Source organism: Grampus griseus, assembly GCF_964374135.1.
Source record: "Grampus griseus genome assembly, chromosome: 12".
Lineage (NCBI taxonomy): Eukaryota > Metazoa > Chordata > Mammalia > Artiodactyla > Delphinidae > Grampus > Grampus griseus.
In genome coordinates this window covers 80416496-80488584 of record NC_139006.1, presented here as the reverse complement: position 1 = coordinate 80488584, position 72089 = coordinate 80416496, and the positions used below count along the sequence as shown (strand labels likewise).

At 38.6% G+C, this 72089-nt stretch overlaps 1 protein-coding gene across 1 annotated transcript; it reads left to right on the top strand.

The window, feature by feature from the left end:
* Positions 1-26743: 26743 nt before the first annotated feature.
* On the top strand, positions 26744-71176 carry TMX3 (thioredoxin related transmembrane protein 3; the record flags this gene model as incomplete). The annotated part of the gene is given in 17 exon segments (XM_082668128.1): positions 26744-26782; positions 26784-26976; positions 27977-28031; positions 34641-34680; positions 35893-36016; positions 43814-43859; positions 45413-45493; positions 47606-47705; positions 48398-48475; positions 50777-50843; positions 54454-54552; positions 57347-57404; positions 57602-57655; positions 60770-60826; positions 64715-64844; positions 66167-66235; positions 67715-71176. Coding segments are annotated over 17 exon segments (1551 nt in total). The 3' UTR covers positions 67976-71176.
* Between the last annotated feature and the right edge of the window lie 913 nt (positions 71177-72089).

Below are 72089 nucleotides of genomic sequence, written 5' to 3'. Positions count from 1 at the left end.
GACCTTCCACCAAAGACCACAGCTCCTTTCACGAACTCCTCTCCATTCAGCTATTATTTTGGGTTCTGTGTACCCCTTCTTCCCCCCCCCAGCCTGCCCCCCACATCTGAAGTACGAATGGTAAAGTCACTCCACTGTGTCTAGTTCCAGGATCATGTGTTAGCTCTTGTTAGGTTCATTATGCCTTACCAAAACCTTTGCAAATATTCCCTTTAAACTCTTGTCAAATTACCTGCTGGCTCTTGACAGGTAACAATAATGTCACAATGCAGAACTGACTGTGATTGGGGGGAAATCTAGCCTTCCTTATGAAAGATAATACAATTCAAGAAGAACTTTTTAGAATGTAGTACACAAAATTTAAGTAAAATGTTCAAAATGACATGGATGAACCTGAAGGACATTATGCTAAGTAAAATAAGCCAGTTATAGAAAGACAGATACTCCATATTTCTACCTATATGAGGTATCTAAAATAGTCAAACTCACAGAAGCAAGAATCGAATAGTGGTTCTAGGTGATGGAACGGGGTGTAGGAGAAATGGGAGTTGTTGTTCAATGGATATAAATCTTCAGTTATGCTCAGTGAGTAAGTTCTAGAGATCGGCTGGACAACATAGTACCTATCATTGACAATACAGTATTGTGCACTTCAAAATTTGTTAAGAGAGTAGAACTCATGTTAAATGTTCTTACCACCAAAAAACAAAAGGGAGGTGGAGACATAAGAAACTCAGAAAGTTGTGGGAAATGCCTGTTACGTTGATGGTGGTAATGGTATGTGTGTCTTCATATGTCCAAATTAATCAAATTGTACACATAAGTATGTTCAGTTCTTTGTATATCAATTATTCCTTAGGAAAGCTGTTAAAATTATATAAATTATTTAAGGTTTACCTTTAAGGCAGAACCAAATATAATAGTAATTGCTTTCTTAAATAAAAGATGAAAACCTTGTAATGGTATAGATTCTGTGGGGCTAAAGAGAAAAAAAACTAGCAGGTAATTTAAGGGCTAGAGCATAAAACCAAACACTCTGAAGGAGAATTTCAGAAGTAAATTTTTGCCTATAGATGTAAAAGTTTCATGACTGCATTTATCTTAAGACCAAAGAAGACGTTGGGCTACTGCTAGTTCTGAAGCCAGACCATCACTGCTCCTCAGAAATGCTGTGATCAGGGACCTTGTTATTCTTTTGCGCAATCTCAGTATGGTTTGGATTAGAAAAGAAGCATATCACATTGAGTAAGAAACTGTTTAAGATTCCTTTCTGAGAAAAAGTTAATAAATCTTCCAACAGCCCTTTGAAATTTCTTTTTGATAGAACAGGATTCCCAGCCAAAAACACTTAAAGTGTCTTTTTAGTAATCTCCAAATGTTTTATCACCTCTTCAGGTGATGAATTGTATTCAGAAATAGTGAAAGTAAGGGTAAGTCTAAGGGCCCAGAAATTACGCAAAGTTTGTTTCTTTTGAAAGAAACTCTTAATCTGGTAGTAATATATTGAGAGACTGGTGTTCAAGCATACATCTGGAGTCCATTTCTAAGGATTAAGACAAGACGTTGTACACGGTATATATTTTTTTAATTTGCTATAAGTTAGTACAAACATTAAAGGTCTACTCTGTCCTGTGTCAGGTAATTCACATGACAGTGCAAATAATATGACTGAGTGTAAGAGATAAATACAGAGAAATTGTCTCGGCATCTTAAGAAAGCCCAATAAATAGCACCCTTCATCCCCATCTGAGTTCTGAACATAATAAAAATTAGGCTACGAATAAGGCCTTTGGAAACATCATCTTTATTCTTCATGAGAGTAAGTTGCAGGAGGTAGCATGTAGCAGGGGGTGAAATAAGCTATCTGACCTGCAGGCTTAGTCCTAGTCACAGAAGAAGCTGGAAGGTCACATGCTTTCCTCACAAGAGCTGGGCCCCTGAACACAGGACATAGTCAAAGCAGCAGAGAATGTGGGTTGCCTCTGGTCAGGCTGGCTTCCAAAGAGGATAGCAGATCTGAGCTTAACCAAGCCTAGCACATTCCTTCTTCTCAAATTTCCACCAGGTACCTCACTCCCTCCCACCTGAGGGAATGACTGAGAAGGTAGAGGGACCAGGAGTGTTGAAGGAAAGGCTCTTTCCCTGACTCCAAAAGTAGGGAAGGACAGGTCAGCCCCAACATGGCTCAGTTCTTCTTTCTCTTAGCTCACTGAGCCAACACCACATTCCATCAGGTCGTGGCTATTCTTCTAGGGGAAGGAAACCAAATGTCAATCAGCCTTAATGGGACTGAATCCACAATACCAACTACTGCTCCCTTGGATAGACTTCTGAGCCCCTCCCCTGGTTACATTTGCTGAAAACATAGTGGTATACAGTAACAATATTTTAATGCTCACATAATGACACAGTGTGGATGTCTTGTCTCTGCTTCACCTGCTCTGGGGCCTTAACCAGGGTGACTCAAGAGCTGGGGGTAACTGGATAGGTGGGAATCACCTGGAGGCATCTTCACATACATGTGTGGGTTGAAGCTGTTGGATGAACCTCAGCTGGAGCTGTCGGCAGGAGCGCTGCTCATGGCCACTCCATGTGTCTGAGCTTCTTCTCAGCCTGGACACCTCAACGCGGTAGACTTCTTACATAGCAACTCAAGGCTTCCAGACAAGTGTCCCAGGAGAACTAGATGGAAACTGCATGGCTTTCCCTGACCCGGTCCCAGAGTTTAGGCACTTCACTTCTGCTGCACTTGATTGGTTACAAGCTAGTCACTAAAAGGTCCAGATTCCAAAGGAGAGAACATCATCCACGCTCAACTCTCATGAGAGGAACAGCAAAAGATTTCCAGACATGTTGTAAAACCTCCACAGTCCAAGAGCTGTTAGTGTTGATTTTGTCTCATAAGATCTGAAATTATTCAGAAGAATATATTATCTCCAAGACAAGTTTGCCACCAAGACTGAAAAGTACCTCTCTGTTCTATTTCCTATCTAACTTGTGTCCAGTTAAGTAATTAAACAAAGCATATCAGAAGACCTTGAATGAGATTAAATGACACCAATAAGGTAATCCAATCATAAGTTGCAAAAAGATATTCCAATAATAAAATGTAAACAGTATAGAAATGTTCCATATGTTGAATATAGTTTCTCATTAATGAAATTCCCAGGAAGAAATTAAATGTAAATACTAAAAGTTTTCAATTTCAAAGACTTCAAAATCTGAAAGAATTAAAATCCAATAAAAAATTTCTTGCGCTTTTAAGTTAAAGTTCAAAGAAATTAATTCCTCCCCAATTTCTTTCTCTGCTCAGTCTCAGCTAAAAAAGATTCTTAATAACTGGATAAATTGGAGGTTCTTTCCATAGCAGCAGGCTAGGGAATCACTCCCTGAAATGACTAAAGTTCCTTCAGGCTTCAAAAGTTGTGTTAATTCAATCCCAAGTTTTCCATCAGCCTCAACAAAGATTTGAGAAGTTCAGATATCTGGAAGGACACGAGTCCATAGAACTTACTCTTACTTGGCTCTTATATAAAGTCAAAGTATAAAGTATATGATCCATTAAGAGACAGAGAATGGAGGGCAGGCAGCGCTGAGGCTTTGAGAGACATCCAGGTGCTGACTCCCCAGGGTTCTTACTCGCAAACTGAAGTGCTCTCTGGATTGAGCCACCAAGATGTGTGCAGTGAATCTAGGCTTCCAGAGAGCTCAAGGCAGAAGTTCCAAGAGAGATTTTTAATGTACCTCTGATCACATAGTCAGGTCAGACGGTCTAACCCATTATGCCAGTTGAAAATCATCAGTAAACAAAGCGGCCCTCCGGGTCAGAATTAAATGGCACATTGTAAATTCTATTACCCTTATCTTGGCCTAGAGTCAAAGCCAGACATCTAGGCATCCCCAGAAATAAAGATAGATCCATTTACAGACCAACCGTACATTTCCCTATCCCACAGTCTCTCTTTTAAAGATTATCACTACACTGTCCCTATACCCAGCAAATCTAGAAAGCAAAGCAACCTGCAGCCTCGAAAAGCAGTTAGGTGAGCAGATTTGATTCATGCTACCCAATACTTAGTAGGACATAGTAGAAGAACAAAGAACATAGGAGAAACTCACTGGCATTGAGGGGAGGAGGGTAGATGAAAAACATGACTGCTTCCATCTCTATCAGAACACCCACACCCACCAATCTGCGGTATGGTCCACGAGCAATTAAATTAAACCTCCAGAACGGATAAATTAGCCATCAAGAAGTGAATTCTGCCATGGTGTTTATCTTGTATCCAGGCATAAATCACTTCTATCAGAGTGACATATGGAATTTAATGGTCTTTTGTGACTTGAATTGTGTCTCCAGAAAGGTACACTGAAGTCTTAACCCCTGGTATCCGTGAATGTGAACTTCAGAAACAGAGTCTTTGCGGAAGGCCTTAAGGTGCTAGTTAAGATGAAGTTATCCTGGAGGAGGGTGGGCCTTTAATCCAACATGACTGGCATCCTTTCAAGAAGAGGAGAAGAGACAGACAGGGAGAACGCCCCGGGAAGAGAAAGGCAGAGGTCTGAGTGATGCACCTATAAGCCAATGATGCCGAGGAGTGCCTGCCATCACCAGAAACTAGGCAAGAGGCATGAAACAAATTCTTCCCCCAGAGCATCCAGAGGGAACCAACCTCGCAGACATCTTGATATTGGATTTCCAGCCGAGGCAATACTGTGGTATCATTTTAAGCCTTCACTTTGTGGTCAATTGTTAAGCATACCTAGAAAACTAATACACAGCCTGACTCCATATTTTGACTTGATTGCTGGCAGGTATTAAGCCTCATCTCTCCCTCTTTTCCTCCTGCCCCACATCTGGGAGAGCAGATATGGATGCTCAGCGCCCCACCCCGCCTTATCACCTGCTGTAATCCTCACCCTAGTCCCACCCACTAATCACAACAAAAGCCCCAGCCTCCTTTCCCTGCCCCCTCAAGCCATTCTGCACCTCTCACCAGAAAGCCTGTTATGTGAGTAATAAACATTTATACTTTCTTTGCATGTTTATGGTGTCAACACTCTTGACATCTGGACCAAATTTTGGATAGTGGTCCTTTCTCTGTCTTCAGGGAGGCCACATATGGAACATACCTGCCTGTTGCAAAGTTGAGACATCTGCCACATTGGCGATCCTATCCCTGAGTCTTACCTGTAGCACAATCATTCCTACCCCATTCACCATATTCAAAACCTCTTCATTCCTGCTTCCTTTTGGATCCCGTTTCTCTGCTACCCCAGGATTGCACTGGAAGTGGTTCTGTTTACTGACACAGGCATCAGGTTCTCTTGTGAGGAAGAATTCAATCCCTGGCTCAATCCTGTCTAGTCAGGAAAGGTGCATCTCTTTGGTTCAGCTCATGAATGTTTGCTGGAACTGGTTCGACCCCTTGGGTATAAGTCACAGCGTTGGAACCAGCTCTGCAGCAGGGGCTACCCTTGGTCCCATCAGCCCTCCTCTTACAGTTTTCCCAGAAAATGTAGCCAACTGGAATCCTAGAGAATCAGAGCCTGCGTTGAAAGAATGTAACGTGAGAACAAGTGTACATGAACAGTGCAGTGAATACTTAGTTGAATACCCAGGTCCCCTTCATGGCAGGTACAACCACCCACCACCTGGCAAAACTCACAGACAACACTTTCCCCAGAGAAATGCCCTCAGCCAAACAGAAGCCACTGCCCCTTCCGGGCCACTCCACCCAACTCTCTGAGGGTAACTTATAGCCAATAACCGACTGAAATAGAGGAGGTTACAAAGGTTGACTCCCTTTTCTCAAGATAGGGCCAATCTTGTGCAGTTCATGCTTAGAGCTGTGCTGTTGAATACGGTAGCCACCAGACTATCAAGCACCATGGCTATCAAGCACCTGAAATGAGATATGCTGTTTACACATGGGATTTCAAAGATTTAGTATGAAAAAAGGGAAGATATTTCGTTAATAGGCTTAATATTGATATATGCTGAAATGACAATATCTGGTTTAAGACATAGATATGATATAAATCATCAAGATAAAAATGTATGAAGAAAACATAGTGCAAATATAATAACTAGCACTATGGTATAAAGAAGAAGTTCCAAGTGTGATGTGCTTAACTGACAGCATTAGGACACAATGCCAAATGATGTGCCTGGAGCAACAACGTGAATAATGGTTTTGATCAGAGTATTAGAAAAACACTACTTAAGTCAGACAGGTCTTATGTTGACTCACACTCAGTTAACATGAATTTACTCTCAAGTTGGGGAGAGATCTTCGTGTTTTACAGATGTCATTCCGGGGCTGAATATTTAAGATTATCATCTTTGTTTTGATGAACAAAAAAAATTCATACTTCTTTAAAAAGGGGGGAACCCACAGAATAAGATGGGACTAGGATTCAAATTTTAAATAATTTTAAATTTGAGACTTTCTCAAAAATGACATCCCCCCCAGCACTTTTTTTTTTTTTTTTTTTTTTTTTTTGCGGTACGCGGGCCTCTCACTGCCGTGGCCTCTCCCGTTGTGGAGCACAGGCTCTGGACGTGCAGGCTCAGCGGCCATGGATCTCGAGCCCAGCCGCTCCGCGGCATGTGGGATTATCCCGGACCGCGGCACGAACCCGCGTCCCATACATCGGCAGGCGGACTCTCAACCACTGAGCCACCAGGGAAGCCCTGCACTTTTGATTGGTGTTTGTCGTAGGACAGCCTTTTGTTACTCCAAATACTTATTTCAAAAAAAAAATTTTCTAAAAAATTCTGAAAATTCTTGCCCAGTTTAACTCTATTATGCAGTGATAAAATATTGTTTATGTACAAAAAGGTATGGTATTTGGCAAAAAAGAGCTGTTAGAAAAAGTGTATCCAGTCACTAGATTAAACAAGTGATGTTACCAACAAGGCTGCCTGCATAATCTCATCCCGCCACATGATGTCGCTCTAACGTAAGGTTCAAAGGATGGAATAAAATCTCTAGAAGAAAATGCAAAAGACATACTTTGCAAATAAAAATGTTTAGTTAGAACTACTGTGAGCAACACAGATGTTGCAACATTAGGCGTCCTAATGGGTGAGTTTATACTGTATCTCACATGTGACTTATCAAAAAAAGGACTTCTTGTTAGAGAGTCCTGGACATATGGAAACCTGCAGCTTGGTGAGAGCCCCAGTAATAAGTGTCCAGGAAAGTCATGGGTGTGTGTGCACTTGAGTTTCCTTACCAGATCTGCCTTCATGCCAAACAGGTTATATAAAAAACAAAAACAAACATCAAAAACACTACACCAGGAAATGCTACAGTAGAATTTAAGTACATCAAAGACATAAATTTATAAAGCTTACAGTGTGTTAGAGCAGATTACCTGCAAAGGAACAAGGATCAGAAAGACATTAGGAATCACACACACAGAAAAAACGGACACAAGAAAACAAGAAGTAGAACGATTTTTTAATATTTAATGAAAAGAATTTTGGATATAAAATGATATACCCAGGACTTCCCTGGTGGAGCAGTGGTTAAGAATCCGTCTGCCAATGCAGGGGACACGGGTTCCAGCCCTGGTCTGGGAAGATCCCACATGCTGCGGAGCAACTAAGCCCGTGCACCACAACTACTGAGCCTGCGCTCTAGAGCCCGCGAGCCACAACTACTGAAGCCCGTTCACCTAGAGTCCGTGCTCTGCAACAAGAAAAGCCACCACAATGAGAAGCCTGCGCACTGCAACAAAGAGCCCCGCTCGCTGCAACTAGAGAAAGCCCGCGTGCAGCAACGAAGTCCAAATGCAGCCAGAATTAAATAAAATTAAAAAAAGAAAATCAAATAGAGACATGGAAAATATTTTTTAAAACAGAAATTATATACCCAAGCAAATGTCCTTTTAAATATGTTGTTATAATAAAAAAATATATATCAAAAATATAAGGCTTCAGATAATTGTCTAAATTAAGAAGTCCTTTATAAACACTCATGAAGGAAATAGTAAAATGAGTTGTTTCAAGAGATATGAGAATGATGATCACATGACATCATAAAGTATTGTGTAGTGTAAAAAAACCAAATGCCAAAGAAATTCAAAAGAAAGAATATCCATAAAAGCTCTGTTCTAAATTCTAGACAATATCAGCAGGTAGAGGAGGAAGAAGACAATGTAACTACTCATACCTTCCACTCCCTTTTTGTCCTGCCAGGTTGTGGGAAATAAGATAGAACATGACTAGAGAATGGTACATAAAATGATCAAGTGTTTCTTTCAAGAAATGCACTTAGGACTTCCCTGGTGGTGCGGTGGTTGAGAGTCCGCCTGCCGATGCAGGGGACACGGGTTCGTGCCCTGGTCTGGGAAGATCCCACGTGCCGCAGAGCGGCTGGGCCCGTGAGCCATGGCCGCTGAGCCTGCGCGTCCGGAGCCTGTGCTCCGCAACGGGAGAGGCCACAGCGATGAGAGGCCCGTTTACCACAAAAAAAAAAAAAAAAAAAAAAATGCACTTAATATGGTTGTGATCTTTGGCCTGAAGAAATATCTGAAAAGGTTAACATTAATGAAAGTCTGCATGGAAATAAATGGGAGAAACTCATTTTGAGAAGAGTTTAGGAAGCATTGCTTTAAATCTGAAATAGACTGAAAATTGTGACATTTGAGTCACTACACATAAAAAATCCTTGGCATTTGTGGATTCCTATTTGTGGTTTAAATATACATGATACATAAAATTTCTCCCTAAGCAAGGTGATGACGGTAATCGCTTGCTATTGTCATCTTGCGGCATTCAAAACATACTGCACCAGGCTGACATTAAATTGCAGGTTGGATTTAAAATAACACATATATTGGTCCCCTGCTGTTTTGGCTAATCTCGACTTCTGATGCTGCAGCCTTGTGTAATAAACACACTTACAGAGGACACTTCTCTAGCTGTTTGTGTTTTCCAAGCTAGGTATCTCTTGTCACCCTGGGCCTCTTAATGAGCCCTGAAACCAACTTCCTCAGGGGCAGCAAACTATTCTTTTCAGTTCTTCCCAGAGGACAGGTTTATTTTTGCAACTATAGCAACCACTGCTAAATGCTTTTTCTCTGGCTTTTTAAGCTTATTATTGTGTGTCTCTTTGCAAAGATACTGTAGAAGGTTTCAGCTTTTTAAAACTCTTGCCTTAAAAAGCCAGGCTTTGTCCATAATAAACCTTTATTATAAAGCATGGACTTGGTTGTTCTCCATTTATTTGTATGTGTATCTGTAACCTCTCCTGGGAAATGCAGGCACAACTTGGGCAAATAACAGAAGTCAGTTGCTCTTCGATGTTGAAACCCATGGTTCCAGCAGATGTCGCCATTCTCATTATTAAACAAAATTTGAACCTAAGGGTCCTTCCAGGTGGATAGAAACCACCTTAGCTCTTATGAAGGAAATATCACAAAAGAGAAGTAAACACAGGTGATCAAGTATAAATTTTCTTTTTTAATAATTGAAATTATAGAGATGGTTGGTTGGAAGACCTTTTAGGTAAGTTCTCATTTTAGGAAAGTTATTGGTAGTTTATTTCCAAAGTCTTAGTTTACTTGTCTATAAAGAAGAGTTACCAATTCATAACACCTGAAGTTGCTACGAGTGTTACATAGTAACACATGCCATGAGCCCCGGCATGCATGGCATGCGGTACGCCTTTGACAAATAATTTTGCAGTGCTTCAAAAATAGGATTTGCGTGGCAAAGCCAAAGTATCAGGAACTCAATCCCTAAGTAGTCAGCAGTGTGAGCGATACAGTCTCAACAAAATGATAGTTCCTTAATATTTTACTAGAAAAACTTTTACGATCCCATTGAAATCTACATTTTCAGTGCCGCTCTCAAAGAACTTTTTGAAATTTCCAAACTTATGACTCGAAGTTCAGCCGTCTTCTCCCTTGGTTACTATCACAGTATCTTTTCTTCCCTGTCTGTTCCTTCCCTGTCTGTTCCTGGTAACCACAAGGTAATTCTCAAACGGACTTAAACAACCAGTTTTGTAATTTTGATACATTAAGAAAGTAATATGTGATGTGTATTCCTCTCCTTTCCTTCATTTATTTCTTCATGTGTTTCTCAGTGAACAATACTTATTTTTAAGTCTGAATATGTGGTCTTATTTTCCACAACAAAGATTAAGTATGCCAGAGGTATGAGTGACTGGTATCTTACTTTCAGGCCCATCTCGTATCTCCCCTTCACTGCCTGAGGCTGACCTGGTTGGCCTTTGGCTTCATTTCTGAGCTGCTTTAGTGCAGAAAGACTTGTGAATTCACATAAGGACCACAAACTGAGCTTGTTTAGCCTCTGCATAACCTTTTCCCCAGCTCTTACATCTCTACATAGTTCTCCTTATAAATTGGACGTCTCCCTCTTGTCCCTAGCCTAGATCACTCTAGCGGACATTCCCAGTCCAAAGATCAGGTCAGATCAGGCCCTGACTGGGTTCCATCGATGTTAAACCTTTATAGAGCTAGGTCTGTAAATGTGCAACTGGCATGGCAGGGATGACTCAAAATTATGGTTTTCTATCCATGATTCTGAGAGCCACAATATTCTGAAACATATAAGAGAGAACTGGAAAACTTCAACCCTGAATAGATGAAATCATATTATCTGTGGGCAGGTGAGAGTTACAAAAGAAAGATAACCAGGAGACCTACCTACAAAAGCCCTCAAGAAATGCCAAACACCCATTTAGAGGAATAAGACCTCAAGGTATGATTACTGTTTTCTGAGCCCTTTGTGGGGTCCATCTTAGAAACACCAGAAACACTTAAAATACACAGGGTACTCACGTAAAAGCCCTGAACTCCAGAAAACTCTGCCTGGCCCACATAGAGGAGAGTCAGCATCACTTCCCCAAAGCACTATACTTTATTGAAATTAACTCTTCCACTCTCTGAATTTTAACACTTGAGTAACTGAACATGTATCAAAATGGAGACAGTTCCTCTGAGTGATTTTAGAATACTAAAGTCAGAGGATTGAGAAATTATTTTTATTTGAAAGAAAAACATCAGGAAATATATATTTCCTCCAAAAAGAGCTTGAACTACACCAATTCAAATAATTTTCTGAATTTTAATTGAAGTGGAAATGGTGTCCAGACGTTCAAAGTGGAACACTTGTCTGTTTGAAGAGCTTTCCTCTAAATGAATTTGACAATTGATATATACCTGAATTAACATTATTATGTAGCATATTATATAACAGATATAGATTTACATATATATAATTATTAATAAAATTAATGGTTTCTCCCTCTGTCCAGTGAAATGGCCTAAGGGTAATGGCATCTCAGAAGGGACCAGCCTAATTTAAAGCCCAGATTATAATTTCTAAAATTAATTTTCCATGAAAAGGAAGCAGGATTTTTGGAAAGATAATTGATTCCACGTCTGGGGAATGAAGGTATAAAAGAATGTAGAACTTCTTTATCAGAAGCCAAGGTTTCATTCAAGGGTTAGTGAAATCAGATCAAAAGAGAACAGGAACCAAATTATAGAGGTTTGCTTGTGACAAGATAAGCATCAAAAACAGAATAATGACTGCCGTTAACTGAAATACATTAAATCTATTAAAGTCCTGAGTCCATGATACACAAAAAGATAAATATTAATTAAATACACCTTCTTGAAGAAGGTCAAGAGATCAGAATATATTCCTACTGGATCTTATTAGTTATTGTTGACACATTGATCACATTGTTGAACGATACACAATCTAGTAAGCATTAAATATATCACCTAAAAGACATTTTTTGACTCAAGGAAATGGCCTTATAAGTGAGACATGCAGTCAGATTGAAGACATGACAACTATGATCAATCTATCATTTTTAAAATCAGTCAGATTTGTATGCTTTTAAGAATATGAATGAGTCGAACATTGCATTAAAGTTTAAAAGTCCTTAGAATTCAGAGGAAAAGATATTTACAGATCTAAATGTTCTAATCAGCTACTTATCCTGGGTAGAGCTGCAGACTTCTATGAGCAGAGAGAATTACGTGAGTCAATCCTCTGTTGAAATTATGAAGGAATTATAATAACTAAAAAGGTTTAAAGTGTTTCTTCAGATCGACAAGAATCTAAGTTTATTCCTCTGGGCAAATTCTCTAGAAGTGAATAACCTAATTAACTAGACTATTAACTGACTTCCATAATTGGGTTAGCCCCTTTCAGCCTTAGGGAGATTTAGTAAATATAGGCATTTTTGTGAAAGTTAAAATAGAGCATTGATATTTTTGCATTTCTAAGAGAATCTGACCTATTATGATAGCTTGGAATCTAATCTGAGGTATGCAGTCAAGGAGTTTATTTAGATGAAACCTTACATTTTATATTCAGGATTAAAACATCTAAGAGAACCTTAGGTCAACTGTCTTCATAAATAAATTTTACTCACAGGGTGTGAGAATTCCCAATGTTCCACAACCACCTACAAAATGAAAGCCAAATGGTATGCCAGTGAAGTTAATGCCTTTTTATGAAGTAGAGCATTTTGCAAATTGTTTGATATTTGTGTTTCCTTTTTGTAAAATGCCTGGTTGTGTGTTTTGCTCATTATGTGCTTTGTATTTTTTCTTATTGATTTTTTTAACTAAACCGTTTTTAGTTATCTATGTTGCATGTAACATTTCCAACTCTGTTGCTTGTCTTTTCACTTTTTCTATAGTGTCTTTCAACAACTGTATCAACACTTTCCTTTTGACTAGCAATTTTAAGAAATCCTTTGAGTCAAATATGTTCTTATATATTCTTCTAAAGGTTTTAATACATTTCTTGTCCCTTTGCCTTCTTTCAGGCTGGAATGAATTTTTGTTAATGGTATAAGATGTGGATCCAAATGAATTGTTTTGTCTTTATGCATATGAAATCTTCTCAGCATAATATGTTCTATCATAGTTTTCTTCAATGTTCTCTCTGTCACATGCCCTTTGCATTTATGCAGAGTCTGTTTCTGGGCTGTCTATTCTATTCCATTGATCAATTGTCCCTGTGCTGATACCATATCATCCTCATATGGCTTTAAGTCTTTATATCCAGCAGAATAAATTCTCTCACCTTATTCTTTTCCTGTATGAACATCTTGGATATACTTGAAGGTTTGCTCTTCTATACAAATTTTTAAATCAGCATGTCAAGATCCTTATAAAACACTTAGGATTTTCAGTGACATGTCATTGAATGATAGGTAATCTGGGGATAACAGATACCTGTGTGATGTTGCATTTTCTATCCACCAAAGTGTTTTATCTTTCCATTTATTGGTGTCTTGTTTAGATTATTTAAATAATGTTTATAATTTTATCCATATGGCTATCATACCTCAGTCTTATTTAACAAAAAAGGCACCATTTTTTGTTATTATTATAAGTGACATGTTTTTAAAATGTATGTTTTCTCTTTATTGCTATTTTTAAAAAATACAATTAATTTTTGCATAACGATCTTAACCTAGACATTTTGCTGAACCTTGACTAGTGCTAATAATTTGCATGAAATCTTTTTAAAATTTTCAATATACATAGTTTTATCTAGGATTAATAACGGTTTCCTTTTCTTCCCATCCTTTTGCTATCTCCTTTTCTTCTTTATTTTAATAGGACTTTCTTTAGCCAGGACTTTCAGTGCAATGTCCAATAGGTGTGATAATAATAAACTTTTAATCTGGTTCCTGATATTAAAGGAAATTCTTCTTTTTTTTTTTTTACCCTTATAATGTTGAGTGTAAGTTATTGACCCTTGTTATGTATCTGGTACTTCCCAACCTTTTGAGCATGATTAGCACCCACAGAAAATACAGTTTTCAGCATGCAATGATGGAAATGGATGAGGCTTCTCAAGGCAGGAGACAACAGACCAGGTTGTTCTGCCGACTCAGGCCACACCAGCTGCACCTAAGGCTGAGGAGATAACATGGTAGCACAGCTGCAACATATTCTTGGTTTGTAGGCTAAAGCTTTATCTTGATCTGAGGAATGTATTGGGTTGGCCGAAAGGTTCGTTCGTTTATTTCTGTAAGATGGCTCTAGTAGCACTTAGTTGTCTTTAACTTCATTCGAAACAATTTTGTTAGATTGTATGCGACAGCTGTCATATCAGTGTGCATTTAAAAGAAGACATCAAAATTGGTGAGTTTTTGTGTAGCCATTTTAATACTGAAGATGGAAGGAAAAAAGCAACATTTTCGTGCCTATTGTGCTTTATTATTTCAAGAGAGGTAAAAACACAACTGAAATGCAAAAAAAGATTTGTGCAGTGTATGGAGAAGGTGCTGTGACTGATCGAACACGTCATAAGTGGTTTGTGAAGTTTTATGCTGGAGACTTCTCCCTGGATTATGCTCCATGGTTGGGTAGACCCGTTGAAGTTGATAGAGATCAAATCTAGACATTAACTGAGAACAATCAGTGTTATCCCATGTGGGAGAGAGCCGACATACTCAAAATAGTCTAATCAAGTGTTGGAAATCACTGCACCAGCTTGGTTACGTGAATCGCTTTGATATTTGGGTTCTACATAAGTTAAGTGAAGACGACATTCTTGTCCGTATTTCCTCATGCGATTCCCTACTGAAATGTAATGAAAAGGTTCCGTTTTTAAAACAAATTGTGGCGGGCAATGAAAGGTGGATACTGTTCAATAATATGAAATGGAAGAGATCGTGGGGCAAGCGAAATGAAACACCACCAACCACTCCAAAGGCCAGTCTTCATCCAAAGAAGGTGATGTTGTGTATTTGGTAGGATTGGAAGGGAGTCCTCTATTATGAGCTCCTTCCGGAAAACCGAACGATTAATTCCAACAAGTACCACTCCCAATTAGACCAACTGAAAGCAGCACTTGACAAAAAGCATCCAGAATTAGTCAACAGAAAATGCATAATCTTCCATCAGGATAACGCAAGACCGCATGTTTCTTTAATGACCAGGTAAAAACTGTCAAATCTTGGCTGGGAAGTTCTGATTCATCTGCCATATTCACCAGACATTGCACCTTTGGATTTCCACTTACTTAGGTCTTTACAAAATTCTCTTAATGGAAAAAATTTCTATTCCCTGGAAAACTGTAAAAGGCACCTTGAACAGTTCTTTGCTCAAAAAGATAAAAAGTTTTGGGAAGATGGAATTATGAAGTTGCCTGAAAAATGGCAGAAGGTAGTGGAAGCAAAGGGTGAATATGTTGTTCAATACTTCTTGGTGAAAATGAAAAACGTGTCTTTTATTTTTACTTAAAAACTCAAGGCACTTTTTGGCTAACCCAATAACTAGGAGGACCAAACTGGCCCAGTATTTTTACTTCTTTTGTTCAGTCCTTGGGTACCATTAGCAGCAGTGGTTTCAGTTGCTGGGTATACAAAGGCAAATCAAGAATAAATATCACACCTGCATATTCCATTCAAGTCCTCTTGGAAGAATAGGAAAAGAGTCAGTGTAACCTGCTATGTGCTGAACCTTCTCCCCTAGGAATATTTCTCAGAAATAGCTGCAAATGTTGCTTTTCCTATTGGAAAGCAGCATAATTTTATGAACTATTTGAACTTCAGCAGAGCCCGGTAGTATATATTGCCATTCAGCCCATCACTGCATGGCTTGAGTTCCACTATGTCTACTCCTTTCCTGGGACCACTTTGCCACTTCGAGTGATAGAACTAGAGCATCAACTTTATTTCAGTCACCTTCAGAAACTAGAAGGAATTCTTTGGTGAGCAAGAGCTCTACTTTGATTTGCACTCAGGATTGCCATAGTGATTTCTGAAGAATGGTACGTGACACAGGGGTCCCTTTATCATTCAGTTATCTATGTCCACTTACCAGACCAAACTGCAAGTCCATAAGCAACCACTCAAGATTCAATAAGCACGTAATTGTGGGGATTTTACTTGCATCCAGTTCTCTTACTGCCAGGAATAGGGACTGTAGCTCAGCCCACCGGGCTGCTGACTTGCTTTTGCCTTCTTCTGTGAAGGGTTTGTGATTTGCTGGACACAGGACAGCTACTTTCCTCATGGAGCCACGGCTCTCCATTCTGGAACTGCCACCTGTGAATCAGGCCAAGTCCCTCATATCCTTGGGAAATTGTTGGAATGATGAGCCCCATCAGTAAGAGCAGCAGACACGTCTTCAGATGGCCTTTTCGGAGGTCCTAGTGGAAAACAGGCTACTTGCTCATGAATAAGTTATGAATAGGTTGAGTCCCACTGTGTATCATGGCTGTAATATCGCTTCCATTTTATGATGGAATTCAACATTTCCCTTCTTGTTGGGATGCTTTTTTGATACTACTCATGACATGGGGGTAATTCAGCAGTCGATATAATTTTATGCTCTTCAGTTAATGGGGCTGTCAGAGTAAACACGCAATAACTAGCTAGTAACTATCTTTAAAAGAAATACACCACAGTATATCTGAGCAGTATAAGATAATTTTCTAGTTGACCATGATTATGGGCTTTTGCCAAGAAGACTTGAGTCTGCATGAAGGCAGGTGGTTGACACTTTGAATAGCATTTCTGCATTGGTGTCTGTATTAGTCAGCACAGGCTGCTTTTAACAAAATATCATAGACTGGGTGGGTTAAACAACAGACATTTATTTCACAGGTCTCGAGGCTGCGAAGTCTGAGATGAGGGTGCCAGCATGGTCAGTTTCTGATGAAAGCTCTCTTCCTGGCAGGCAAGTGGCTTCCTCATATGGGGGAAAGAGAGCTCTCCTGTCTCTTCCTCTTCCTATAAGAACACTAATCCCAACATGGGGGCCCCACCCACCCCATGACCTCATCTAAACCTAATTATCTCCCAAAGACCCTATGTCCAAATACCATCACATTAGGAGTTAGGGCTTCAACATATGAATTTACAGAGGGGCACAAACATTCAGTTTATAACATTATGCCTCTGGATCCCCCAAATTCATGTCCTTCTTGCATGCAAAATACATTCACCCATCCCAACAGCCCCCCAAATCCTAACTCTTTCCAGCATCAACTCTAAATAAGTCCAAAGTCTCATCTAAATTAGACGTGGTGAGATGTGAGGTATGATTCATCTTGAGGTAAATTCCTCTCCAGATGAGAACCTGTGAAACCAGCTACTTCAGTCAGTTCAGGCTGCTGTAACAAAATACCACCAACTGGGTGGCTTAAGCAACAAAGATTTACAATTCTGGAGGCTGGAAACCCAACATTGGAGAGCAGCATGGTTGAGCTTTGGTATGGCCCTCCTCCTGGCTTGCAGGTGGCTGTCTTCTCTCTGAATCCTCCCGTGGTGGAGAGACAGAGCACGAGTTCTGGTCTCTTCCTGATCTTATAAGGACACTAACCCCATCATGTGCCTGCTGTGATCTCATTTAAACCTAACTGCCTCACAAACACCCACCTCAAAATACCATCAGATTGGGCATTAGCACTCCAACATATGAATTTAAAGCTCCAACACAATTCAGTCCATTACGGTCCACACAGGATAGTCTGAGCTACAGACTCTGCAGTTTCAAGAAGGCTTGTGTTGTTCAAGCTTCTAACCAAAAATGACCTTTTCCCAGGTGATGTAAATTAATTAGGCCCAATAGTGTCTTTAAGTGGGGGATATGATTTTTCCAAAAGCAAGTAGGCCTATTAGGCATTAGGCCTCTTGTCTAGTCTAATAATGGAGGTTGGAGAACAAGAACATTGTATCCCTAGTGGTCTGCAGTGTATCACAGGGCACTCCAGCCCATATAATCCTCCCGAAGTTTACAGTCTATGTAAGGTTCTGGATTTTTTTCGGGGTTCATAAACCATCTTCCATCAGTCATATGATCATAGTAAAGTTGCTTTCAGGTTGATTCTCTGTTTCAGAAATAATCATAATGTCATCTCTATTGAGCACTAGAACACAGTAATCTAGTTTTATTACACTAGATCTGCCTCACTATCCTTGTGACAGTACTTAAGGGAGTTCAAATATCCTTGAGTCAAATGTACATTGGAAAAAGTTCCACATGAATGCACACTGTTGATGACACTCCCTAGCAACCGATATTGAAAAAAGGCATTAGCCAAGTCAGCTATGGAAAACTGGTCATCTTTAGTTTGTTGAGTAATGTGTAGCAGTTGAACAGTCTGGACCATACTGGGGACTGCAGAAGCTATTAGGGCTGCTGTTTACTGGAGTCTCCTGTAGCCCTGGGTCAGCCTCCACGATCCATCATCTTCCTCACGGGCAACATCAGGTTACTGTGGAGTGAGGGTGTGGGATCAACACACCTGTCCTTAATTAGGACGGTAATTTTTTGTGGCTGTAGACACATGACAGTGGTTCAAATTAACCACTTCAAAACTCTAAAGGCTCCCATTATTCAAATCCAGTTACTACTGGATTTAGGGCAGATCTACAAGTTGTTTATCTTCCTTGTTCTACTCAGTACAGGGAAGGATTTTTAGTCAATGACTACATAGATGGCAATGATACATTCAGGTGAGGAAGTTACCCCCACAGCAGAATTTTGAAAATCACTTATTCCAACTTTTAATGACTTTACTTTTTATTCTTCTTATAGTAGCATCTCTCTATTCCCCTAAATGAATTCTATCACCTCCCCAAGGGGCTCACGAGCAGGCCAAGGCACTGCTCCTGTATCCAGCTGACCTAAAAGAGTTTCTTCTCCATCGGCAGGCCATCTCACCCACACATTTGTAAAAGGCCTTGGTTCTCGCACAGGAATTGGTCAGGAGAGCCCATCCTTCATGTCATGCTCTTCCTCTATTCCTGCCTGTGGTTGGCAGTATTCTAAAGATGTCCTATCAAGATTCACATACCCTGTTGATTCAGTTGAAAACTAATCTAGGCACTTCCCTGAAGGGACTTTAAAGATGGAATTAAGGTTACTAATCAGGTGAATTTACAATGGCGAGAGCATCCTGGATTATCCAGGTGGACCCAGTGTAGCCACATGAGCCCTTGAAAACTGAAGAGGAAGGGCAGAATCCAGAGAGTTGGAGCAGAAGGGAAAGTTAGAGAGATCTGAAGCATGAGAACTAGATTGACTGCTGCTGGCTTTGAAGGGGACCACAATCAGGGAATGTAGGTGGTCTTCAGAAGCTGAGAAGAACTCCCAGCCACCAGCCAGCAAGGAAGCAGGCTGCAGTTCCACACCCACATGGAAGTGGATTCTACCAGCAACTGGAATGAGCATGTAAGTTCTTTTCCAGAGCCTTCTGACACCTTGATTTGGCTTTGTGGGACCTGGAGCAAGGAAACTAGCTGAGCTTACTAGGCTTCTAATCTATAGAACCATGAGATAGTAGAGTCTATTGTTTCAAGAAGTAGTAATAGAAAACCCATACCTTGCCTTAGTAGTAAATGTGTGCATTTTGGGAACTCGATGCTGTAGGCTCATGAGAACCTTTCTCTATCTGAATTTCCCCTAATTTTGGACAAGACAAGCATTTCTGCTTTGATATTTTTATATCTTGGGAAGTTCAAGGAGAGACAGTTGTGTTTCCTTGGCTTCATATAAAATTCTATCCAATTTCCTCCTTTTTCTTTTTTTTTTTGCGGTACACGGGCCTCTCACTGTTGTGGCCTCTCCCGTTGCGGAGGACAGGCTCTGGACGCGCAGGCCCAGAGGCTATGGCTCACGGGCCCAGCCACTCCGCGGCATGTGGGATCCTCCCAGACCAGGGCATGAACCTGTGTCCCCTGCATCGGCTGGCGGACTCTCAACCACTGCGCCACCAGGGAAGCCCCAATTTCCTCTTTTAATGCCATTTTAAATCAACCATCTAAAGACTTCTACACCATTAGGTCATGAATTCTTGCCTTTTACTTGTTTTGATTACTTTTTTTTGGTAAAACCCAAACATTTGTATTATCTTGAAGTCTTATGGGAGGAAGCTGGGATTAAAGATCCCACGCTGCCTCTTTTACATCCTCTGAGGTCTCAAGAACAAAATCACATATGGTGTCGATGGTGGTGGGACGTCTTGTATCATAACCTGGGTGAGGGGCATCAAATAGTGAGTTTGTTTCACTGTCACAGAGCCAGTCCAGCACTGTCTGCATCAGCAGCATTTCTGCAGCTTCAGTAGATACTGACATTTCAATGACAAGGGAAGGACAGAGCAGTTACTCTTCTCTTCTATTCATTCTAGGAATGAATAGCTCCTGTCCTAATCCACTCTCGTCAGCAATGATTTTTCCTAGAACTATCTCCACAAAGATAGCAGCCAAAAGGATCAGGGATGAATGCAAACATCCCCCTCTACTCAACAATGTTCCAAGCCAGAGACACTGCAACTTGATCTAAAATTCTCAGGAGCCATTTTAACAAGGGTCATCAGGACAGTGCTTGTAACAATTTACAAAATGCCTCCACTTTGTTACTAATTAATCCCTTACTCCACTGGCTTCCTGCCCTCCATGATCTACTGGCCCTGCCTGGATTACCTTCTTGGCTGTAGCGGGTCTCCCAGGCTAAACTGACCCATCAGAAGTTATATTGCCCAGGTTCCTGTGGTTGGAGCTCCACTTGCTAGCCAAAGAGGATGAAACTCAACCCAAGGATATACTGAACCTTTACTTTTGCTAACGTTAAAAGCTTCAACTGGAACGGATTTAGCCAACCTGCCATCAGTTTGCTCTTGTCTTCTAATTTTGCTCGCTCTTGGCATTTAGATTCTATCATTTCTAGATTGCAATGGAAAGTCTTATAATCAGTAACTGAGTTCAAAGCCTGTGCAACTTCAAACCAAGTGTGGAAACCACCTCTGCACCAATAGTTCATTTTCATCCCCTTTCTCAGAATCATCCTTTTTCTTTCTAAATAATGCCTAAGCCACACTTTCAGCAAAAAGTAAGTCAGAAGTCTACTAAGCAATCCCACGTCTAATGCCAACTGTACCAAAAGAGTGTTTGATTGCTAAAGAAGACGGCTTAGGACCCAAAATAACAATGCTTATAAATTTATACTCTACTATAGGAAAAGGATACAATATAACTATAGTTATATATCTCATAGCGAGGGGTCTGGGAAGGCTTGGTACAAGTTTCTATCTTCTATAAGGGTCAAGGTTGTAAGCACTTTCTTTCTTGGATCAGAAAGATCTACACGTGCATAGAATGCCTTGGAACTAGGTAGCCCAAAATGGAATATCACTGGGTTATAAAATATTTTGCTGGTCATATACACATATTCTTGTTACAAAATCAGCCTTAACGGTAGAAGTTTCCGGGGGGGGGATGCAAATCATCAATCTCATTCTTGCCAATAAACAATGCTGACAGGCTCGTAAAAACCACCCTAAAACTCCTCCAAACCATGGTTACAAAAGCGACATTACTAATCAGCATGTTTCACGTGTTGGAACCAGAGGTTAGTGTCATGCAGGAACTTTAGCAATACAGTTCAGACAGATTCCAGGTCTGCTAGAAATTAACCTGCACAGCACATCATGTTGAAGAATGGTCCTATTCCTAATTTTCTATTATGACTGGGGAGTTGATAGATATCAAATTCTTTCACTGCATTTAATCATTTAAATGACTACGTATTTTTCATCTTTTATCTGTTACTATGCAAAATTTACACTAATTTTTCCCCCTAATGTTAACCCACGTTTGTTTTTCTGGTGCTTTGCTAGACCTGGTTTGATAATATTTTACTTGGAATTTTTTTCCATTTTTGTTCATGAATGAATTGACCTGTATAATTCCTTTCTCATTCCACGCCTCCTCTGGTTTTGTTACTAAGTTTATACAAGCTTTATTGAACCAACTGGGGAGTGTTACCTATTTTTCTATTCTCTGGAAGAGTTTGTAACAGATTTTTTTTTCCATAAAAGTTGTATAGCGTATTTTCTTTTTAATTTCAAACTTCTGATTCGATTTCTTTAATGGCTATCCAATTACCGTCGTTTTAGTTTTAGAATCTATCTTGGTATGTTGAATTTTTATAACTTTCCGATTTTATTTTTTCATAGATATTGTGATAAAGTTGATCATTTTAATCTCGGCTATCTATATTTATGCCCCTCTTTTGGTCCTACTATTATTAATTAGTAATTAGTTTATTGAATAATCAATAATGGCAACATTTTCTCCTTCCCCTCCAAGAGACTGTTGTAGGCTGGAAACTTGCAGTGGGATAGAGGGTCTTGATTTACCTTCTCTCTTTTTGCCTTTCCAAGCTAGCTAACTGGGCCTTGACTCGTCAAGACTTGGTATGTAGGGAATAAGAATGGGATGAATGAAGGAGCTGTCTTACTTTAACTGGTCCAAGATTAAAATGACTTCCACCTCCCCGGGCCTGAAGTATGATTCAGCCTGTATCCTGGTGATTTCTGAATTCTTTCGATGTATTTTCATTTCTTCATCCTCTTTCATGTCTTCTCTATTTCTGGGTTCACTATAACAAGAAATGTACCCGTTTTATCGATTGCTTCAAAAAACACACTTTAGGACTTCTTTGAGTCTCTCTACTGTATCTTTTTTCCTATCTCTCTAAATGAGTTAAGGTTTAAAGCATTTAGAACACAGCCTGACTATATATGTACCATAAGTGATAACTCTTATAACCCACTAGGAAATAAACTTCACTAGGGTCCACTTTGTTCAATGCTATGTTCTCAGCCCATAGGACAGTTCCTAGCACAGTAAAATAAAATGAATGTCTTTTATCTTTTGAGCCTTCTTTTTCTGTTGTTTCTCCCACTTCTTAAAGAGAATATTTATTTCACTAATTTTCATTCTAAAATAAAAGAACATTTACGTCTATAAATTTCTCTAAATGTACAAATTTTCCTGCATCCTACAATTTTAATAAGCATATTTTCCTTTCTTGTTTAGTTCTAAGTATATTTTAGTTCCTATCATTTTCAAACATGTTATTTGTGTTTTTAAATTTCTAGATTTGGGTAATATTTTCTTTTGTTATAGATTTATAAACTAATTGTGTTGGGGTCAAAGAATATATTCGTAATAACAATTTTTTTTCAGTCTGTTGAAACTTACTTTATGATACACTAGGTATATGATTTTCTCTTACTTTTTCCATGTGTATACATTCCCTGCTTGTTGAATGTAGAGTTCTATAAATGTCTACTTTGTTTTCAAACTTTTGGTCTCAGGACCTCTATATATTCTTAAAAATATACCGAGGACCCCAAAGACCTTTTTTTAAAAAATGCGGGTTGTATCTAACAGTATTTCCCATATTAGAAGTTAAAACTGAGACATTTAAAAATAAAACTTTTTAAAATTGTCATTTAAAATTAACAATAAAACCATTAAACAACATCAAGAAACAACTATAAAATGTAATTTTTTCTAGTTTTTTTCCTCATATATGTTACACAAATCAATCTAAAAATTAATAGTATTTTCTGAATTTATTTCCCCTCAACACCACTAAATGAGATCTGCAGACCAGAAGCAACAGCATCACCCAGGAACTTGTGAGAAATACAAATTCGGAACTACTGACTCAGATTCTGTAAGGAGTGGTTGGAAACTGTGTTTGATCAGGCTCTCCAGGTAACTGATGCTTAGTACATATGAGAAGCATTGCTTTAATGCTGTACAATGATCTTTCCATTTTAAAAAATATAGCTTTATTCTTATTTTTAAACTTCTATTGTTAGAGTCTATATACAGAAAAGTACATGAACCATAAGGGCAGAGCTCAATGCATTTTCACAAAGTAAACACATCTGTGTAACAGCACTCAGATCAAGAAACAAAACATTAGCTGTACCCCTGACTTTTAACACTCTTGATTAATTTGCTGGTTTTTGAGCTTTAAGCTCAAATCATATCATGTAGTGAGTACCTTTCTTTGGTTTCTCACTTTTGCTCAACATTTTGTTCATGAGATGCATCAATGGAGTTCCCTTCACAAAAGTTAATTCATTCTCTATTGCTACATAGCACATTGCTATAGTATCCATTCTGCTATTAGACATTTGAGTTGTTCAGTTTTTTACAATTACAAATAGACCTGCTATAGACATCCTTGTACATGCCTTTTGGTTAGGATGTGTATGTATAACACACAAGGCATATATATGCATAATATGTAGTTCATTTGAAAGGGTTCCTAAAAACATGTCGTATTTAATACAGAACCTTCTAAATGTCAAAGAAATTCATCACCACTGGAGACAGATAATCAGGAAAAACACACATTTTTAATTAAAAATGTATTCCATATTGTACTATGAACTTACTAAACACAAGTTTTAGCATTTGTAAATTTAGCCTGTTTTCTATACAAAAACCTTTAAAAAGTTTGTTTTGTTTTGACCATTTTCAGATCAATGCTCTATTCTGATTATTTTCAAGTTGTCTAGGTCAGCAGTGTGCGATGGAAATACAATGCAAGCCACATATGTAGTTTTAAATTTTCTAGTAGTCTCATTGAAAAATAAAAAGAAACAGGTTAAATTAATACATTTTATGATCTCATACCTAAAATATTATAATTTCGACATAATCAAGATAATGAGAAACATTACATTCTTTTTTTACTGTCTTCAAAGTCCAGTGTATTTTTAGGTTTTTCCAGCCATACTTAAACATTTTCCAGTAACTGAATCAAGTATCAATTTAAAATTTAAGTTTATCAAAATTAAATAAAACTAGTATTCAGTAACTGCATCACACTAGCCATATTTCAAGAGCTCAATAGCCACATGTGGCTAGTGGTTATGCTATTGGGAAGCACAGGCCTGGGTCAAGAGTGGTTTTGTTGTGCTCCACCTGCCAATTTAAGCTGTGATGAAAATTCTAAAAAAATATATTTCCTTTTACACACTGTGGAAGACAGAATTTTGAAACAGATGAGAATGAGAATTTTTTAGTCTACTTCTTTTAGGGGGATACCTTTGTACTTTCCTCTCAATTACGCTGTGAATCTAAAACTGCTTTTAAAAAAGTAAAGCCTTTTTTAAAGAGAGTGCAACATAGGAGATTTTTGCTAAAATAGCAAACACGCTGATGGTAATAAGATTCAATCTAACTAACGAAGATTATTTTATACAAGGTGCAAGGGATGAAAACAGCAAGGCTGGTTCAGTAGTGAACTGTTGCGAGCGCTGCATAGTTAGTGGAGGACGGGACTAATGGGGGAGAAATTAGAGGAAACAACAGATAATGAAAGTACTAACACATAGTATACAGCTATGATTTTATTCTGTATCCCAGCGAGCAGTGTTAAAGTTTAAAGTAATCTGATTTTATATTAAAGTTCTGAATTGTATTTCTGAAACATCCATTTAGGAAGTGACACACAGAGTGCCTTAAGAGGGGAAACTAGAGGCTAGGAGCCCAAGTAGGAGGCTATTTCAATTATCCAAGCAAGAGAAGATGAGACCCTGACCTGGGGATAACGGAGATGAAGAAAATGGGGACAGATTGAAGAGAGATTTAGTCAATAAAAGCAACACACAAGATGTGGTGAGCAGTTGAATATGGAAAATATTAAGTAGGGAAATACCTAGCATAACTTCCAGGGAAATTGGTCAAACATTTGTACCATTAGCCAAAATAGGATGACTGAAAAAGGAGACAAGCGAGAGAGAGGGAGAAAATTCCAGGGCAGAAAGAAATCCTGAGAGGTAATGTCCTGTTACAGAAAAAATTCCAGCTCTGGAGTCTGGGACTTTGTTTCAAACTGCAACTCCATCATTTTAAATTATTAACCAAATTGGCTTCTGAGCCCCTTGGTCCTCATTTACACTATTTCTCTGAGAACTTTCGTGAGGAGTAAATATTTACATATGTTAAACTTTTAGAATAAACTAGATGCTCAATTAAAAAATATACGTATTTGAATATGCTGAATGCCTGCACTGGCTACTATGCTGTATGCATAAAAGGGATGAAACCTAGGGTTTGCTCTCAATCAGATTATAACTTAATCTTCTAGTCATTATGAGCTCTCTGCCTGATGGAATTTTGAACCTACGGTGAATGGGCTGACATCATAATCCATTTCTGTTCTCATAACACACGTTCAATAACTGACTTAATCTAAATCCTCTGGTATTTCTCCTCCTATAAAAGTTTCATGTTGTCAGATGTAGTTCCCGCAGCAGTCACTACCGTATAAAACTAGACCGCTTTTATAAATTACTTTTGTTACGCAGAAAAACAGATAGCAATATAAATATTTTATGGTAAGTATTTTACTTATTTCAAAAATCAGGAAACTGAAACAAATCATCAAAAAAAAAAAAAAATCCCATGATCAGCTTCATGTTTTCAGGCTTCAAGAGAAACACTTTTTTAAAGGGGACTCTTTGCAAAAACGCATTCATGGAGCAAAATGAGACAGACCTCGCATTTTGCAAACAGGGCCAAAGAAAATTCCAAATTCATTCTGTAGACATGTGTAAGGTCACGCAGCACCCAGAGCCTTCCATCTTTCTACCCACTGCTAACACCCACCTCTTTTCACGAATTTGACTGCTAACTGCTCAAGAGCAGCAGGTGAAAGAGACTGCAGGATTCAGCCTCAAGCATTGCCACTCTCCCTCAGCTTCCGCTCAAACTCTAGCAGGCGTTTAACTTCCCGGAAACGCCCCCGACCCCCACGCACACCCACGCAACACTCCGCCCCACAGGAAAGCGCCCCTACACTAGGTTCCCACGATCCCCGAGGCGGTCCCCGAAGCAGAGGCTTTGAGGATGCGACCGCGCAGGCGTCCCAGTTCCGCGCAGGCGCCGTAGTTCCGCGCATGCTCAGAGGCGGAGGTCGGAGGGGTCCTGGGAGGGTAGCGGAGGCCGGCCTGCCCCGCCCCCGCCAGGCTTCCCTTCCGCGCCCAGGCCGGCCGGCTTCCCTTTCCGGGAGCGCAGGCGGCGGCCGCCGGTGTCTCTTTCTCTCCGCTCCGCAGAGTTGGCTCTTGCAGCTCCCCTGCGGCGAGCATGGCAGCTCGGAGACGCGGGGCCGCCCTGCGGCTCTGTGCCACAGGTAAAGGCCGCACGGGGCGATGCGGGCGGGCGCGGGGACCCTCCCCCGATGGGATCGGCTGCGGGGGCCTGGTAGGGTCTTGGCCCGGTGTGGGGAGAGGCCTGCGGGGCCACCGAGATGCCCTCCGGGTCCTGGGTCCCGAGACTGAGCGGACGCCTTAGGGTCCTTCCCCGGCGCAGCTTCGCTGGGCATCCGCGCCTTCCGTTTGCTTCCGTTCTCGGTGCGGCAGGAAGTTTCAGGAGCGCTGATTCCGTCGATGGGTGTCAAGGATGCTGCCTTACCAGCTGGTGGCCAAACCTGCTTTGCCTTTAGGTTCTGAGTCTTGTCACATCTGAAGAATCTTTACCCACGCGGGGGCCAAGAGAGGGAGGTTCAAGGACGGGTCCTGGTCGGGCCTCTGGGGGCTCTGCGATGTGAGAAGTGACCTGCGGGCGTGTTGGCCTTTCTCATTCTCCGGCCAGCATCGGGTACCCTGGTTCTCACCTCAGTGTGTCCACTTACACAGCAGCCGTTTAGTTCCCTCTACGTGCCAGGCACTGTTCTATAATTAGTATTAGGAGCGTAGCTCAATTTTGTTTCTATCAATTTGGGGGCGGGGGGAACGGTATTTTGAATGGCGTTTGAACTTTATACTGAGAAGATAATTGTTACTAGAGAAAAAGAAATATAGAAGAACAATTTTCATCTCTACTCCAAAAAGATGGAATGGTAAAAAGGAAAAATAGGATGCAAATAAACATATTTAAAGAGAAATTCGGTGTCTCAGATTTACTAGCCTACATAGAACTTGCTGTCACCATACGGTCGTAAATGTTTATTAAACAGGTGAACTACAGTACTTATGCTTTTGCATCATTTGTGCCCTGGGATGGATGAATGATGAGTTTTTTGGTAGGCTGTAAAAAACCAAAAACAAACATTTTATAGGTGAATAAGCATATAAGCCAAAAGATAAATCAGCATTTATTATACTGTATACATTTTGTCTTTTTTTTTTCAGTTTTTTTACTTGATATGGCATTCTCTAAAGGATATGTAGAAGATTTAGATGAATCGTGAGTATATATTTTTTAAAATAGTATCTTCACTTCTTCCAACTGTTATGTTATCTGAATATTTGTATGAATCTAATATTTTTTTAAATAACACTTGTTTTATTGAGCACTTAATCTACACTACATAATCCGCTAATTCTGTATGGAGGTAGATTTTTTTTTTTAAGTATAGTTGATTTACAATATTATATTAGTTTCGAATGTACTGTGAAGTGTGAATGTAATCTTTTAATAACAGAGACAGTAATGACCAATGCTGATGTAGCACCAGTTTTGTTCCAGGAGTTGCCCTAAGTGCTATATATGTATGAAATGGGATTGTGCTCAAGAGTTTTATGAACAGTTATAAGAATAAAAAATTGGCAGACTCTTTTATCTTACCATTTTACCTGTACATTTGTTAAGTCTTTTGGCCTTAGTCCCTACTGAGTGGGGGCTGGAATTTGGTAACCACACAGTAACACAGCATTAATCACAAGGCCTTGCTTATGGTAGGTGAGGAGTGCTGCTTCAGACCAAAATCCTGTGCGTGATTGATCTTTCAGACCTGACCATAGGCGATTACAAGGCTTTTCCTGGCAGGCCTCCAGCGGGAAGCTGCCCTCCCCACACCAGACTTGGGGCACAGCCAATGCACTGCAGTCTCTGGAGGGAGTTGTAGTCATAGACTCAGGCCCCCAGGGCAGCCGTGCTCATGTGCGTGTCTTCAATCTTAGCCCAGTTGCCTCTTGTGAAGGCCTCCTTGTTGGGGGCCTCACCTAAGGCATTTCTTAGGAAAACCTCCTCTGGGAAACTCCTTATTGAGGGGTGTGGCTGAGGCACTTTTCTCCACTTGGACTCAGTACCCGTCCACTCCTGTCCTTTCCCTTCTCCCTCCCTCTGCCCATGGGTCCTGAGAGAGGCAGGAGCCTTTGGTTCAGGGCTGCTCAGCAGTGAGGTGAATGTCTCCGACTGTGCTGCATTCGCCTGCCACCTTGCCTCTTCCAGTTCCACTCAGAAAAATGGAACACTGAGGAGCTGGCACCTGTGTTCTCTGCCTCTTGGCTTGCACTGCCGTAGTAAGTGAATAAAGTCTTGATTGTGACTTTCAGTTTGGCTTGTTGTCCTAATTAACCACTGTACACGACAGAATTGGTACAGCAGCAGGGTGGTCAGTTGAGCACAGTCCTGCTCTGGAAGAGCAGAAAGCCCAGAGATCCCACGGGGCACTCAGCAGCCTTGCTAATGGGTATTGGGGCGCCCTAGTGGATTGCTTATGGGCACTTTGATTCTCAGGGAAACCGTTGTTAACACAGAGGTGATTTTGTTAAACTTCATGGTGCCTGGAAGGGTGTGTCGCTCTAGACCTGATCCTTAAGAACGCCCCAGCAGCGTGACTTTGCTTAAGGAGGAGGAAGAAGCAGGGATAGGCAGGTGCGGATGCCCAAGACCCTAACCTTCCTCGGCCGGGTGCTACGTGCACTAATGGTTTTGGCCCATCTGTAGCGAATTTCCAGTAACTGAAGAACACATGTGGCCCACCTTCACAGAGGCTCAAGTGGCCCTGCAGGCCTCCTGGTGGTCTCCTGGGCCTGTGGGGAGGGATTAGGAACAGTGAGTAATGAGACTGTTAACCAGACTCAGAGTTCTAGGTTTGTCCTTTCTGTTCCTGTTTGTTACTGGACCCAGTTAAGCCTCCTCATGAAGTCAGGTCAGTCAGGCTGTGACACAATCCAAGCCTTAACTGACAAATTTCTGGACATGGAAAAAGCCACCATGAAGAGCACAAAGGTTGACCAGCACAGAGTAACAGTAAGTGGGAACTGGGTGCCCTCTCTGGGATGACCCATGCAAGAGCCTTTCCAGAAGCTCTGAGTGAGGTTGCTCAGTGATGGGGTCTCAAAGGAGGAGACTGATAGGCTCCTTACCAAGGACCTCATGGCCAGGTACCAACCTGTGAGGGGTCTGATGGGCTTTTTCAAAGGTCAGCATGATGACAGCCCTGTGGCTATTAGAATTACACCCACCATCCTGCCTAGTAAGTCTGGAGACAAGTCAGAGAGTCCCAAAACCTTTACCCAGACCTTGACAGGGTGTTCGGTTGAGGCCTCTCTCTCCCCGGGGGCAGGGGCTGCCAAGGTCAGAGTTCATTGGGGAGGTAGAGGAGAACTGCACGTCTTGGGCCTTTTGGATATCAGTATACAGGTGAGTGTGATGCCTACAACCCCTGCTACCAGGAGGAGGAGGGTACGCATAATGCCCTCAGCTTTTGGGTCTGTGATGACCAGTGCCAGCACGCTTGCCCAGGCCCGGTCCTGGCTGAGTGCTTTTGGGCCCCTACTCGTCAGCCTGCTACCTGGCACAGATGTGTTAGCTGTGTGCACTCCTGCTGGCCTTGGTCCCCAAGCCCCAGTGGGGATTGCTGCACTTTAGGCCATCTTCCTGCAGCATTGGAAGACTGAACCTACCCGACCTTCAGCTCTCAGTGCCATTGTCTCCCCAGAACGGTGTTGGCTGCCTGGTGAGTAAAAGAAATAACTGAGCTGAAGGAAGCCAGAGTGCTCTGTGAGCCTTTTTCTATTCAGGAGCCCCCCATCCCCACCCCCGACCCCCTTCTGGCCTGTGCACAAGGCCTTGGGTACCTGGAGACTCAACATTGATGACAGGTGGCTCAGTACCATGGTGGTACCTGACATCAGGAAGATGCTACTAGAGGGAGCTTGGTCTGTGGCATTAATGATGTCACGTGCCAGCATGTGTCTTCACTGGGCTGATAAGGATCAATTTCCTTCATTTGGAATGGATTCAACACACCTTTAATATCCTATGCTTATCTAAATTCCCTGCCTGTCTGCTCTCAGTAGGTAGGCCATGACCTGGAAAAACTTCTAGAGGGAGCACAGACCTTCCACTATATTGATACCAGCTCCTAGATTGCCCAGACATGGTCACTGTCCAACAAGGACCCGACACCATGATGACTCACAGGTGGCAACATGGCTGGGCTGTTAATACCAACAAAGTGTAACAACTGAGATTCCTGGGGGGTGATCTGGGAAGCAGTACAACATCTCATTCTAGGAGATCATTACCAAACTCTTGGCCCTTTCTGACCCCCAAAATAAAAAAGGCTCAGGGATTGATGGGCTTATTGGGCTACTGATGTTGTCACATAACTCGTGCAGGGATCTGGCACCCATCTATCAGGTACTAGAAAGGCCACTGCCTTTTAGCTGGGCACCAACCAACAGGATACTCTAGAGGCCCTTAGGCTGGCCACCAGGCTTCCCTTCTCCTGGGTCTCACTGGTCCGCATCTGCCATTTGAGTTACACATCTCAGCAACCTCTCAGTTCACTGATGGGAGCCTGTGGCAGAAGGACGACATCACAAACCAGCACAGACCTGGTAAGCCCCCCAAGTTGGCTGAAAGATACATAGCTTTTGAGAGGCAGTTACTGGCCTGTTGGCCCTTGGTGGACGAGTGTGGTAGTAGACACACGAGCAGATATTCTAATCATGTTGCTGAAGAACGATAGCTTTGGAATCTCATGAACTAGGAACGGCACCTCCAGGAGCTCAGCTGGAGTCTCACAATTCAGTGAAAAGGTCTCCCGAGTGTCCCTCCACCTCCCAGGAGTAATACCCAAGGAGCCACTGCCTCCTCTGGCCCAGGGGGGACCCAGACATAGAGACCTCCCATGCCACCTGTGGGCCTGGTTCACTGATGGCTCCTCCTGGGACGGAACTGGGTGCAGCCCACTTCCAACCTGAAAGAGACCTGTCCTTCCCAAGCGTGGTAAAGGACCTTTGCACAATGGGCAGCTTCATGCAGTGTGGAAGACAGATCTGTCCTGCTGTTCCCCCCCCTGCTCCTTGCTCCAGCCCTCGCACATAGGCCCTGCTGTGTGTTCACCCACTCGCTGGGCTCTGGCAAATGGCTCGGCCATTGGTTGTGTGGCATATAAAGCAGACCCCCTGTGAGGATGGGACATTGGGATGACGATTGGTTCTGCCCCTACTAAGTGTTTTGTTCCCTCCGTGGTTGCTCACCAGGAAGGGCCCTGTGCTGACAAAGGGAAATGACCAATGAGCATCCCGTGCTTGTCAGCTGAACACAGGAACTGAATTGCTCTCCACCCCAGAGCAAGCAGATGTGCAGCTAATTGCCTCCTCCTGGACCCACAAGAGGATGGCCCTTGGAAATTCAGACACTGTTGTAGGTTGAGCTGGCATGCACAGACTGCCACTGCTGTGGGAAGACTGAACCAGCATGAAAAAGCCGTCCCGCTTGTCAGACCCTGGTCAAGGCTAAACATAACTACCCAGGAACACATTACTTCACGTTGGGCCAGGGCGTTCTCAGCAGATAGAACACGTTAGGCACCTCATCCCACCCGTAGTAGCCCCCGGATCCTGACTGCAGCTGACACTTCGTCTAGCCATCCCCACGCATTCCACTGACTCGGGCCACACTCTCAGGCCCTATAGGATGACATTTGTTTCCTATTCAGGTTCCCTGAGAGCACTGTATCTGGTAACAGCCCTGGATTTGCAGTCCAAGCTACACATCAGTGAGCTCAGTCATGGGGCGTACAGTGGACTCTCCGTATCACCCCTAATCCATAGGGGTGTTGAGCATTTTAATGAACAGTTAAAGAACAGGTTTAATCAGCGGATGGGAGGGGACAAGATTACCACGGCCTGGATTACACAGCTCAGGCAAGCGGCCTGGGGGCTAAAGGCAGCAGTTCCCCAGTCCGGTACTTCTCATTAACCCTGCATGTGCGAACACGCTGTCTGCCCCTTCCTTTAATCGTATGCCCTTCTACAATTACGACACTTTCCACTCCATGTGGGGCCCTGTAAGGGACTTCTGTACCCTTCGACTCCTTCCCAACGACTCAAATTGGTGGGAGAGGAGGATGGCTGTTAAACATCAAGGAGCGGGGGACGGCAGACTCCAACATTGGCCGCTGCGTGCAGAGCATGGGGTTTTGTCTACAAAGACCTCAAGAATAATGACCATCAATTAGAGGGCTCTGGTTCAACAACTTGCTTAAGGTGGCCGTGACACTTTCCTGGGTAGCCCCACGAGATGAATATAAAATAGAATTTTTTACTATAAACCACAACGGGAGCCAAACCAAAATATTTGAGGGATTGATTAAGGGTGCTGTCCTTGTCCATGGTACACAACAGACTGTGTTGCAGTTGTGTAGATGTGAACACCTTTGGACCTAACAGCTATGATATGGGGATATGTTCTCTTTGTCTTATCTATAGGGTTAAGAATCTTATTAAAATATCCCCACAGAGAACTTCTGTCACTCATCTAGTACAAATTGAATATAGATCACTGAGCAAGGCACTAGGAGATGAAACAAATACACTCCTCGCTTAGTGTATCTATGGTTGGGTAATATGTAAGTAACTACAACGTGTGGAAATTGATGAAAATCATAAAGAGGGTAAAGATGATATGGAGAGATCGTTTCTAGCTCTGAGGAATTTAGGAAGGCATTACAGAGTTAGCAGTGCTTTTGGCTGGATAGGATTTGAATATGAAAGAATGTAGGAAGTCAAACATTGTGAATTTAGCTGTGGTAAGTACCATAGTCTGATTGGAAATCATACTCATGTTTGAGTATGATTATATACTCAAATATATAATCATATATATTTGATTGGGTGCTTATATTTGAGTGGGAAGAGAAGTTGGAGCCAGAGTAGTGTAGCAATTTGTACTTTTTTTGTAGGTGGTGGGAAGGGACCTAGAAAATGTCAAATAAGAGTAACATGATCAGAACTGTGTTTTAGGAAAATTCTTTGTAGAGTATTGTGTCAGGGCTCCCCAAAGCACCCCCAGCTTCACTGATTGACCAGGAACACTCAGAGGACTGAGCCTGTCGTGGAAGTCAGAGCCGTGATTTGTTACAGTGAGAGAACACAAAGGAAAATCAGCAAAGGGAAAGGGCGCGTGGGGCGAATTCCAGGGAAAACCAGGAACAAGTTCCCAAGAGTCCTCTCAGTAGAGTCATACAGCACGTGCTTAATTTCTTCATCAGGAGTTGCAACCACAAGTGGGAAATGCTACCTACCAAGGAACCTCATTAGAGACTCTGCCCAGGAATTTTTATTGGGGATTGGCCATGCAAGCACCCCTCTGCCTAGCCATTACCAAAATTCCAGACTTCCTGAAGGAAAGTAGCTGTTCATCACAAAACCACATTGTACAGCGGGAGACCAGTGAACCACCCTTCCCAGATGCCACCCAGGAACCAGTCCTGCAAGCAGACCTTTCTAAGGCTAACCCCTCAGGCCTGCTCTGTAATGCACAGGTATAAGTGGAGTGTAGAGGGGCTACAAGCTAAAGCATTTGTCTGTCTGTGTTTCTACAAAGTCCCACTTTAATTTTTTTTTTGACTCTTTACTCCTTATTATCATTTCTCTACTTTTATTAAGATGTTTAATGGATAAGATCTAGAGGTCTCTCAGTAAAAATAAAAATTTTTTGAAAGAATTTGTTCTATGCTCCTATATTTATCAATTTATTATCTTTACCTGTACTATTCAGTTGTAAAGTGGAAACCTACAATCAAAGATTTGTTTTCTTGTTTTTGTTTTTTAGATTTAAAGAAAATCGAAAAGATGACATTTGGCTTGTAGATGTGAGTATGTAAACTTTTTGTACTAAGTAACCGCCCCTACCATTTTAAGTGTTATTTTGCATTCTCTTCACCCCAATATGTAATAGACAGTACTAATGTATATTACCCACTTTGTTTGCTCAGGTAGTACCATTTGGGTTTTTATATTTAAGTGAACCTCAAAGCCTTAGGATTCCTGGCAGGGGAATGATGAAATTCAATGAGGTCCACTTGTGGATTATGTCTGAGGGAGATTATGGTATGATTTTATTACAGAATTCACTCTTTATTTTTTCATATTAACCAAGAGATTGAGTATATTAATATCACTTGGCAGTCAAAATCATATTTTCATCTTAGTAGTGAACAAAATCAGATTTTCATCTTCCTTTCCTCACTTGGACGCTTTGAATGTATTTAAACCTTATGATGTTTGGGATTCATTTTGACATGCCTCAGTGAAAAAGTAGAGTGGCAGCAAAAGAGATGGAATGAGAATGGCAGAGCTGACAGTTATTGAAGCCAGGCAATGAGGCGTGAAGGTCCCTTGTTTAATTCTGTCTGTTTTCCTTTTGTATATGTTTGAACATTTCCATAGTGTAATATTAAAAGAGAGAGAAATCTTGTTTCATAAAAGTACAACAAGCAGTTTGTTACACTATTTCACTGGAGGAACCTAACTACCACCCCAGCCATCTGGTGATTCTGAAGCAGAAAGAACTAGGGTTTTAGTTTCATCAGACTGACTTGTCACTGTACCAAACCAGTCATCCTGATGATTCCCCACGTCTTACCAGTGGTTACGCTTAGAACAGCAGAGGCACCTACTGTGTTGGAATTTTTGTAATAGAAATAAATTTTATCATTAACACTTAAGGGGTGTGCATGTGATATATGAAGTGTATTTGGTGGTTTAATTTTATATATAACATGGACATACCTGGGAGCAAAGATGCTTTACTGTAAATCATCTACTTTAAATAGATATCAGTAGTCATTTAAACTTAAAGTAGGATCAGTGTTGAGGTATATCCTAGGAGATGACCTGTCTAGTTTGTGTATATGTGTGTCCTTTTATTTTGAAACCACTTTAAAAATTATATTTAGACTTTTTGTCTAAAATAGATTATTATCCAATCATTTAGTCAAAAAGATTCTTTTAAAATTAAGATTGATACCCAAAGTAGCACAGTATCTTAGTGGTTTTCTCTCTCTCTTTTTTTTTCAAACAAGTTTTATGCACCATGGTGTGGCCATTGTAAAAAACTGGAACCAATTTGGAATGAAGTTGGTCTAGAGATGAAAAGCATTGGTTCTCCAGTTAAAGTTGGAAAGATGGACGCTACTTCCTATTCCAGTAAGCATCTACTCAGTTTATCATTCTACTGTTCTGGTAATGAAAGTGTTTTAATTACATGAAGCAGTATTCAAGGTAAGAGGAAGAAATATATATATATATTTTTTAGCTCATGTAAAATTAAAATTATCTTAGAGATTTCAGACTATATTTTATGAGTTAGATGAATTAACCATTGAATATGTAATATGCAGTCTATGTTGATCTTATACCCAATATAGATGTATGAGCCATTTTCCTACTTTGAGCCCACTTGAGATAATCAGTTGCCTGAGACAGCCACAGAAATTTCAGTGTTGAACTCTTGACATTGCTGCATGGCTTAAGAGTGAGAGTTTGCTGTCTGAGTAGCCTGAATGGCATCGTAGAGGAGTAACGGGAACTCGAAGGACAAGATGAGTTAGGATAAATACAAGTGAGGATTGGGAAAGTGTTCACATTAGAGAGAATATCAAACCAAAATCATAGAGGTGAAAAAGAGTTTAGTGAGTCTGTACCAGAGACTAGAATGTCTTCGAGCAGAAACTGGCAAACCACATCGCTGGACAGTCTGGCCTCCGCCTGCTTTGTACATACAGCTCGACTGGAACAAGTCACTCTCCTTCGTTTACCCTTATTCATGGCTGTTTTCATGTCCCAGAGGCAGATTCAAGTAGTTACAGCAGAGACTGTAGGCCCCACGAAGCCTAAAATATTTATTATCAGACCCTGTACAGATAAAGTTTACCAACACCTGTCTTAAAGGATTTGGGAAAACGCAAAATTAAGTTTAGAGAAGTATGAGGTATCACACAGATTTGGGAAGAGCATGGCTTCAGAAAGTAGATCAAATACGGCTCTGCCTACTACTTTTGCCCTGTAGCATGGGGAAAGTTTCTTAACGTCTCTAAACTTTGATTTCTACACGGGTAAATATTTAATTATAATGAATTTTTTATTGGTTGTTTTGAGATTAGAGTGAGGTAGCACATGTACAGTCCCTTGTAGTATGCAATAAATGTAGGTTCCCTTTTCCTTTAATTAATGAAGAAAGTGGAAGTATGAAATGCAAAATGCATATTTCATTTTAGGAAATCAGCATTGTACTCTGGATATAAGTTTGGAACAAGACAGACGTATGTTTTAAGCCCAAGTCTATCATCTCTTACTTTTGTGGCTTTGGGGAAGTGCTTAACCTCTCTTAATTTTAGTTTCCCTGTCTAAATGAGAGAGTGATAATTCTCAAGGTTGTGAGGGCTGTATTAATATTTCTTATTCAAAACCCCTAGCACAATGGCTAGTACTTACAAGGTGCTAAGGGATAATACCAGATTTTAAGAGCCTCTCAGGTGGGATAAAGTGTTTTGGATTTTATCACTTGTCAATTGAGAGGTAATACACATTTTTGAGAAGGCATATGATTTGATAAAAATGTTTTTGAAAGAAGAACAGATGAAAAGAAGAACATTTAGAGACAAACAGATCATCTAAGTGGACTTTTGTATGCATCTTGGTATAGGGTGCTGGGAGGGCAGACTTGGGTGGTTGGCAGGGCAATAAAGAGGAAACAGTAATTCTTATAGACATTTGCAAGGGTTAAATCACGGATGTGCTAGATTGGCTCTGGTATAAAGAAAAACAATTGAAAATAGTGTAAGATTCCTAGCACAATTCACATTGAACTACATTACCACTGGTTAAATGGAAAAGAATAATACATTTAATTTTGTGTGTGTTTTCATGTTAGCAGCTGTTTTGAATTTGTGGTATTTTGCTTTATTGATGTTTGGGAATATGGGGAACTAGAGTGCAGGTGAGATGTTAGAACTGGAATTACTGAGTCACACAAGTGAACTGCTGCGACTTTGAGAGGGGAAGAGATCTATGGCAGGAAGTTATCTTAGAAAGAGAAAGATAAGATAATATTCTTGAGTTGGTATTTCTTGAAATAAAGCTTTTACAGTGTTTAAGAAATTATTCCTTTTAACTGTTGTGAAAGTAAATTTTTGTGTCTAGGTATATATGTTGATTAGACATACATACACATACATTCGTCTATACAGTCATTCATTTATTTCAGTCAGTTAAAGGATAACTAATAAACATAAATAAATTGTCTGGTGTTTAGTGTTTGATGTCAGTGATGGATGAATTTTTTTTTTTTTTTTTGCGGTATGCGGGCCTCTCACTGTTGTGGCCTCTCCCGTTGCGGAGCACAGGCTCCGGACGCGCAGGCTCAGCAGCCATGGCTCACGGGCCCAGCCGCTCCACGGCATGTGGGATCTTCTGGGACTGGGGCACGAACCCGTGTCCCCTGCATCGGCAGGCGGACGATGGATGAATCTTTCATTCTGTTATAGAATCTAGAAGATGTTTTATGTGCTATGGAGAAAAGAAATATCATCTTCCTAAAAAATGTAGTTAAGTATTCAAAAACTACCGTCTAGAGATTACAAATAGATTTTTGGCATATAATTCTTAAAGTTTTCTTAAATATTTCAAGGCAGCTCAAATACAGGCATTTCAGTAGAACTTGGAATCAAATAGGTGAAGAAATTGAATTTCTTTTTTCAGGCTAGCTGTTGGCAGTATTCTGCATCTAACTATAGAGCACTAAAGGATTGGTTGTTTTGTACATGTTTCTTCCATCCCCGTAGGTTGCTTTTCAGACGGTATAGCATCGGTGTTTCCCAGGGTTTATTCTGCAGGCTGCCTGCATTAGGATTACCTGGGGTGCTCAGTATAAATTCAGATTTCAAAGGCCCACACCAACCCTACCAAATGAAAACCAGATTGAGTCATAAGAATCTGTATTTTTAACATGGACTTCAGGTGATTCTGCTGCACACTCAAGTTAGAGAATCACAGAGTAAAGTATTATTTTGATGGATAGTTATTTATAGGATCTCAGTTTAGGGTGGGATAGGATTACTCCGTGATTAAGTGTAGAAAATCTCTTAGACTGTTTGGTGGTAGCTTATTTTTCAATCATGTAATTGCAGTGATTGAAATAAATGCCATCACACTCAGTCCAACAAATCTCTGTGTATAGAAGTTTTGAACAGGAGGGATTTGAACTTTCATGATTTACCCTGCCCTGTGTGTATCAAAAATTTCTTGATGCATGGTTTTAATTAATAATATATCAAATAACATTAAAAAGTTGTATAATGTCCAGTGTAAATTCACATATTATTTTAGCCTTTCTTTTTTCTACATATTCCTTCAAAAATGAGCACAAAAATTGTTTCTCATTCACCACTTAAAATGTTATGATGTTACCTGTAGTCATGTACTGATTTCTATTATGAAACCACTGAAATTCCATTTATTCCTCAACCTAAGTGTGACATCATTTTATAGTAAAGATCATATTTTACCCCCCTTTCATGTATAAACTTTCAAGGGCATCTGGCCAATAACATTCTGATTCTGATTCTTAGATCTCAGATATATTTGTAGATCAGTCTTACCTTTCTATATTATAAGCCCTTTTAGTCAGTGACTATATTTCAGGGTTGCTCAAACTTGGTACTGTTGACATTTTGGGCCAGATAATTCTTTGTCCTGGGGGGGAGAAGAGTTTTCCTATGCGTTGTAGGATGTTTAGCAGCATTCTTGGCCTCTACCAACTAGATGCCAGTAGCTCCCTTCTCTCCCCACCCCCTAAGTTGTGGCAACCAGAAATGTCTCCAGACATTGCGGGCAAAATCATCCCCAGTTGAGAACCTCTGCATTATTTTATTCCTTTCCCATTTTAGACACATAGTGACACTCAGTAAACACTAAGAAAAATAGTATTTTTGAGCTGAAAAGGATTTCAGGTTGAGTTCAACTCCTCACTTTTTCCCTCCTTTCATTGTGTAGATGAAGTGACAGCAGGTAATTAGCAGTGAACTGACTTTACTAATTTCGGACATCAAAGTCAGCAACAGAATTAGGCGCAGAATCCAAGATCACCATGATTCAAAATCAGGCCTATCTTAACCATCAAGTTGTTATCATTTCAAGGAGAAAACAAATGAAATAGGGAGCTTTATGCTTAACCTTATTTTCTGAACATTTAAAATTACAAAATTTCCGGGGAAGTTATTCACGTTGCACATGGATTCTTCAGTTTGTAATGGAATTGATCTCAGGTTTCTATATACACCATTGTTCTTTGACAGGAAAAAATAAAGAACAAAAGATTTAAACTCAGACTTGAGTTTCAGCATCGGTCCTGCTGCCTAATCAATGCTTGCTTTCTAACAAGTTAACAAGTCTTCCGAAGTATTAGCTTATCTGAAAGATAACATTAGCATCTGTCACCCCACCTCACAAAATTGTTTTGAGGGGTAGTTGAAGGCATATTAATGCCAATTATAAGATATCTACACATGCTAATTCTTATTAATATTTTTTGCACATTAGTGTGTCAACAGGTAATTACTTAACAGTGAGGTCAGGACCAAGAATAGAAGAAACTGGACTCAGCATTTGAGCATCTGTATGTGCTGAACTCTCTGTTAGATTCTTTTCCACACTTCCTTATTTTAAATACCACACATAGCCCTACAAGATGAGTGGTATCCCCAGAAGCGGAAAGAGAATCTAAAGTGAAGGAACTTACGCTGAGCTGCATGGACAATAAATGGAGACGTTGGAACCCTAACCTGGGTCGTTATGTGCCTGTAACTCATGCCTTGCTGTGTGCCTCTTTAATTATACAATCATTTACATTTAGGAAAACCTACCTTTGAAGTTTTAGCCGTCATTGTCAGTTGAAGTTCTGTCAGAGATGAAAGTAATGTTCAAAGAACCAAAGGGCTAAAGGGTGGGTGGTATCATTTCCATCTTATAGGTAAGAAAACTGAGGTCAAGGAAATTAAGTGATGGGCTTACGTGTGGAGCTGGGATTTTCTCTCTGAAGCTTATCATGAGAACCATAACGTCAGCTATAAAATACCACCACTGTATTTTCTCATTGATTGCATATTTCATTTTTTAAATTTGATTTGTATACAAATAAATTTTACACTAAATTATGTAAGCAATTGCTACTGGGCTGCACCGCTCCCTCCAGTCAATTTTATTAGTCTTTATATTTTGGCAGTTTTTAATGAGGTTTAGTTGAAAGTAATAATGGCTTATATTTACCTGCCTTCTTAATTTGGGATGGGGAGCATTAAGAACATACATTACTGGGCTTCCCTGGTGGCACAGTGGTTGAGCGTCCTCCTGCCGATGCAGGGGACACGGGTTCGTGCCCCGGTCCGGGAAGAATCCTGCATGCTGTGGAGCGGCTGGGCCCATGAGCCATGGCCACTGAGCCTGCACGTCCGGAGCCTGTGCTCCGCAACGGAAGAGGCCACAACAGTGAGAGGCCCGCGTACCGCAAAAAAAAAAAAAAAGAACATACATTACACACATAATCTGTGTTTTTTCTTGGAAGAGGGCAATCTCAATAACAGCATTATTCAATTAGAATATGCTTGACCTGAAAATACTTGCAAATGATGTAACCAATAAGGGTTTAATACCAAAATATATAAACAGCTTATACAACTCAATATAAAAAAAAAACCTGGTTAAAAATTGGGCAGAAGACCTAAATAGACATTTCTCCAAAGGAGACATACAGATGGCTAACAGGCACATGAAAAGATGCTTAACGTCGCTAATTATTAGAGAAATGCAAATCAAAACTACAATGGGATATCACCTCTTACTTCTCAGAATGGCCATCATCAAAAAGTCTACAAATAACAAATGTTGGTGAGGATGTGGAGAAAACAGTTGTATACAGTTGGTGGGAATTAAATTGATGCAGCCACTATGGAAAACAGTATGGAGGTTCCTTAAAAAACTAAAAGTAGAGCTACCATATGATCCAGCAATCCCATTCCTGGGTATATATCTGGAAAAAATGAAAACTCTAATTTGAAAAAATACATGCACTCCAGTGTTCACAGGAGCACTATTTATAATACCCAAGACATGGAAACAACCCAAGGGCCAACAGACGATTGGCTTAAGAATATGTGGTATATATATACAACGGAATATTACTCGGCCATAAAAAGAATGAAACTCTGCCATCTGTAACAATGTGGATGGACCTAAAAAGTATTATGCTTAGTGAAATAAGTCAGACGGAGAAAAATAAATATGTTATCACTTATTTGTGGAATCTGAAAAATAAAACGAATGTGTATAACAGTACTGAAACGGACTCACAGATAATAGAAAACAAACTAGTGGATACCCGTAGGGAGAGGGAAGCAAGGAGGGGCAAGATAAGAATGTGGGATTAAGAGCTACCAACTAGTATATATAAAATAAATAAGCAACAAGGATATATTATACAGCACAGGGAAATACAGCCATAATAACTGTAGATGAAGTATAATCTATAAAAATATTGTCACTATGCTGTACACCTGAAACTAATATAATATTGTAAGTCAACTATACTTCAATAAAATATGTGTGTGTGTATGTATGTGTGTGTGTGTGTGTGTGTGTGTGTGTGTATATATATAGACTTGACAGAGTAAGTCCTAAATTAGAGATAGGCACAAATAAATTATGTAATTGGTCTAAGTTCACATGACTATTCAGAGGCAGAACCTGTATCTTCATATATATATATATATATATATATATATATACACCAAGTTCCTATTTTTGTTACCTCTGTTGTTTGTGTTGCCTCTAATAAAAACCATTGTTGATCACTGTCTGGAACCTTCTGGTCACCTCTCTCCATGCATTTAAGGGAGAAGCTCTAGAGTTGACAAGGGAAGGAGGAGAGATTTTCGATATTATTTGCCACTAATTCACTTTGCCTTTATTCTTGTGTATTGATGGGGAGTGATGAGAAACCAAAATTAATGATTACTAAAGTGATGAGTAAATCAGAACTCACATATAGAGGTAGTTTTCTTATACCCAGCTATCATAAGAATATATTCTGGAAATAAAAGGAGAGATCATGTGAGTAAATACAGTATACTTTGCATATACTAGTATAAGTATATTGTATTTTGTCTACTAACTGAGAATATTTTATTTCTTCTTTCCTGTCCTAATTGCCTTCAATCTGTAAAGTAGTATAGTATTAATTTCGCATATTGATTATTATACCTCTTAAAGTCCAAATTCTCTGTTGTTTGCTTGTTTTCATTACTATTCTCCTTTCCCTCAAAAAGATGCCACTGTAGTGTGTGTCTCATTTTAATTAACGTGCGATTTCAGAATAATCTTTGAAATAACTGGAATTACTCTAGGTTATTACAGAAGCAGAAACTTTTAAAACAAGTAGATAAAATTGCTTTTAGATCATATATTAAATTAATTTTGCAACTATGATTTATGTTTTTAACATTAAAATACAAAGCATTTCTTTTAAGACTCAGAAAACACTAAAGGAAGAGACGGGCCTTTTTTGAAGAAATATTTGTCCTGGAAATGAACTCAAATGAGGAGTGAGACTTTATTTATATATGTGTGTGTGTATATATATATACTATTTTTTTAAAACAAGAATATCTTTTAAAGTAAATACTTTAGAGATAAAAATTTACTCTTGGCATTTTTCTTTATTTTGTTATAGTATTTTTGTGCAGGTCATAAGTTGGATTATTAAGTAATTATTTTGTATGAGAATGTCATGTTTTTTCTTTTTTGTATGTGTTTATATTCTTTTATAAGAATTGAAAACAGCATATCTATGGGTTTGTATAAATATATATTTTTTTTAAGTAAAAGGCTCATTTATTACCTAGTTTCTCATTTTAAAAAAATTTAGAATTATTTATTCTTTTTCTTGTCAAGGCATTGCTTCAGAGTTTGGAGTTCGAGGTTATCCAACAATTAAGCTGTAAGTTGAGTGTTGTATGTTTATATGTGTATTTTTATTAGTTCACTCTACTTACATTTTATTACATTAATTTCTAGTAGCTTCCTTGGAGGACTGAAGATTTGGGTTCCACAGTTCTTTCTAGGTGCAGTGTGTGATCCAGGGAGAGGGACTTCATCCGTGCTTTTCTTTGCACTTAAGTTAATGTGTGGTTTATGGCTAATTCACCAAATGTGTTTTGAGTTTACTGTGACAGGTGCTGAGCAGGACAAGGTATACAGTTGTAAATTAGGAAAGCTCTACCCCTGAGGAGCTCAAGGGTATATTCTGTTTAACTTGTGAATCCTGTCTCTTAACAAATTTTACTTTTCTATGATTGAAATAGACTTATTTCATTAGAGATGAAAGAAAAGAGAATCAAACTGATGGATGTTAATTCTCATCTGTAGATGTTGATCACGTCTAAGACAGAGCATATATGGTAGAAGAAATATTGTGATAATTCTAAAGGACTTGTGTTTTATAATCATAATGTTATTGAATTTTCTCATGAGTTTAATCCTGATCTCATCCTTATTTCAATAATGTGGAAAGTTGAGGAATTATTTTGAAACTTATTTTTATTATAAAGTAAGTTATTTTAGTATTTTAAAATCTCAGATTTTAAAATTTGACTAATTTTAATTTTTTTATTTCTTGGATTTTGTGTTGGCCTCCCTTTCTTCCCCCACTGTTTAAAAATGTTTGCTAAGGGAATTCCCTGGCAGTCCAGTGGTTGGGACTCTTTGCTTTCACTGCTGAGGGCACAGGTTCAGTCCCCGGTCAGGGAACTAAGATCCCACAGGCCACACGGCGTGGCCAAAAAAATAAAATTAAATTAAATTAAAAAAACACACGCACACACACAAAATACTTCCAGGGCAGAACCTTTAAAAAAAAAAAGTTTGTAAGCCTCTTTGACTTTCTTGTGTTCAGTAAATTATCTTTTCTATCCTTTCCGTTTAATTATAGATGTTCTACTGTGCTTTCACAATTTTTTTTTTTAAATTTCAGTTAGTTGGACACAATTCATTGGCAGGCTTTTGGAAAATTATCTAATTTTCTAGAAGACGTATTTTTATGCATTGTTTTACTCTTTAATCTTGGAACATCTGTCATGTTACTCTGATGTTGTATTGCTTACAATTGGTTTTACCTTTACCAAAATAGTTTTAATTCCCTGTCCTTTCACGTACTTTTTAATAGAGAAGATAGAATTAAGCTTTGATGAGTTCTTGACTGTGAATATATATATTTTTCATTTATCAGAAGGCATAGACACAATGCAGTTATCAAATACAGAGTAAAATATTTTCGTGTAATTTTAATAAAATACAGCCTTTTTCTTTGCATTTTGGTTGTTGGTTCCCTGAAGCCAGTTATTGGCTGTTTTTTACATGATTATGCTACTTCTAAAACTCCACTGCATTTACTATTTTATATGCTGTAATTTGTGTTACAATAGAGAGTGATTATCATTAAATGTGAAAACAGTTGAAATAACCTAAACTTTTACCCTATTTTCTTTTTTTAAGATTAAAAGGGGACCTGGCGTATAATTACAGAGGACCACGAACTAAAGATGATATAATTGAGTTTGCTCACAGAGTGTCTGGGTAAGTTCGTATTATGAAGGGCCTTTACTATATAATATTAGTATTTGCAAGTTAAATGTATTTGAGTAGCCATATCGAACATACATATTTTTAGGTGTTTAGCCTAAATAAAATTTGTCTGTTTATTTATAAAGGAAAGCTAGGGTTGCGTAGCATATGCAAAGAGCTCCTCGAGAGGAATAAAAGGGTCCATGATCTTATGTACTTGTTAGCCTCACATTTAAATTCACTTTGTCTATAGAAGAATATTTTCCCCAATGGATTTTTAATACATTTTCAAAACTTGATTACTTCTAACAACTTTGTGAATCTTAATTTTTTTATTATAATTTTGCCTTTGTACTGCCTGGTTTACATTCATTTATTTTTCTTGTTATCGAATTTCAGTTTTAAGAGAAACCCCACACTATTACATTCTAAATAAACTTGGGCTTTAATCCCTAGCCTTTAATACCAGAAAATGCTTTTTAGATGCAGCTAAATTACTTTCCCTCATCTTTCACATGCTGCTTTATGCCAACTGTGAGGTATTATTGCACATTTCGCTTAGAAGGTAATATAATTAGAACCCAGAGATCTTTTTGAGTTACAGATCTCTGAAGTTTTACTGCTGAGGAATCAGAAATTCTTCTGTGTTTCCTTCTGGTTTGAATGTGGTGATTTTTTTTTTTTTACTCTACATCTTGCTGGTGTATAAAGAAAGTTGGTGCATATAATTATTTAATGTGATTATGTGTAACTTCTGGAAGAGGACATTTATCAAAATAGGTTAACCTACTTTGACTTTGAAAGTATGGTTGCTTATGAGTTTGACAGGATGTATTATATTGATAGCTTTAAATAATTTTATGATAAATTAACATATTGGAATGGATTTGTTGGGTGGCATGATACTATCTAGCTTAAATTATTTGAGAAAAGGCACAGAATTAGGAATGGTCTTTGTATAGTAAAGTTTGCAAAGCTTTAGTGAAGTATAATTTTCACTGTATTTTCTTGTTGATTGCATATTTCATTTTCTTTATTTGTTTTGTGAGTAAATAAATTTTGAGATAACTTTATATTACATGAGGGGGTCGCCAGTAGGATTATTTTATTCCCCTGTAGTTTAAATTAGTCTTTATGTTTTGGCAATTTTTAATGAGTTTTAGTTTAAGCTTAAGATGGCCTTCTGATGTAACTGGGAGTGACTCTACTGCAAAGGGAATTTCAAGAGTCAGTTCTGGAGTTGCATCACTTACTAGTTAATTACTAAAGTATTAAAATAGAGGCTAGAATATAGTGATGCAGTGCATTTAAAGAATTGTGTGTTTCGAAAATGTTTGCCTTTGCAGAATACATTTTGTTCTTTTTTGCAAATGTGATGGAGTAAAAATCTAATAATATAGATCACACTAAAAAAAGACTGCCTCTTAGCTTTTAATAGTATTTCATAAGTGATATGTTTTATAATCTTTGGTATAATTCATTTCTCAGCCTATTTGTCTTTGAAAATGACTGTATAATAAAACTTTTTGTAGTTTTGTTTTCTCTTCATGAGATTCTTATATGCTATTATGACTACCATTTTCCATTGTATTTTTCCTGAGAAGAATAACATACTTAGGAAACATTTTAGATTTTAACCTTTATAGTGTGTTTTGAAACTAGCATTTAAATGGTCCGAGTAAGACATAAATATTCTAAACATAATATTATAAACTCCTGGAATAGTATTTCACAGTGTGTTTGTGTGAATGATCTTTCGAAAGGGAGAAAAAAAATAATTCTCACGCGGATTGTTTTGTTTTTAGCTGAGAATTCTAAATGGATTATAGTTCCATCTTTGCCTATCAAAACATTGGTTAAGATGATACTCTCTAAAGGGATGTATTTAAAGCTTATTTTTTAAACTGGTAGATTAAATTGTAGGTACTATATTTTTATTATATGGGTATAATAGTGGTCATGGGCCATAGTGTATTAGATTTATGTAGATTGAGTGATATACTTAAAATGCAATTCGTACAATATTAAAGCTTTGTAACTTTAGATAGGATGACATATAAATAGGAGTAAATTATGTACTACCCTTAGTTCAAGTGCAAGTTTTTTTGTTTTATTTTCAAACAGGGCTCTAATTCGGCCACTTCCAAGTCAGCAAATGTTTGAACATGTGCAGAAGAGGCATCGTGTATTTTTTGTTTATATAGGTGGAGAGTCACCTCTGAAGGTATCAAATGATTTTATTCTTTAATCCACAAGCACAGATATATTGTAATTTAATTTTCTGTATAACGAGGGCTTCACCAAAAACTCAGGGCTTATTTCACTCTTATTAGAAATACTTTAGTTGAATCTAAGTATTTTTATAATAAAAACACTTCATCATATACCCTCTATAGTATTTGCCTTCATGAAACAGAATTGAGTAAAAAGTGGGTGGGTGTTGCCTGTGTTAGTATATTTCTTCTGTTGACCTGGTTATTTAGATTTTGTATTGCTTTTTAGCATTTTGAGTCTTTGAAACTGCAACATGCAGTTTGAGTGTAAACTTTTTAAAAGCAAAAGCTCATTGTCTTAAGATTATTGCATGTATGTATGTTTGTGTTTGCATGTCAGACACACACATCTCTTCCTATAATCATCATCAAATTAAATTAATAAATATGAATTGAGCTTGTTATATTTAATGAACTTTATTTGAAGGCATATACAAGCACTTAGTTACAATGGTCTTTTGCCTTAGAAACAGTTTATTTCATTTCCTTATATTTAATCTTTTCACATGAAAAGACTTAAGGTAGCTAATTGTGATGATACTACTTAGCAGTGATACTACTTGCTCTGAATGTTTAATGAGGAATGAATTTTGATCTTGATTAATATTTAAAAGTCACCTTTTTTCTGTTTGTATCTTCACAGGAGAAATACATCGATGCTGCTTCAGAATTAATTGTATATACATACTTTTTTTCTGCCTCAGAAGAAGTTGTCCCTGAGGTAATTTTTAAAGTTGGATTTTAAGTAGTGTATTAATTACTATATATATTAAACAACTGTTTGTTGTCCTTTAATTGTGTGCCATGCACAGTTTTAAGTCCTGGATTATTGATGGCAAGCAAAATCATCAGGACCCTGATAGGATGGAGTTTACGTTCTCATGGGTGGGGGAAGTGGACTGAGTTTTAGTATTGTAGATAAGAGCCTTCCCTTGGGTCCTCAGACTGAGATAGTGGTCCTCGGTAAACAAAGCTATAAACAGGATATCATAACTGCTCTAAAAAATAATAAAGAAGCAGTGTGATAGTAAGGACATTTAGAGGTGGGATGGCTACTCTTGTTTGATTGATCAAGAAATGTCTGTCTGAGGAGAAAATACATCTGAACTGGGACTTACGGGATGTGAAGGAGCCACGCACAGATCTGTGGCCATAGTAAACCAGACACAAGGAACAGACATTACAGATGGCCAAGATGAGAACGTGCCTGGCATAGTGGAGTAACAGAGCCATAGCCAGTGTGGCTGAACTGCAGTGAGAAAGGAGATGGGAGGTAGGCAGAGGCCAGTGGAGGCCTTCTAGGTCAGGGCCACGCATGTGAGGATTTGGTATCAAGTTCATTTTAAGGACATTACTCTGTGCTAAGTGCAGACACAATTGGATCAGGATGAGACTAGATCAGGAAGCTCAGTTGAACTCTTGAAGAAATCTAGGATTTAGGCTTGAAAGTTATTAAGAGAATTAGGAAGAAGTGAAAGAATTGTATTTGGAGATAGAATTTTTTGAGCTTGTTCTAGAGGAAAAGAGGTGCATCAAGGATGACTCTTAGGTTTTTGGCCTGAACAACTGGTTAGATGGTGGTGTTATTTATGAGCTGGGGAACACTGGGGAAGGAACAAGTTGGAGTATGGGAGGAGAGATGGTGTTTTGAAGGTTTATTTTACTTTAAGTTGACATATTAGGCATCCAAGTACAAGCATCAGATAAGGGTTTGGAGATAAGTCACGGCTGCATAAATGAAATAAACTTCTTAGACATGGGATGCAAATCTGGGGGGAGATAAGAGGGTCCAGGTCCTAACAGAAAAGGACAATGAGAAGAGATTGCCAGTAAAGTAGGAAAACAAGGTGAATGGGAAGCCAAGATAAAAAGTGTTTAAGAAAGGAGTGGCCAATTGTGCAAGATGCCGTGAAGCAACCAAGGTGAGGAGAGGAAAGAACCATGGTGTTTGTCCCCATAGAGGTTGTTGGTGGTTTTAAGAGAAACAGTTTCAGAGGAGTAATGGGGACAAGTGACTCACTGGTGTGATATCAGAGACTGGCTCACTCAGGGATACCCTTGAAAGGGAGAGATGCTGAATGCTGTGAAATATCCCAGGGTACCTGTGTGGATGAGTTGCCAACCATGCGTGAAGAGAGGCATGCTGGATGGTAGAGCCTCACCTGAGAGCTTTACCACTGCCCTTACAATAGTTATTTTCATGGTGCTGTGATGTAACCAGATCATTCTAGATCACCTGTGACATACCTTCCTCCCTTTTTAACCTTTCCAGGATAGCTGTCCTTATTTTAATTTTATTATTACTTTTACTTTATTAGTTATCTACTGATTTATTTGTTGTTATGCTCAGTATTGCCACACTCATGTAGTAATTCTGTGTGGCTTACCTAAATTATATCTTTTCTGCTCTGATACTGATTTCTCTACTGTAATTTTATTATTTTGAAATAAGTACAACACAGGTATAAGAAGCAGGTACCCACTGAATGGATTCCTTATTATTAATGGCCATTGTAAGTTCCCATTCATAAAGCAGTTTATCGTTTAAGCCTGCTCTCACCTCTCAACGTGTGTTAGCAGATCTCACTCTCCTAACTCCTCAGTGAGGTGGGTGCTCTGAGACCTGGATTCACGGGAAGCCGACTCCCCGGGTGAAGTGATGGACGCGTTTCACAGCCTGGGAGTGCCGGGGAGAACCTACCTGTGCTGATTGCTACCTTAGCCCCTGCTCTTCCGCCGTTTCAGAGTGCCTCCTGGCCTTCACTTCCTGTGATATCTTTGAGTCTGTTAACAACTCTAAGAATATTTCGTGGTTTCACCAGGGCAAACAGGGCACTGTGCCAGGGGGTGTATAAAGAGGTATCAAGCCCAGTCCTTGGATGAGCTAGGGATTGACTGTGTTCCTTTTAACTGTTGGTAACTTTTTTGTGGTTGTCATCATTGTGGTTCCCACCCCCCCGGTAACTTTCAATGCTTTTGAACTCATGGCTACCAACTGAAATTTTTTTTCTGATTTTTGCAGTATGTGACCCTGAAAGAGATGCCCGCTGTGCTTGTTTTCAAAGATGAAACTTACTTTGTTTATGATGGTAAGTTCCAAAGTTTTAACTCATGTAAACACTTTATAATTACAATGTTGTATCTATTATAGGGCTTAGGTGTTGATGAAAGATTTAGTAAATGCAGCTACTGCTTACATTTCCCGTTAGTTGAATGACTGCTAGGTTTTTCTTACCCTTCAACTTTAGTTTTTCCACTCAGTGTTCTTTCATCCTGAGTTTGGCTACAGTAAATTTCTCTTTTTGTCAGATCATTTGCCTTTTTTAGAAATGAGCCCTAGGCAATTTCTGTACATTACTTTAAAATATTCAAAGTTAATTTTTAAAAAGTCTAACATTTGAGACACACAAAGATGTGAAAGAAATAAACCATCTTCAATAGTGGTGAAGCCCTGGGGTATTCTTCTGTAGCCTTTTCTCTCCCTCCCTGACAGAAGTAACCACCCACCTGCTATTCAGCATTTCTCTGTTGAAGCAAATACTTGGTCTATTTTTTAAATATTTTTATTATATCAAACACACATTATAGTAAAGAGAATGCTAAAATAGTAAGACTCTACATACATACCTGTCACCCAGGTGAGACAGTTACTAAGATCTTACCACGTTTGCTTCAACAATGTTTTTTCTTTGTTGAAGCACTGTAGCAAATCCCAGTGGCATTTCATCGCTATGTGCTTCATTATGCGTCCCTGACTACACGTTTATTATGCACTTCTTTAAAAATGTGGGCTTTGGGGAGTTTCTTTTTTTAAGATAACCACATGCTATTGTAACACTTAACAAAATTAACAGTAATTCCTTGGTATTATCAAATACTTACTACCAGAGTTTGCAAACTGGGCTTTGAGGTAGCTTAGGGCAGTGCAGCAGACTCACAGGGCATGCGGAGATAGTTCGGATTTCAGGAAGCATTGAAACTCGACATCTGTTGGACAGTACACAGCCACTGAAAAGCAAAAGCAAATGCAAAATCTCACCTACTAGCAATGTTAGTAACATTGTAAATTACATACAGTTGATGAAATAAAAAATTCAGTTTCTCATTCTTACTAGCTACTTTTCATATACTCAGTGGCCTTGTGTGGCTTTTGTTGGAGAGCACAGATCGGGACCATTTTATTCATATCAGAAACATTCTAGAGAGTTATTTTTACTGAACCAAACTTGGGTCCACTCTCCTGTGTGCAGTAAAGCCAATCTGCTGACGCCGGGTTGTGGTGAAGGAAAGGGCAGCTTCAGTGCAGGGCGCCAGGCAGGGAGTCCAGGGCAGCTAGTGCTCAAAGGCCAGGTGAGGGAGGGGAGTCACAGGGTGTGTGATCAGCTGGTGCACGGTCCTCTGATTGGTTGATGGTGAGGTAACAGCAAGGGCCATGTCAGTTAACATCATCAATCCTTAGGCTGCAGTAGGCCTGGGGGATAAGTGCTCCTGGTCATCAAAACAACTCAGGAAAGTGCATCAGATACAGTTACATAAGCAGAGAGTATGGGGGAAGGGTCGCCCAGGACTGCCCCTTAGGGGTTCTGCTCAGTCACATTATCTTATGACGGAGAAGAAACTAGAAGTGTTTGAGAGCTGTAAGCTTTGAGTTGCTTAAGTGACTCAGATGAATAGAAGAATATCTAATAAAAGGAATATTTTGATTGTCCTGTTTTAGTCAAAGGAGCATTTTAATTGTTTTGACAGTAACATGAAGACAAAGCAGTTCTAAAATCTTATATCTTCACTATCTTTAGATAAATGTGAGGACTGTGTTTTATTTCTTAATGTAGTGTAATAACCACCATTTACCTGTTACGTTTTGTACAGCAGGTACTATCTATTTGCTTAACTCGATATTTTCATTTTATTCTCACCTTAATCTGGTAGTAAGACAGATAGATAAATATCCTGAGATTACAGAGAGGGTAACTAAGAATGTTAGCTAAAGGAGAGAGATATGTAGTTAAATTACAGGTTCATTCCTTTGCGCATTCATCGGATATTTGTTGAATGGCTGCATGAGACATTGGGCTTAAAAAGGAAATTAAGAGGAACTTGCATATGTGAAAATGTGTTAAGGAAAATTCATATTCCATCCACTTATTCTTTATCTACACTCCTTGTATGATAAGCACTTAGTATATTCAATATATTGTGTTATTTGATCAGTACAACAGTCTTTTGAGATCAGCAGTCTTACTGTTTTATAAACAAACAGGATTAAAGAGATTGTTTTTGTTTTTTCCAAGTTAAAATAGTACATGGTATAATCAAGATTCAGCCTTCAAATCTCTTGTTCTAGTTGCATTATGAGTTTCTTAACTCAGAGAGCCACTTCACTTTTTTTGGAAAAAGCCCTGATTTTCTTTATTAAAGAATACATTTAAGTCTAAATAATGGCTAAGAAGTGCCCTTCCCCATCCATGTTTCAGATGTGGCCTCCGATACATAAGAAAGAGAGGGGTAATGTGTTCAGTATCTACAGATGTTTTGAAGGCCAACATTTTCTAACTCAGTAGTCAGTACTTAGAACCTGCCTGAAGTCTTCAGATAAAAGGTTACTTTGAATGCTTATCCTACTATTACATTGTTAATAATTTCAGGAACAGTGGGATGGGGCTTAGGAGGATAGTTTATTTCCTAATGAGTTTTAGATTTATCACTTTTGTGAATAATCTTTAGAACATTTGCTTTTTTGACCTGGAGTGGAGATTATGGCCCAATAATCAAATTCTAGTTTTATGTTTGTTTTCCTAATTCATAAATCCAAATCCATAAATGCTTTCAGATTTGCATTATATTACTTATTTTATAGGTTTGATAACTTGAAAATGTTTTGTTTAGCAATGCAAGTGACAGAAAAAGCACATCTTTCAAGAAATCAGTAAAATCCAGTCTTCATCCATATTGGTAGGCTTTTACATCAACTTCTTTTTCATGCAGTTGTAATAATTTTTCAGAATTATATTTCTAATCAGGATATAATTCTCTTGGATATTGTAAATGTTTCCTGTCTGCTCATCAGAGGAAGTATTTGACGTTGAAAAGGGCTGAAATAGTATGTGTGAGTTTATATGTGAGTTTGTTTTACATATGAAGGAGGGTTGTAAACTGAGGTCAAAATGTCATAAAATAGAGAAGAACAAAGAAATTATAATAAAAATTGCCCATAATGCTATCATCCAAGACTAACCATCAACTCAGGAAAACTATTTATAGGAGTATATATATGCCTTCATTTTATCACTCTATCAGTTTTTTTCATACTTTATTTTTTACAGAGTTACAGTCATGTTGTAATATTGTTTTGTTACCTGCTTTACCACTTAATTACTATAATTTTTTAAAATCTATAAATGGTCTCTCTCAACATGTACCATAATGATTTAAATTATTTCCTGTTTAGGATGTTTCAGTATTTCCTTTATTTTTATCTATCTTTGCTATTTTCAGTGGTGCTATAATGATGAATTGTTTCATGCATTAATCCTTTTTTTACATTTGATTGCTTCAAATAGCTTTCTAAAAATGAAATTTATGAATTTAAGATTATGATCCTCTGTCAGGCATTTTATACATGCTGCTAGATTAAACATTATAAACATTTTAACATCATATTTACACTATAATTTATCAACTTTGTTTTGTTTTTTTAAGAGTACGAAGATGGTGATCTATCATCTTGGATCAACAGGGAGAGGTTTCAAAATTATCTTACAATGGATGGCTTCCTCTTGTATGAACTTGGAGATACCGGTAACAAGCATATATACAACTCTCCATCACACTACAAAACTTTTCCTTAACTGATTACTTCAATCTGTAGAAAATGAATTTTTTAAGTTCTATTTCATAATATCATTCCTTCTTTCAGACCTGAATGCCACGTCAACTTTATGAGACTATAGATTAATATTAACCAAAGAACATACCTTTGCATGTGGAATAAAGATTAGCTAGAAAGGGTTTACTAATAGAAGTGATAGTGACAGGGAAAACAGAGCCTGGAGAATAAGGAAATGAGAAAAAATAACCAACTAGAAAGCTGTCCGCAGGACGCTGATTTTGTAATAGGAGTTGGAATACAAATTAGCACAACCTTTGAAAGCCTGCTTTTACCTGTGAAGAAAATATGGGCATCAGATTGGCATGGTTTCTTGAAGTTATGTAATTGAAAGTGATAAGCAAAGCAAATAGAAATATAGATGCAAAAAAGAAAGCTGTAAGGAATTACAACTGTAAGGACTGGTCTAAAATAGATGTGAGCTACAAAAATTGTAAGACGCTAACCATGTAAATTTTAGGAGGAAGTGTTTTGTAAATTTATAATGAATTACAAATAAGAAATAAGTCATGGTTATTGTTGCCACATTTGTTTCCATTCACAACTTTATGATAGTTGGATGAACGTATAGTTTTAGATTAAAAGAATGGGAAAATGTTAGTCAAGGCTCAACTTTTTAATCTGAGAAATAATAGGTATAGAGTTTCTTCTTCATGATTTCCTGCTCTTGGATCTGGTTAAGAATACAAATTAGAAGCGCTCCAACACATTTTTCTGTTACTTTGTAACTTTCACAGGATGGTATTTGTTCTGGTTCCTGAGCCTTCTTTTAATGTTCTGTGTCTGGTGATGCTTCTGTCTTTGCCTTCCTTGCAGAGGGAGGTGTGTGTTAGCTCAGTGTTGGAAGTTGACGCGGATACTGTCAGAGACTGTGGGTTTACCTGCTGATTCATGCAGGCCCGCGTGAAGGGAAAAGGGGGAGAATGCAGGAATACAGTAGTTCTGCTCTCAGTACAGCATCGAAGGAGGCGGCAATTAAAATAGGCAGCTTTGCCAAAGCTCTTCCGTGTCTTCTCCCAGATTGATTTGGAAAGAAATTGGCTATGGCAATGTTTCTTTGTGTTCCCAGTGTAATTGCCCTGGTTGGGTGTCAGCTTTGGCTGTGCCCCGCTTGTGGTCCTCCCTGGACACTTGTCATATAAGCCCCGCAACAGACTCCTGGCCCTCGGTGGCTTCAGACACCTAGTGTATTTTCAGGACTTCTGACGACTGCAGGTCCCTGCATCTTCCGACTCCTGCTAACTTTCCCGTTTTGTCTCACTCTCTCCCGTCTCTGGCCACGCTGACTGTTCAGTTTCCTGAAAAGGCTGTGTACCTTGCACCAGAGCACCTTTAAACATTCTGTTTTCTTTGCCTGGAAAAGTGTAGTGAATTTATATTCATCTGTCAAACTCAGACCAAATACTGCTTTCTTAGGAAAGTCTTTCACTAACCCCCTGAAACTACATTAGTTTACTCTTATAAAATGTTTTTATAAACCCCATGTCCCGTCCTCCCCAAGTCTTCTGATTGTTAACCACACGTCTGCGTGTGTGTGATTGTCTTCCCCAAGTGCAGAGCTGTGTCGGTGTGCTCCTCACTGTGGCCTCGGGAACTAGCCCTGTGCCGGGTCCACTGCTCGGCGCCCAGTGACTGTGAACTTAATACGCGAGAAACCCCCTGTGTCGGCCTGTGGGAAGATGCTGGACATGTTGTAGGCATTTTGAAAACACTCATGAAGCACTTTAAATTAAAGACATAACAGTAAAAACCAAACACTGAACAGTAAATGCAGTAATATTTCAAGAGGGGAAATAAACATTATGAACTAATGATTTTAGCTGAAGGTTAAAAGAAGCGTCAAGATTGTGTAGAATTTAAAGTTTGTATAGAATTTAAGTATGAAATTAGAGAAGATATGGGGATGAGATTGAAAGATTGTTGATTTAATCCTACGTTTATGTACCTACTCTGAGCCGGAAACTATCCCAGCCTTTTTGTACATGTAATCTCATTCAGCTCTCCAGATGACTTTGAAATAGATAATAGTTTCTAAAATAAGTTGGCGTCCTCTGAGGTTAAGGCACATGGCTAATGGATGCTGTGCTTCACTGTTGTTCTCCCAGACCTGGAACATGATAGACCCTGCTGGATTGCAGGGTCTGGTCTTCTGACTTCCATACCAGTGCTCTGCTTGTTACGTCACGCTGCCGTCCTGGAGGATGTCAGAGATGAATATGATTTATGTTCTGTTGAGGGTTAAATAAACTTGAGTCCATTTTATTTTGTGCATTAATTACTAGCAAACAGTGGCCCGTGGTACCAAAGAGAATAACATTGTAAAAATCATTTTCTTGTTCTATACCATTTTTTCAGAGCTGTAGTCATTCTTAGTATATTTCTTTCATCAACTGGTTCCTTATAGTTTTAGTTTTCAACAAAATACTTACTTTAGTGTGTGGGTTGTGTGAAAAAAATAACAATTTGAGTATATGAATTGTTAAATATTTACTGTTATTGATATTTACATTTCAGGGATGGGAGGTAGGTGGGAGTTTATCACTTGGAGTCAACAGTTCACTGTTTCACTCTGCCAAGCATAACATGTTTAAGATAATTGGAATTGAATTCTGGAAACTATATACTATTTTCCTATTCATTGCTACAGTAATAATTGAAAAGTTTAATGAGGATTATTGAATTTAGATATGTCATTCTTAATTTCAGGAAAGCTTGTGGCTATCGCAGTAATTGATGAGAAAAATACATCAGTTGAACATACCAGGTATGGTGCCTTGAAATAGTTTTAAGCTTCAAATATCATCCAATTCAGACTTTACATGGCTTCAGATAAACTTGACATAGTATCTTACTTTTCCTGTAGTGTTAGATATTAGATAAGGCAGCATATATGATAATTGAGTAATTATATTTTTCAAGTTGATGAAATGGAATATTCATGTATTTTTTGTTTTCTCACAGATTAAAGTCAATTATTCAGGAAGTTGCTAGAGATTATAGAGACCAGTTCCACAGGTAGGTGTTTGCATTCTGGAAGGCTCCATTATCTCTGTCTAATTAGGTTATGTAATACAGTAAAGCAAACACAGGAGTATTTCATACTTTCAAAGATGAATCAAGGAGCTGAAGTGAATTACAGCATGTAGCATTTCAGTATGAATTGTTTGAAGTTTATTGATATATGTCTTACAGGTTTAAAAAAAGACTTGTAATTTGTATCATACCTGAGTCTTGATAGGATTGGGGATAAGTTGGTGGTAAGAAAATATGCACATACAGGCATATACCTCAGAGGTATGGTGGGCTTGGCTCCAGCCCAGCGCAGTACAGCAAGTCGCATGAAATTTTTGGTTTTATTTAACATATAAAAGTTACGTTTTTGTATATTAAGTGTGCGGTAGCATTGTGTCTAAAAACTGTACGCACTTTAAAAATGCTGACCATCATCTGAGGCTTCAGTGAGTTGTAATCTTTTTGCTGGTGGAGGGTCTTGCCCCAGTGTTGATGGCTGCTGACTGGCCAGGGTGGTGGTCACCACAGGTCAGGGTGGCTGTGGCTTTTTCTTAAAATGGGACAGCGGTGAAGTTTGCCTCATCCATTGACTCTTCCTTTCATGAACGATTTCTCCGTAGCGTTGGTAGCATTTTACCCATAGTCGAACATCTTTCAAAATTTGAAGCAGTCCTCTCAAACCTTGCTCCTTTGTCAACTCAGTTTATGTAATATTCTGAATCCTCTAAATGTTGTCATTTCAACAGTCCTCACAGCCCCCTCACCAGGAGTAGATTCCTGGAACCACTTTTAAGGAACCTCTTCGTTCGCTCATCCGGAGGAAGCAGCTCCTCATCCATTCAGGTTTTATCACAAGATTATACCAGTTCATTCACATCTTCAGGCTCCTCTTCTAAGTCTAGTTTTCTTACTGTATTCACCACATCTGCAATTACTTCCTCTCCTGAAATCTTGAACCCCTCAAAATCATCCATGAGGGTTGGAATCAGCTTCTTCCAAACTCCTGTTAATGGTGATATTTGACCTCTTCCTGTGAATCATGAATGTTCTTAATGGCATCTAGAATGGTGAATCCTTGCCAGAGGTTTTCAGTTTACTTTGCCCAGATTCATCAGAGGAATCACTATCTATGGCAGCTGTGGCCTTAGGATACGCGTTTCTTCAATAAGAAGACTTGAAAGTCAAAATGACTCCTTGATCCATGAGCTGCAGAATGGGTGTTGTGTTAGCAGGAGTGAAGACAACATTAATCTTATTGTGCATCTCCATTAGAGCTCTTGGGTGACCCAAGTGCATTGTCAATGAGTAGTGATATTTTGAAAGGAATCTCTTTTTTTCTGAGCAGTAGGTCTCAACAGTGAGGCTTAAAATATTCAGTAAACCATGTTGTAAATAGATGTGCTGCATCCAGGCTTTGTTGTTCATTTGTAGGGCAAAAGGCAGGATAGATTTAGCATAAATCTTAAGGACCCTAGTATTTTCAGAATGGTAAATGAGCATTGGTTTCAAAGTCACCAACTATGTTTGCCCCTAACAAGATAGTCAGCCTGTCCTTTGAAGTTTTGAAGCCAGGCATTGTTGACTTCTCTCTAGCTAGAAATCCTAGATGGTGGCTTCTTCCAGTATAAGGCTGTTTCATCTACACTGAAAATCTGTTGTTTAGTGTAGCCACCTTCATGACTTATCTTAGCCAGACCTTCTGGATACCTTGCTGCAGCTTCTACATCAGCACTTGCTGATTCACCTTGCACTTCATGTTATGAAGATGGCTTCTTTGCCTAAACCTCATGAACCCACCTCTGCTAGCTTCAGACTTTTCTTCTACAGCTTCCTCTCCTCTCTTAGCCTTCATAGAATTGAAGAGAGTTTGGGCCTTGCTTTGGATTAGGCTTCGCCTTAAGGAAATATTATGGCTGGTTTGATGATCTACCCAGACCACAGAAACTTTTCTGCATATCAGTAATAAGGTTGTTTTACTTTCTTACCATTCGTGTATTCACTGGAGTAGCACTTTTAATTTCCTTCAGGAAGTTTTCCTTTGCATTCACAACTTGGCTAATTGTTTGCTGGAAGAGGCCTAGCTTTCAGCCTATTTGAGCGTCCAACTTCCCTTCCTTACTAAGCTTGATCTTTTATAGCTTTTGATTTGCAGTGAAAGACGTGGGGACTCTTACACTTGAACATTTAGAGGCCATTGTAGTGTTATTAACTGGTCTAATTTCAATATTGTTGGGTCTTAAGGAATAGGGAGGCCCAGGGAGAGGGGGAGGGAGAGAGATGGGGGAACGGCTGGTTGGTGGAGCAGTCAGAACACACAAAACATTTATTGCTTAAATTCGAAGTCTTGTATGGGCACAGTTCGTGGCACCCCAAACATTACAATGGTAACATCAAAAATCACTGCTCACAGATCGCCAGAGCAGATATAATAATAATGAAAAAAGTTCGAAATATTGTGAGAATTACCAAAAATGTGACATAGAGACATGAAGTGAGCAAATGCTGTTGGAAAAATAGCACAGATAGACTCACTCAAAGCAGGGTTGCCAGAAACCTTCAGATTGTAAAAAACATAGTATCTGGGAGCAGCAGTAAAGCAAAGCCCAATAAAAGGAGGTTGCCTGTATACTCATACATTTGAAATAAAATTAAATGAGGAATCACAAGTCAGATACAGATGACGATTTTAATAGGAACTCAAAATGTTCCTATTTTAATAGGAACATAAAAAATAGGTGATATTTTTTCCTGTATGCTAAATCAGTTTGTTACTGTTATAAAAGACAGTCAATATAAAGTTGTTGCATTACTTAATTATTATGCCCTTTTTATTCTAAGTCTTCTAATCAAATATATCAATGATATATGTATTTCTTGTGTTACACAGTATGAAACAAAATAGAAATGTCTTAAAATTTGCTTAATTTGTTACGTGTTTGTATCTCAAAAGCCAGTAGGATTCATACTTTTTTATATTTATTGTATGTGATTGATATGTTAAATGTTTACAGTGTTTGCATGCTTACCAAACCCTAAATTCAGTGCTTTGTATTTATCTTTTTTTTGTATTTAATATTGTCCTCTCTTTCTCTGTTCTTTTTGGTTGTTGTTGATTAGGGATTTTCAGTTTGGCCATATGGATGGAAATGACTATATAAATACCTTGCTGATGGAGTAAGTAAAATGCTAAATGACGAAATGATTTTGCTATCAACTCTATCAATTTTTTTTTTTTTTTTTTTTTTGGCCACACTGTGTGGCTTGTGGGATTTTAGTTCCCTGACAAGGGATTGAACCTGTGCCCACTGCAGTGGAAGCACGGAGTCCTAACCACTGGACCTCCAGGGAAGTCCCGACTCTATCAATTTTTAAATTTCTGTTTTTCAGAGACAGGCAGGACTAATAGCTGAAAAAAGCAAACCTTTGTATATGCCAATGCAGATATTCTCCCATTAAATATTTACTTTAGTTTTTAAATCTGTATTTGAAACTTATTAAACTTTAAAGTTCTCTATACTAAAAAAAACCTCCCAATTTAATGTTGACAATTTATAGTATTTTGGAAAGAAAACATCATTCAAAAACTTGTAAACTTTGTAGTTTCTGTTTAATATGAACCCTAAGTTCAGTTTTAATGAATAAATGTAACTTAAGTAGAAAATTTTTAGCATTTAAGAATTAATTGCTATTCTAGAAGAATTTAACAGACTAAAGTAAGTTTATAGGAAAACTTTGCAGCTCTAATATAATATTGATTATGCTTATGATGTAAAGATCTGATTTGTCACTTCAGAAAGTTGATATTAGAAAACATTTACCAGACCTATACTGAATTAATAAGTTTCAAATAAAAGCCTACTCTGTTCAGCGGACGTTTAGTGAATATTTGCTGTAAGTCACACACTGTGTTTGGCATTGCACTGTTGATGCAAAAAGATGAGTAAATTATAGAGGCCCTGTCTTCAAATGCTCACGGTCTGCTGGGTGATACAGTACGGTGACTCCAGCACTGTGTGGGAAGGCCTGTGTGGTACGGAGCTCTGGAAGCACGGAGAGACCCAGCCACACCAAAATGCACAGCAAGGCGCAGGGGCTCAGGAAACGCTTGCCACAAGAGCCGGTAATTAAGGGAGAGTCTAAAGAATGAGAAGTAGCTGAATGAAGAATGCAGCGAGGTTATTTCAGGCAGAGTGTAATAGCAAACACGAGAGTGTTTGGAAAATGGGTCTTAAAATAGCCTGGACGTGAAGATGGCGGAAGCCCTCCAGAGCTTTACCAACTCATAAACCCAGAATAACATTCATAATTTTCAGGTAAGAGCCTAAAATTACGAAGTAAAGTACCTTTATTCATTTATAATCAATTCATTATCCTTATTCCAATAAGAATTTGAGAGGGTTTACCGAAGACATAAAGTACCAGATGTAATATATAATGAAGAAATCAAGACAAAGGGAAATAAAATAAAGGATCTATACAATTACTAAAGGTACTTAAACAATTTGAATTTTTAATACTCAAGACAAAGTAGAATAACATTGTTTATACATTTCCCGTCCCCTATAGAATAACTGTTGCTTATAGGAGTATGGCTGACCGTGTAGAAACCTAAGAGAAATTGCTATGCTATATAATCTCATAAAGGGGGGGCACATTATAATAGAAATTTATTTTTAATAGGACCTTTACAGTATATATAGTAGGGACTTCGATACAACCATTTATAATGTCCTTGGAGGCAAGCCAATAAAGTGATGCAGTAAAACATTTTGGGCAAGAGGCCAAAGCAATTTGCATCTGATAAATAACTCCTTGATTCAGGATAATATTCAGAATTTCTAGAGATGGATGGACATTCCTTCATGAGTATTATTTCTAATGTGAGTTGTGAGATAGAAGTTTTGCTGCAGTTATGGTCAGAGAACAATAATCTCTACCACCAACCTCTTATTGTTTGTTTTTTTTTAAAATTCATACTTGGCTTTTTTTTGAGAGAAGACAGAAGGCATATAATGATGGCTATATAATTATCGAAAGTCCTTAACGAGCATTTACCCTGTGACCAACACTGTACTGAGTTGTCAATGTATGTTTTCTGACTTTTACACTAACTCAGTAAGGTATAAGTACTGTTATTTCCATTTTATATAGATGAGGAAATTGAAATTTCTTAGAAGAAACTCAAGGAAGTTAAATAATAAGCCAAAGGATGCTCAGCAAGTAAGTCAAAGAGATCCAGTCCTCAAATGCAGATCTCTCTTACTGCAAAATCTCCTAACTACTGTAAGATCAGTATTGACACATAAATTAGTAGAATTCAATAAGTATTGATGCCTAAAAGTTTTTAACTGAGGGCAAATACGTGATATTATATAAGATAGTTAACACTGTAGTGTTGACGATGTTTTTTACTTTTTCTCAAAGTAAACAGGGTACTCTCAGACCTTTGGTCTGTTAAATTACTTTGTGTTTGATTTTTGTGAGTATAGTTAAGAGGGAATAGGATGAGGTGCTATTTTTCATCGTTACTCAGATGGAATTATTTCAGAACAAATTGTTTCTAGTTCAGCTGTGTATTTAACTTTTTCATAGGACTTTTTATAGGAAGACCAGGTTCTACTTCATTCCATAAAAATAGAATTTTGCTACTGATGCAATATGATGATAACTAAACTACTATAAGTTAAAAAGTTGTCTCATGTTTTTATAAACAAGAATGAAGCTAAGATATTTTTTTTAGTTACAGTTAATTATTGCCTAACAATAATACTGGATAACAAAACACCCTGATACCCAGTGGCATAAAACAGCAATCCTTTATTCTCTCTCACTCGTCTGGGCTTGGCTAACCTTAGCCGGGTACAGCCAGACGTGGCTCCAAGCTGCCAGTTAGGTCCAGGTCTACCCTACGTGTCTTCCATGTCCTTGACCCTGGAGGGATATTTTCCTGGGGGATGTTCTTCTCATGGCAATAGCAGAAACACAAGAAGGCAAGCACATTTCAAGCCTCTGCTTCAGTCATTTCTGTGCCTTCCCATTGGCCAAACCACACGGCTGAGCCCAACATCAGGGATCATGTTTTGCCTCAATGAGAGAAGGACGTGGTGTGGGGAGGGATAGAGAATTATAAACAAGAAAGCAACCTCCTGGACCCAGTTACTTATGTGGTGATAATACAGTGCTGTAAATTGTTTCTACTGTAGAGTTTTGTACTTTTGCATAATACATTCATATGGACATATGAATAACCATAAATTGATAATGTAGGTGGCATACAGAATTAAGCACCTTTTTATGATTATGCAAAACCCTATTCTTGAAGGGATAAAAAATTATTTGAAGTAAATGACACATTAGTAATATTATGGTTTTTGTCTGCAAACTGAATTGACGTCTAGTATATCACTGAAGCACCCAAGAGGATGGGGTGATTATACCATAGGGTAGTGGGCATTCAGAGAATTTGGAATAGTATTTGTTGAATGTATATGATGTATTGATACAAGGAATGTGCTGGATATTTAACTTGAATTTTCTCATTTAACTTCTGTAGCAAGATAGGTACCCTGCCCCCCACACCTTTATTCATTTATAAATGAAAAGTATTAGACTTAAACAAAGTTTTGGGAAAGCATCAGATCCAAACACAGGCAGTGTAACTCTGGAGACCATGCTGTTCCTTCTCTAGCTGCCTGAATGCCCTTTAACTGAGGTGGGCTGTATATAATTAAAGTGATGGTATTTAAGATAAACTTTTGGCCAGGAATTATATTGCCCAGAAATTGATACTTCATACATAATAATTTTTATCCTTAGGTTTGATCGTGAATACTCATTTGTCTGATGTTGTATACTAATAGTTTTCATAAATGTTAATTTAGCTATTTTTTAAATTGATGCACAATTTGAATTTTTCTTTATGTAAACAAAGGAAGGCAAAGGTATTATAGTTCTCTCCTTTTGCACATCTAGTTATTTAGATATAATTCAAATAAGTATCAGAATATTTGTTGTCTCTGTGTTTAACATGTATTTTGATTTCTTTTGTTTTTCTATTTTCAGTGAATTAAAAGTCCCAACTGTGGTTGTACTGAATACTTCAAACCAACAGTACTTTTTACTAGATAGACAGATTAAGAATGCAGAAGACATGGTCCAGTTCATTAATAACGTTTTGGATGGCACAGTAGATGTGAGTTTTTGCTTTAATTGCAATGGGGTGATGGGAGGAGGTGGAGGAGAAATGAGTTATTTTCTTCTGATTCTGAAAGAAAGAGTCGGCCATCACCCGGGGTGAGGGGCAGGCCTCCATCCTTGCTTCTCTCACATGATACGCAGTCACCTTCCCCAGGACCTAAGTGGCAGAGGCTGCTAATGGGTGGAATGTTATTTGGAGGACATAGGTTGTCATAGTGATGCGGGGAGGTGTTACTGGCATTTAGAGTCAGGGGCTAGGGATGCTAAGAGGTCTGCAGGGTACAGAGCTATCCGATAGTGAACTTCCTGACTCTTAGTACCTCTCTGGATTCAAGAATACAATTGCATTAAGTTACTTGGATTGGTTTTCTAAAAAAATCTGTGAATAGCACCACAGTTTCTTAAAAGATCAGGAAATGTATTTAAAACCAGCCCCAGTGGAGTGTTCCAAATATAATCCTACAAAATATTTCTCAGAAATGATGAATGGATAATCTTAACTGTTTTTTTCTGTAAACCATATTGCAGTGTTTTTCAAACTGGGTTGTAGCCCGTATTAGAGGGTCATGAAATCACTTCAGCAGGTTGTGGCCAACATGCATCTTAATTCAATATACTAGAATAAGATAAGAAGAGAAGAGACTTCAGTGCTTTTGTGAAATGTAATTATTACTTTGTGAGACTTGTTTCAGCTTTACACAAACTATTTGAAAGTTGCCTCACAGAGTAACAAGTATTTCTTCTTTGGAAACACTCTTAATCACATAGTAGGAATTTTATATTTGTGAAAATAACACTTGTTGAAATGATGCTCACCTGTATGAGTGAGAACCCTTCTATTTGTAAGTTAGTGAAATTCAGGGAATGAGCCAGACTCCAGGCATGGCTGAATGCAGGGATTTGATGGATTTTCATCAGGAATTTTTCTCCCTCTGCCTTCCAGCACTTTTTTCTTTTTGGGTTTCATCATCGGAGAGACTTTCCCTGCAGGACAGTGAGGATATCCTGCAGCAACTGTAACACTCTCAGCTAAACTGAAAAGCTGGGCAGGCCGGCACTTGGGTGGGTCAGCCTCAGCCGAGCTGCTTGGACTGTGACCAGGGAGGATGCATTTTCAGAGGAGAATCAGACTGTGTTCATACGAGAGCAGAAGGAGGGTGGGACAGAGAAACCAGTAAATATTTACTCCGCGGCTCTTTCAGGTGCTCTGTGTAATCTTTTGTAGTCAACTCTTGACCTGCAATTGTAAGATTATCTAACAGAAAAATGAAATAATAGTACTGAAATAACAATTGTTTTTTTCTTGTTAAATTTAAGGCCCAAGGAGGGGATAGCATTTTGCAGAGATTGAAAAGAATAGTATTTGATGCCAAATCTACTATTGTGGTAAGTTGTGACAGTGTGTTTAGTGTCACTAATAATTGAGACTATATCGGTATATAGGTTATGTCTAACTAAGGTAAAATCTGGAATTTCAAAGGATTCGGTAAAAGTACATATTCTTAACTTGCAAGATAAGAACTAGTACATATTTACGTTAAGAAAAGATACTAATCAGGTGGATATTAAGTTTCTCCAATTATTCATTTCTGTATGATTGGTGAGTTAACTGGAATTCAGAATCACTGAACCTGATAGCATGACTTAAAGTGTTTTTCAGAGTTTCTTTCCTCCTCCTGCCCTTTTCAGCCCTTGGATCTGAAGCCTTCTTGCTGAGAACTCTAAGAAATCTCTCTTACGATCCCAGCTTCCACTGTCAGTCAGCCTGACTGCAGGGCAGCCCTAAATTTGTTGGAGCCTTTAACTTAGTTCTAGTTGTCTATCTTGAGCTCCTCCACGGGTATTTTCGTTCATTACGGCCAAAAGCAAAACAGAGCTAACCTTCTTCTGTTGGTGGGAAGTAAAGTCACGCTAATAACTCATCAGTTACTCCGTGCATCCTTCAGTTTGTCAGTGACCTTCTTTCTGTGGATGGGGCCCTTATCCCATTATGTGTGGCTGCTGCCCTAGCCTCCACTTGGTCTTCACACTTCCTCTTGCCCTGCCTCCAGTCCTCTGCCTAATTAGTACCACTAAAATAATCAGTTCTGATCACTTTCCTTCCCTTTTCCTGTGATGCCCCTCACAATTCTCCGTCCGTCTCACATGTTCTCCTCCTCAGTCTTTGAGCTCACACTGTACCCTGGCCTGCCTTGTTCTTACGCTTACATTTCTGCCTCAAAACACCTTTATTCTGTGATGCCTTTTTCCATTATCTCAATCCAAAGTGACCCTGCTCTCCTCTGAACTTGTCTATTTAGTTCTCAAGAGTTATAGTCACAATCCATAGAATATATTATAGTTGCAAAACCTATTCAGTTAAATTGCTTTTACTTTTCTGGGAGCCGAGGAGACAGTATATAAACTGAGGGAAATTATTAAGTTAATGTTGCTTTACTACTAACCGGACAAGTAAAATATTATTAAAAATGTTATGTGAAGAGAGTATTATATGGTCAATAACCACCCTTCTCCATAGCAGATTCCTATAGCCAGGATATAACTGTACAGCTCTTGGCACATAATAGCCATCTCAAAACAGACCTTTGTGATTAATGTGAGAAAAATAAACATCTTTTGAAAAGGTAGTGGACAACTTGGTGCCTTTTTCTGCTGCCAATAGCTGGTTATACATACACACATACATGGGTATAAACTTTCTAAAGGGCCTTTCACGTGATAGTCACAACGGAAATATTGACATTGATTCACTGGAACTAAAAGCAAGTTGGATGGCAGCAAGAGGAAGAAATCTGTGGTGGTTTTAAATTCATTTGTGCTTTTTATATCAGAATACAAATGAGGGATGTAACTATCTTTCCACAGTCTATATTCAAGAGCTCTCCACTTATGGGCTGCTTTCTCTTTGGCCTGCCACTGGGTGTCATCAGCATCATGTGCTACGGCATCTACACGGCTGACACAGACGAAGGTTACATAGAAGAACGGTATGAAGTATCCAAAAGTGAGACGGAAAGCCCAGAACCGGTAGAAGAGAGCAAAGAAAAACAGGAGCCCAGGAGTGGGGACTCTCTGGTGCCTGCAGTGCAAGAACCCAAAGATGTGTTAGAAAAGAAGAAAGACTGAGACTTTACCAAGATAAAATATTTCATAGGATTTCGAATTATTAAAGAGTCTATTCATTGAATTTAGACATTTAATCATGACCTTTACAGAAGAGAACACGGTGTTTGTATTTTGCTGACATCAACTGCATGGGTTATAAAATAGTCCTTCCGTAAATGGGGAGATGTTTGGAGCAAAGAGATGAAACGTTTGTCTAAAACAAACAAAATCAAAACACTCCATCGAAGTTTACCTTATAGATGTTGTTCTACCAGATCAGTTCTATTTGCATGTTTCTCTATCTGAATATTCTGTGACAAAATTAAGATTCTTGGGCAGAATACTTAAATTGGCCAGGCAGGTAGAAGATACGTGTGTGATAGAGAAAAATAACACCTCCACCTCCTACCATCCATTCTCCTCATGTTTTGGATAAGATTTATATGGACAAAATTAAGTCTTTAAAATTTAGGCACTTTAAGGAGAACTAATAACTTTTTCCAAGGATCAAATTAAGACTATGAGATAAAATAATTTGGTTTTATACAGCATAGTGATTTTATTTTGTTATTTTTAAAGGAGAGGAAATGTTACTTTTTACCTTTATACTCAGTTACATTATAAAACTTTCATACGGGCCTATATCGTGGGAAAAAAAAATAGTCTTATGTTTAATCTTTGCAGCAGAAACAGGATTTACTTGGATCAGTGATTTCAAACGATGCCCTGGACACTGAGAAGGTGTTTCAGCCAACACTGCAGGAAGGGAGGGGGGTCTCTGTCACCCCTACACTGCTTTAGCCAGAACAGCATACTTTTATTTCTCTGTTTTATATATTGGGATTTCGTCTAAAATTTTTTCTTTCGTAAAAAGCTCCTGCTGCTTTTTAAAAAGTAATATATATCATGTTTTTATTTTATGGTATGGTAACTTTATAGTAATTTATAATCTAGTGTGTGTGTATGTATATCTATATATACACATACACACATACATATACACATGAAATTTATTGACATACATCTGTTATGTAATATTATGGGCGTGTCTGTGTTCATAATGAGTAATGAGTGGCATAATCAGCCTGTTAAAGAAACTTCATGTCCAGTGATTAAAGACATCTGCCAGTTACCTTCTCCGTCCTCCCCATTGTTATTCATTTCAGCTAATGACCTCTCATCTTCTCTCCATAACGGAATAACATAGGAATTCTATCCCAAGTTATGTACGAAAACTGGTATCTTTTAAATAACAGTGTGGTATGTTTATGGTAGATTAGTTTATGTTTGAGGCCTTCATTTTAGCTAAGTTTAGGATTTTTATTAAGTGACTATAATCTGGGTGGTTATTCATTGAGTTATGAAACATTTTTAAATGTTTCATCACTTTAAAACTATGTAATTCATGGTCCTGATAGTGAAGCTGTTTAGGGCTGTGGCCCCCCAGGGCAGCCTGGGGTTATTTCTGATGCCAAGCTGATCACTACTAACCTGAGGCTCTTGTGCCTTTGTCCTAAGGAGTTACTAGGAATTGCTCTCTCGTACCTTTTAGTATATAGTCCTTACTTGTTCTTGATGTTTGGTGCCCCATTATTATCATTTTTATAAATGAAGCACGTATGCAGTCCCAGGAAATTTCACGAAATACTAGAATGAAATGTTATTCTTAAATGGAAACTGGAGAAAAATGCTGTTAATTTAACAAGGAAATTTCTCTCTAAAGAGTAATGAGACAGTCTTTTGGAAAATAGATATTAATGTTGGCAGCAGTCAAGCTTATTTTGCAGCTGTGAAAAGCTTAGCTAAATACAGATGCCTCACGTTAGTCTCGGCCTGGTAGGGAAGTTACAGCTTAGCCACTACTAGTGGCAGGAGGAAGCTGTAAAAATGTCATGGCTTCTTTCTTCATGTTTATCACTAACAGATGTCTGTTATCTGCATGGTTTTGTCTTTTGTCAAGCACACCTGTAAATTAAAGACCAAAACAGGGAAAAGAAAAAAAAAGGAGCAAAGCTTAATATGTATCAACAAAGTCCAGTGTTGTTTGTATTTCGAGATTTTCTTGTCTATAAATTAATGCCTTAGTTCTCTGTTATCTTTTTTCACAACATTATACTGTTGCCCCATATTCTTGTTTGTGTTTTCAAAATGTGTCTATTTGGGAAACAAAAAGTGTAGATGGTTTGTAAGTGAATAATTTTTTTATTAAAATTTTGCTTTTTACTTGTCTCTACTTTAGGATATTGTCACAATATCCTCACAAAACAAGTTGAAAGTTTTTGCTCACTAGTATGGTTTTCCCCTCAATGTGATATCAGCGTTTACTAGAAATGCTGTTTTTGTTTTAGGAAAAATTACTTCAAAATAAAGGAAGGTTTCTTAATGAATCTTGTAGAAGAACATAGATATCATCCTAATTCAGTGATGAATCTCACTGTGATTACATATCAATAGGGGGAGTTCCCTTCAGTAAGCTGGAGTTTTGCCTTCTCTTTCAGTGGCAATAAAGTTCTGTTTCTGACTTCTAATATTCAAGATGCTAGATGCTTGCTGTTGCTGAATCTGGTGCTCAGACAGTTTTTAAAGATATTTCAAAGAGAGAAAGTGCATGTTTTTATGGAGCAGCGCACCTCATTATACCTTGCCGTCCTTTTTGTTTCATTGTATACGTTAATATTTCTCTATATCTGAAACTTAGGTGGATTAGACCTGGAGTTTTCACTTGCTTCTTTATACATAGTGCTCCCTGGTATCTGAGTTAGAAATAACGTGAAGAGCCAAATGTCTAGCGGCTGAAGGACGGGTCTATATGAATAGTAAAACAATTAGCTATATTTTCATCCAGTGGATATTTGTTCTTGTTGATATTTCTTGTGTTTTGTTTCAGGGGCTTTTGGGGTTTGATTTTGCAAAAAGTAATTTAAATATTTTCATCTTTGCTTCACATGATATGGAAGTAGGACAGGGAAAAATCACTCAGCTATTCTTTTTATATAGAGAGTGTTCAAATAAACAAGTGTAGGATGTTAAGACTATCAATTAATTGGTGGGATTAGGTTTGCCATTTTATTTTTATAAATATATATTTTTTCTGAATGTGTCTGAGTCCAAGAGTGGGCAAAAAATAATTTTCTACTTTGGACTAATCTATAAAGGGTTTTGAAAGTTTGTGTTACTAACTCGTTGAATTCATGATATCCTGCCTTAAGGCACCAATTGTAAATCTGCATTTTTCTAAAATAAATTAATTGAAAACATGTAACCGTTCGTTATTTTTACCATTTATCTTTTGGTTGTCTGGGATGTAAATAATTCTCTATGCAAAGCAAAAAGGACAGTTGAGACTTCATCTTCCACGGTGGTTTTTTTTTTTTTCCTTTTATTAATTGTAAGTTATTTGTAATTATAGAAACATAGTTTTAAAATTTAAACAGACTTGATAAAGATTTTAATCTAATTCTTTCATATTGAAGGTGAAGAACCTGAGATTCATAGGTTTGATATATTTTGTATTTGTAAAACCTGACCATTTTAAATATTAATTACAGAGTTTAGAGCTAGAATAATTGGATTTGAGTCCTTGATCCAACTGCCAGAGTGTCATCTTGGACACAACACAACCACCCCTCACTTTCACTGTCACTAAAATGGGAATCTAAAGCCTCAAGGTTTTCTTTTTTAAAATAGCAGACAAATGGGGAAAGTATATTATGAAAAAACAAAACTTTATGCAGATTAATGTTTTGTAATTTGTTTTTCCCATTTTATGCCATGAGCATATCTTTTAGTGAGAATCACTCTGGCAGAGGAATAACAGCCACAAAATTGGTTCCACACAGCCTGTGGATGTGTGCAGACTGACTGATTAGGACGGGCCTCTTCTGATAAGAGCTCTCAACTTTTTTCTAAGTCCATTCCTATAAACAGAAAAGATGTTTTAAACAGGTAGTAAAAAAAGGGGCTATTATTTTGTGGCAGTTTATTCTTTCAGCAAATGTTTATTACATGTCTTCTACGTACTCCTGAGGATACAGCCGTAAAAGGCAGTCACAGCCTCAGTCCTCATGGAGTTTTTAGCTGCAATAACTGGTACTCGGGCTTACTTCAAGCGCTCATTTGTAAGTTTTCTACTTTT